Source organism: Arachis hypogaea, chromosome 1 (genome assembly GCF_003086295.3).
Source record: "Arachis hypogaea cultivar Tifrunner chromosome 1, arahy.Tifrunner.gnm2.J5K5, whole genome shotgun sequence".
Classification (NCBI taxonomy): Eukaryota; Viridiplantae; Streptophyta; class Magnoliopsida; order Fabales; family Fabaceae; genus Arachis; species Arachis hypogaea.
In genome coordinates this window covers 1,813,215-1,870,062 of record NC_092036.1, presented here as the reverse complement: position 1 = coordinate 1,870,062, position 56,848 = coordinate 1,813,215, and the positions used below count along the sequence as shown (strand labels likewise).

The 56,848-nt window shown below is 32.8% G+C and overlaps 4 protein-coding genes and 1 long non-coding RNA gene across 6 annotated transcripts; 1 reads left to right on the top strand and 4 right to left on the bottom strand.

Moving 5' to 3' along the window:
- Positions 1-2,487: 2,487 nt before the first annotated feature.
- Positions 2,488-9,280, bottom strand: LOC112789757 (U3 small nucleolar RNA-associated protein 21 homolog). Its single transcript, XM_025831798.2, has 18 exons — positions 8,948-9,280; positions 8,831-8,858; positions 8,587-8,687; positions 8,251-8,460; positions 7,821-8,064; positions 7,526-7,701; positions 7,334-7,416; positions 6,812-6,884; positions 6,488-6,553; positions 6,063-6,105; positions 5,623-5,762; positions 5,111-5,323; positions 4,901-4,985; positions 4,447-4,741; positions 3,913-4,171; positions 3,550-3,772; positions 3,203-3,417; positions 2,488-3,074 (listed from the first exon to the last, which is right to left on the bottom strand). Exons 1-18 carry the CDS (start codon positions 9,071-9,073, stop codon positions 2,925-2,927), a joined length of 2,730 nt encoding a protein of 909 aa, XP_025687583.1. The 5' UTR covers positions 9,074-9,280; the 3' UTR covers positions 2,488-2,924.
- Positions 9,281-11,434: 2,154 nt separating this feature from the next.
- Positions 11,435-18,705, bottom strand: LOC112789751 (uncharacterized). Its single transcript, XR_003196391.2, has 3 exons — positions 18,074-18,705; positions 12,691-17,867; positions 11,435-12,052 (listed from the first exon to the last, which is right to left on the bottom strand). It is a non-coding gene; the product is annotated as an uncharacterized lncRNA (long non-coding RNA).
- A 5,910-nt stretch (positions 18,706-24,615) lies between these two features.
- LOC112789742 (E3 ubiquitin-protein ligase SIRP1) lies at positions 24,616-27,025 on the bottom strand. Its single transcript, XM_025831780.3, has 3 exons — positions 26,864-27,025; positions 26,455-26,546; positions 24,616-26,094 (listed from the first exon to the last, which is right to left on the bottom strand). Exon 3 carries the CDS (start codon positions 26,047-26,049, stop codon positions 24,874-24,876), a length of 1,176 nt encoding a protein of 391 aa, XP_025687565.1. The 5' UTR covers positions 26,050-26,094; positions 26,455-26,546; positions 26,864-27,025; the 3' UTR covers positions 24,616-24,873.
- A 5,376-nt stretch (positions 27,026-32,401) lies between these two features.
- Positions 32,402-32,886, top strand: LOC140175377 (bifunctional dTDP-4-dehydrorhamnose 3,5-epimerase/dTDP-4-dehydrorhamnose reductase-like). Its single transcript, XM_072203524.1, has 2 exons — positions 32,402-32,496; positions 32,544-32,886. Exons 1-2 carry the CDS (start codon positions 32,402-32,404, stop codon positions 32,884-32,886), a joined length of 438 nt encoding a protein of 145 aa, XP_072059625.1.
- Positions 32,887-37,174: 4,288 nt separating this feature from the next.
- LOC112789726 (nuclear pore complex protein NUP214) lies at positions 37,175-56,263 on the bottom strand. Of its 2 annotated transcripts, none has more exons than XM_025831765.3 (17): positions 54,756-56,263; positions 54,465-54,673; positions 51,557-51,725; positions 51,116-51,262; positions 48,119-48,243; positions 47,306-47,418; positions 46,087-46,226; positions 45,346-45,511; positions 45,125-45,248; positions 44,259-45,026; positions 43,653-43,805; positions 42,589-42,646; positions 41,839-41,972; positions 41,643-41,767; positions 40,033-40,369; positions 39,497-39,692; positions 37,175-39,375 (listed from the first exon to the last, which is right to left on the bottom strand). In XM_025831765.3, exons 1-17 carry the CDS (start codon positions 54,964-54,966, stop codon positions 37,382-37,384), a joined length of 5,169 nt encoding a protein of 1,722 aa, XP_025687550.1. In that variant the 5' UTR covers positions 54,967-56,263; the 3' UTR covers positions 37,175-37,381. The 2 variants fall into 2 exon arrangements, with proteins under 2 accessions (XP_025687550.1, XP_025687557.1); XM_025831772.3 differs by having other exon boundaries at positions 37,175-39,372; positions 54,756-55,966.
- Between the last annotated feature and the right edge of the window lie 585 nt (positions 56,264-56,848).

The window sequence follows — 56,848 nt, the reverse complement described above, 5'->3', positions numbered from 1 at the left end:
ATTTATTCCGTTTTGTCACCTCCTAATCATATAGGTTAAATTTAATTTAATGAAACTTTAGTATATACTTTTACAAATGAAAAAAATGTGTAATAATATTGATAAAAAAATGGTTTTATTGATATACTAATCAAAATAAATTAGATAACAGTTGAACATTTAAACAAATAGTAAGCTAAGTTAATAAATTTGAAAAGATTCTTAAATCAAGCAAGTTACATGGGCACGAATTATGATGTTTGAGCTGTCTACATTCATTTTATTCTCTCCCTTTGAGCTGTCTACATTCATTTTATTTTCTCCCTTCAAAATTTCAATATTCTATGTTCTTACTTTTTGGAGATACTGAAGAAATTAAAATTTTAAAGATGTAAATTAAAATTTTAATAATATTTTTTTTAAAAATATCTTTATTTAACTTTTTAAATTCCAAATCTACCTCCTAATCTCCATATTTAGTTTAAATTAAACATTACATTTTATACTAAATACAATACAGAGATTTAATTCAATTTCTCAAGTCACTCAGTTTCTTTCTCCTCATCTCAATCTCTCGGTCTTAGTCTCCCTATCAAACGTAACCTTAGTTTCAAAAGCTAGCTGAAAAGAAAAAAAAAAAGAAACCATGGTCCAAAATGACAAAAAAGAAAAAAAAAGGATAAATCCAAGAGATTATAGGCTAGTAGTGTTAATATTAGTGACTTGGCAATCTGGAGAAGAAAACAGAATAAGCATTAAATTTTTAAAATAAATAAATAATCTTTGTCCTTGAATATTGGTAATTTTATTGACTACAAAATTTTAAATTTATCACTTTCTGATACATTATTTAATCAGTATTTATTTGTACAAAAAAAATGATAACCATAAATAAGAAAGAACGAAAAGAATATTTACTCTTTATATAAAGAAAATGTATTCAAATTTAGAATTTTTTACTATAGTTGTATAAATTCAATCAAATAACATGTCAAGCACTAATCTGTTCTAATAATTTACAATTCAACTACGTACCAGAACGTTATGGATGTACTCTTCACATAACATATTTTACATGTGACATAGTGCATACCCATTCCCTTACCGGAAATATTGTGTTTCATGTGATTGCATTTTGAATATCATGTCGCCATGATCATGACTCAATCAATTTACTCTTCAATTTTATTACAAGTAAATACTCCACCCGACCCCTGATAATTATCTCAAAAGGACTACGAGGACTCCAAAAAAACATCCAACCCGGTCCCTGATATTTCTTTTAGCAACTGATTAGCTCGTGTGCAAAAAAAAAAAAAACATTCGTTTTTTTTGGCATAGAGGTTAATTAGTCCCATAACAGTAAAGCTCAGGAGCGAATTGGATTTTCATTTTGTTAAAGATCTCGTTGTCTTTCGAGGTAATTGTCAGGGACCGTTTAGGGTTTCTTTCCTTTTATTACAGAATATTAATGGCGGTCTGGCATCCTATGAGGTATGAGCTCACAAGATCATATGAATGGCTAGAGGTAACTTCTACTCTCTTGAAAAAGGATTAGGAAACATCTTTTTTTAAACTCCTTTGGTTGCTTCTGTCACAGGAATTGAATCCAGTTGCATTGAAACATTTGCAGACATCATGATTGACTGTCAGTATGTAACTATGTATTACATTAAATTACTTGTTCTTTAAATTTATGATGAGTGAGTAGACTTTTAAATGTCATCGTTTTTATAGATACGTGGAATGCACATGAGCAGCAATTCAAGCTCTTGTTTTATTCAGACAAGAATATCCAAAACACAGAAAGATGGAAATAGAAACTTGCATTGCCAAAGCAGCAAATTATATTGACAGCATACAGTTACCGGATGTTTCATGGTTTGCAATATTTTTTTAAATTTTCTTATTAGCCAACAAAACTCACTTCATTTTGTTCATATCAACCAATGCAAACTAATTGAGAAATGTCATTGAGTAAAGTGACAAATAAATCCCTGAAGATTTACATTTTAGACAAATTAGTCTCTAAAAAAAGCATTAATAAAGGGAATTTCTTTGATCAAGAATCAATCAAACAAAAAGTGAAGACTGTAACTAAATTCTTTAGGGGAATGTACATTGCATATAATGTTTTTATCTTTTAATATTTTTTTCTAAGGTAAAAAACAATCTTCTCTCTTCACCCAACTTCATTATTCATCGTAACATTACCCATGTGTGTGAGAGAGATAAGAATAAGAATCAATTTGTCATCCACTAAATTACACCTACTTTCATCTGCTCATTAAAATAAAACGAGGTGGGAATTTGGAGGGGAAAAAAAGGTTAGTGTGTTAAAACTGCTTACACCATGAATTTTTGCATGAATTAGACCCTTGATGGGGTTAGAGTGCCTAATTGTACCTAATTAAATTGCAGGAAATACGAGGAGTATTCAACAAGAATTGTACCATCAAATACTCAGGATATAGAAACATATTTCCCATATGGACACTATAATAATCATGTAAATAAACAAGTATAGAGTTTTAATTAATAATTCCTGCTTCCGTGTGCTCTTTACATCCCAGTAACTGTATTACTCTTTGGCTGTAAAGAAATATGGTATGGGGGAAGAAAAAGTTGAGCATTAAAGCTATAAAATTTCTATTGAATAAATCACTCATGGAATCAATAAGTTGCAAAAATTTACTGATAAAAAATCTTGTTTCAAAATTTTCTCAGTGCTCATGTGTGGAGCCTAGTAGAACTATAATTCCTTGTTATAAACCACCTCCACCAGATTTGACCAATTTGCTGCCCTGATTTCTTCACTCCAAGAAATGTAGTGTAGAACAAATAACTTTTAACTTGCCCGTTACTCAGTTCAATGATTCGCTTTCATCTTGTCTATTACTCCATGGCCGTTAATTGAAGTTTGGAAATTGAGGGCTTTGTCATAACTAAATATGGGAATTACTAAGAAAGCCAACCACACATCTTACACTTTGAAACATCTTATCTACCCTCTGCCACACATTGCACTGAATATCAAGAAGCTTCCGAGCCTTTTCTTGTAAGTGTGAATGCTGCCGAATTGTCTCACCATGTATCTGGCAACAGGAAGCGCGGTACAAGAATTGTAAACATACAATCAAAAAAACAAATATTTCTCATTTATTGAACACGTGTCTATGAACAGTCAAAACCACCCAACAATGAAAAAGGAAGTGTCTCTGACCTTCAAAAATAACCTGATGACAGCTTGTAGGAACTCGAAATTATTTCTGCAGGAGACCTCATGGATGAAATAATCCATAAGCTGTTCAATCGATACTAACTCCGGTCTATTCTCACCTTGTTCATCATCGTTGTCGTCAATTATCTGAAGCATTCGAAGTTCCATATCCAGAGTTGATGGAGATAATCCTTTGATATAATCAGTGAATGCGCCATCTGCAACATGGAAAATCAAGAAAGTTATGATGCACTTACAAGGCACTTTCAAGAGAATGAACACTATTGAATTAATTGCTGGTGAAATAAACATATGATATTTATATACGAACAAAATAGTTGGGTTCTTACAGTTATCTGCCGAGTTTGAGGATTGAAGAAGATGCAGAAAACGGGATGACGTCGAATCTAATCTTGTCTTTTTCATTTGTTTACCATCGCCAGCTCCGTCCCTCTCTTCAACTGATAACTTACCAGGCTCAAACAATATTTCTCCAGATAGGGATGGAACTGAAGGCAAGAAAAATGGAGCTTTTTCGGGCTTCTTTGGAGGCTCAATAGGTTTATTGCGCATCTGGAATTAAGAGTTTGTTATATAACAACCAGGAGAAATATAAGTCAGTTGAGCAAAATACAAATGAAAATGAAGGAAAATAGGTTTCACAAAAATGTTCATAGCATGAGAAGCAATGTTGCTGAGAAGTAAGTGCATACCTTTATAATGTCTAAATTAATCAAGCTTTGCCACTGGCTCTTTGGCAGCAGTGAGAGTGTGACCAAATCAGGTATTTGATTAACTTGAGTTGGAACATGTGGGGCATCTTTAGGTTGAGAAGCATCCACCATCTCATCCAACTCCTCAACTTGAGAATGTTCTATGGAAGATATCGATGGCAACTTGACACTCACCACCTCTTTCCCACTTGCATATGAATCAACAGTTGAAGTACTAGAGAACATTGTTTGGTTTACCCTGATAAAAGGTGTCAGCATAAAAGATGGTTTCTAATTAAGTAGAACGCTATTTTCCATTCAATATCATTATCATTTAAATAACCACATCAACTCTTCCCATTCAGGAATTTTATTTCAGAAATTAATGTCACTAAAGCCCTAACATCAACTTTTCCCATTCAGAGTTATTAATCTCGGAAATTATCAACATTATGTGTGTGAAACATTATGGGAAATGTAAAAATTTTTCCACAAAGTGGTTATTACCCATGAGGAATGAATTAAGAAACTCACCACAGGTATACCCCATTTTGATCAACGTGAGCAGTTGCTAATATATCCATGTTTGGGGAAAGAGATAATGCTGTAATAGGCACATTAACGTGAATTGCATCTATCTGTCTTGCTAAGATCACATCCCAAATTCTAAGACTTCCATCCATACTAGATGACAAAAGCCACTTCCCATCCTCACTGAAGCACAAGTCTGTTATGCGATCAGTGTGACCATCAAACTTACGAACTAATCTAAGAGCCACAACATCAAACAATCTGATTGCTAAATCATTTGCTACCGTAGCCAGGAGACCTACAAAAATCATTAAAACACTTCAAATCACATAATGACCCAACAGTATGAAAAAAAATTTTCTCTTTAAAAATAGAAGATAAAAAAAAATATGGCGAAGGAATTACAAAAACACGAACATACGAGGGGGATATGGAATGTAGTAAGAACTCAATTTACCATTATAACGATGATAAACAATCTTAACAACAGAAAAACCGATCTCCCATCTGGATTTAAGTTCACGTTCTTTGAAATCCCAAACCTGCAGAGACAATATAAATGAGGATTTCCAGTCTAATGTCACAATATTAAACTAACTGATTGTGTGTTGTTTGTTAACTTCAACGAGTGCCAATTACAGACTGCCTCCAGATAAGAAATATGAACCTTTATATCTCCTTGATATCCTGCACTTATCATGAGAGTGTTAGTTGAGTCACATGCGACTCCAACCACTTCACTGTCATGAGCACACCTTATTGATTCTGACATGTCAATGTAAGCACCCCGAGGTAGTCCAGATTGTAGGTTAAACCTTTCAATCCAACCACCTGCTGTCCCTAGGATGGCAAAATTGCCACATGCACTGATGGCGCAAGCCTGTTGACATATGATAGTAGTCAATCAGAATCATTGTTTGTCAAAAGCTTTACTTATACAGTAGCCCCCCCCCCCCCCCCCCCCCCAAAAAAAAAAAAAAAAGAGGTGGTCTAAAGACACTTTTTAAATAATCAAAAGTGGAAAGTATTCAAAGAAAAAATGAAAAATAATGCTCAAGTTCTCAATTAAGTAGACATTTTACTTTTCATTGATTGCTTTCTTTGTCCAATTTCTCACTAAGTGCCCTTAATGCACTACATAGAAAATCCTAGAGATAATGAATAAAGTGAGATCCTAACCTTTACAGGTGTCGGATTTTCTGGGCAGGGATTCAATATATGTTCACCAAGAACAAAATTTTGAAGTCTCCACACATATGCCTGAGCAGTATCCATATGACAAGTAACCACGTTGCACCAATCACGTTCTCGAATTTCAGCTGAAGTTTGTACAAGAAATAAGAGGATTTGAAACAGATAGCAGCAGATTATAATATAATACACCAAGTGTAAACCAGCAAAATTCAATCATAGAGATTTTGATTTTAAGGAGCTTGGTGGTCGTAGATCTATATGACTAGGCTATCTTTTTATTTACTTTCAATTTATATACTTATACACATGCCTTTAAGGCTGGATTCCCCACTGTAATTCAGATTCTGCATTAATATACATCAGTTTCAATTTCATTTCTTCAGCAAAATTGGAACTGAATGAATAGTAGCAGAGAAATAACCCACCACAATCAAATGCAATCACGGGCTTCAACTTTATTTCTTCTTCCTGTATAAACACATACACAAAATGAGGGAAGGAAAAATCTATTCAAAACAGGAAGCATAAAGACCTATGACTCTCAATTAATATCATATAGTTTCCAACCTAATCATGACTATTGAACTGTATGCTTTAAGAACTAGAAGCATAATCACAACATAAAAATAAAAAATAAGCCAGATTAAGAATACCAAAATCCAAATTGAGGTATCCGAGGAGGTCATAAGATGTTTTCACAAGTAAAACACACATTTATATATCTTTGTAATTATTATACTAAGTCTCTAAACAAAACATTAAAAATTTACACAGGAATATTAAAGCAAAAGCAATGCTTTCACAAGCTCTGCTAAGCAACAATAAGGAAAGCATGAAACACCAGCCATACCTTTACTTTAAGTTTCTTGGCTCGTCTAGAAATATTGTGCTGAGAAAGCTCTCTACTTTGTTGATCCTATCAAAGAAACACATTGCAAACACCATAAACATGTTATATATGGGGAAACCAACTGATGAAATTAATACACAGAAAATGCCAAATATAGAGAGGAAAGAAAATATACATGCCAACAAAGCTTGAAGGGAGAAAATGCAAAATTCCTTTATTTCTTTCTTTTTTATCTTTTTATTTCAAGGGGATGTTATTTCATTAGGCATTAATGAACGACTAGTTTTTGTTGGACTATTGAATGTAGATAATAGTGGCACCAACCTGAACTACAGAGAAAAGCCGAAATGCACGATCCTGACCAGCAGAGAGAATATGTCTTCCATTTGCATAAAACCTGCCATATGTAATTTGCAGGTGTGCCGTAGGTCATGAGACATGCCAAATTAGAAGTGCAAAAATTAAAATCATTACATCATATGATAGTACGGAAGAAGAATTAACGTGGCTAAAACGTAGAAAAGGAGGAAGCAAGCAGACTACACATAAGAATCCATTGGCTGCACATCATGTAGAGGTCAAACAATCTTGTTCCACACACATGACAATGACAAAGGATATATAGATGTCTTCCATCAGAAGAAAAACTAGAAGTTCCATCATTACTTTCTAACCCAAGTGCAAAAAGATTAACATCCGTTCAAGGACTAGAGAACAAATAAAGGAGCAACATATTTCAAAAAAATTGCTTCAGAATATTTAATATTAACAATGATAGAGAACATTCACAACAAAGTTGATAAAAAAATTTCCAAAATAAACTAACACCTGGAAAATAATCATTACTTTATGCATAGGGGAGGAGCACTATGGCCGCTTCGAAAGCGCAAAAGACGAGGGTCACCATCGGTCGTATCGAAAATCCACATCTGAGCAAGCAAAAAAAATAAATAAATAAATAAAGCAAGATATTTCAACGAAAATTTATATATGCATGATGCAAACATGTATGTATCTTCCAAAAAGAATAAATGTCACCTTAATAGAATTATCTGCTGAAGAACTCATAAGCACTGGCTCATTTGCAAAGAAATGTAGTGATGTGATCACGCTATCATGAGCTTCTCTTACAACTGACTGGAGCCTTTTCTTTTCCAGATTCCATACGCTTATGACACCTGATGAACCTCCAGAAGCTAGAAGGGGTTGCCCATCTAAGCCAGATAAAATAATCCACCAATAAAATCAATACAAAACACCAAAAGGCACTAAAAGCCTGAAGAATAGAGGCAGTTCCATATTTGATTTATTATGCAAAATATCGCACACTTACCAGTGCAGAAAGATAAGGCAGTGACAGAACCTCGTGTAGAATGTGTAAATGTAACCAATTCTTCATCATAACGAATGTTATGAACATGAATGCTTCCATCTGCACACCCAACTGCAACGACATCTAGAGCAGGGGAGGAAACACAACAGGTGATCGGTGAATCCCATCCCTTAAACTCAAATATCTTTTTCTTTGTGCTAACGTTCCAAAGCTGCATAGGACCTTGCTCGCTCCCAACGAGAACCTATTACATATTTCTCAATCATAAAAAGGAAGTCTTAACTCTAAACGTCACTTTCACTTAACTCCTTAATTAGCCCTTGACTACAATTGCAGCCCCAGTAAAGCCTACTGCCCTATTCATTCTCAACTGAAAATTAAAGGCTACAATGTCTATTTAATCTTCGAATAAGAAGAAAGACATGATTACCTTATTTAGGTAAGTATCAGGATGCATTATACAGCTGGGGCTAAAACTCTGATCAAGTAAAATGTGCCCAAATGGGGAAGGGTTGTTCTGATCCATAACTCCCTTAAATGCCCACAAGAACATGTTGCCACGAATATCAACACTGATAACATGGTCTCCAAACAACAGTAGCAACTTGACTTTTTCACTATGCTTGCTCCAAGTTGCAACCTTAGAATGGTAATAATAATTCAATTAAACTAATTATAAAACAACATGCACAAACATACAAGAATTTTCAAAATTTCCTCAACTTTCCTCAAAGGAGCAAAGAAAAGCACTCAGAATAGCATTTACCTGATGCGCACGCTTGAATACTGCAATGTCGTGCCCATATGCAACAAAAGTGAATTCTTTGAAGGATGCAAGTGCAGTAATCTTCTTCGGCAGATGAGGACCTTCATGCAAAATGTCAAATTTCATTTCAATTAAATAAGAAAGTTCAAACAAAACGAAAACTAACGAGCTAAAAGAATTAAACCTCTTCTCCCCCCCCCCCCCAAAAAAAAAATAAGTGCAGTGCAGTGGTGGTAGTTATTACCAACTAGAACCAAATTGAGCTTCGCACACTGCAGAGAGAAAATTAGAAATTAAAAGAAAATTAGACTGATATTCAAACAATTCAATGAAACAAAAGAATATAAGAAAACGAAATTACGTTGAAAATCTGAAAGGCCTTTCCAACGCTGACAGTGACGAAAGTTTCGGTCCCGAGTCTCTGAACTGAAACAGGGACACCGCTTGTTATGCATCCAATGGCTCTAAAAGGTTCGAATATTCCCATTCCTTCTTCTCCTTCTTCTTCTTCTTCTTTGAAATGAATACGCACTCTCTCTCACCACAACGGCTCGTGGCTTCGCAGGGTTTAGGGTTTTGCGTTCACCACACTTGGGACATAGAAACGCACCGTTTTGTTTGTTATTTTTTCCATCAAAGTCGCGAGGACAGGACCAATCAATGAACCAGGAAAATAAGAATCCCGCTGCGATCCAATAGAAAATGGGAGTGGGTTATTTATTTGGTCTAATATGAGTTAAAAAATAAATATTTAAGATAAAATATTATTAATTTTTTAAACATAATACACTCATATTATCTAAAATAATCATTAGTATATTATTGTACATATTATACAGATATTTCATTGACTATTTATACTTTCTCAAAAAATAATTGATTCACTAATTTACTAGTTCAATAGTTCAACCGAGATTTAAATTAATTGATTTAATTAAATATTAAAAAATATTAAAAATTTAATATATAATTTTAAATATTTAAATTTAATAATTTTAGACTAATAAAATTTAAATTTTTACAATTTCACATAATAAATAATTCATAACAACTTCAAACATCAAAATTTATCTCCAAGTAAAATCAAAACAAAAAAAATAACAAACACATAATAATCTATTAAAAAACCAACATTAACAACATATATTTTTATTGTATAAAACGAATTTAACTCAGAAAATCATTTTGTGACTGCATCTTTCAAATTAGAAAATTACAAACTAACAAAATTAACTATTAACCAAATTAACTCAGACAACAATTTAGAATATTAATCCCAACAACTCAGAATCAAAGAATCAGTATTATACTAGCTCAACAACTTAAAATAGTAAACCCAACAACTCAGAATCACATAATTAGTATTATTAAAAAAATCAAAACAAGTAAAAATAAATTGAAGTGCCGGAAGCCAGGAAAAAAAGAAGTGAAGGTGACGATGGAATCGAAAGTGATAGCGTCAGAGAAGGAAAGTGAGCTCAAATAGAGAGAGCCAAAGAGAGAGGTCGAACAAGGAAGTGAGCTCGGACAGACAACGTCCGACGGACCCAGCAATCCTTCGCAACGACAATGCCAGGAGCTCGACGCAACCCTTCGTGCGACAGCCAGCAGAGGAAGAACGTCGAGAAGATGGTCGAGCAGAGTTTTCCACCAACGACGATGGCAACACCGCAAGGAGAAGGGTAAGTGATGGGTTTCGGATGGTGGCTAGTGGGTGATGGGCGGGTGGCTGTTGGAACTTCCAAGAGGAGAGGGAGTGAGGGGATTAGGGGACAGATTTGAGTTTTTTGAGTGAGAGATGAAAGAAAGAGAAAGGGGATTTGGGTAGGGCTGGAAATCTATACCCTACTCGCGGGTATCCAATTTGGACCGACCTGTTCGGGAAGGGTACGGTTTCGGAGTATACCCTACCCGCACCCCTAATATATTATATAATATATATGTAAAAATGTATATAGTGAAGAAAGTGAGTGTTGAACTCACAATCTTTTTCTTATAAAAAATTGAAATAACTGCTAAACTAGTTGATGATCATATTATTTGTAATTTTATGTTAGATTTCTTTAAGATTTTATTATTTTTAATTTTAGTTTGAATTTAATTTTTTATTTTTTATTTTATTAATATGTATGAAATTTGAAATGGTTGAATTTTATATTTGCTTGAATTTTTTATTTTTCTGCGAGTATGGTCGGGTATGGTAGGATTTAGAACTTTAGGGTGCGGGTAGGGTTAGGGTTGAGAAATTTTAAACCCGTGGGTAGGGTAGGGTAGAATTTTAAAAAAGTTTTCAACTCGCGGGTAGGGTTAGGGTAGAGTCCAAACCCTACACTACTCTACCCATTGCCAGCCCTAAATTTGGGTTTCACATTTCAACGTTTTTGAAGAGAGGAAAGAATAAAAATTTCAAAACGACGCCGTTTCTCTTTCTTTTTTCTGACGTCAAAACGACGCCATTTCTGAGGGGTATGACAAAACCGAACCTTTAGAAAATTTGTCCGATTCTGCCGGTTCACCTGTTAACTGTCGATTCTGTTAATTTTTAAACTAGTTTTTGCAGCTCTAGAGTCAACCGGACCGACCACATGATCGGTTCCCAATTAATCTGGTCAAATCGGTTAGTCTGGTCCAACTTTCAAAACATTGCTTGATATCTATTTCCTTTTGGCATCCTCTATATATATTTATATGATGGATATATTGGTGGCTAAGAGAAGGGGGTTGAATCTTGGCCTCTTTTGACTTTTGCTTTCAAACTAGAATTCTGCTAAGATATTTCAAGTAACAAACAAGAGACACTTTGGTTTTGTCTCTTGACGTGGTAGGAGCTAAAGTACAGAACCAGAAATAGAGAAAAGAAGAAGAAGTAACATGGTCATATATCCTGATTCGGCTACTCAGTGTAATATAGCCTACATCCAATCTCTATCACAACAATGATAAAATTTCACTATCTTTCAACAGAATTACATTCACTAATTCTCCCTAAGATTCTAATCAATCCTAGCTAGGACAAGTCCAGTTTCTAACTCAAACCATACTTGACTAGAAACTCACCATAGCTTTCAATAGCAAAGTGCTAACCCAACTTGTAAAGAAATTCTCTTAGGATCATGACAACTAAACAAAAACTTACAAAAATTTTCTGAAATAAACACATGGCTTTTTTTCCAAGTCTAACTCTCTTGCCTTTTTCCACTCAATAACTTTTTCTTAAAAATCTCACTGTTATGCCTTTTACCATTGAAAACAAAGAAATACTAGATTGAGAAAATGAGATATTTAATGAGAACCATGAACAAGAAGAATGAACAGCTCAGTGAGCTACGAGAATTCAAACGTTGTGCTCTCACTCCTTACTCCAATCCTTGGTCGTTTTCCCCTTTAATAGAGGAGTGAAGCTTCCAAGACTTGAAACTTGCTTTAGCACTTGTTTGATATTTTTTCCCAAAAATCAAAATTACAGCTGCATGACAGAAGAGAGATATGGTAGAATCAGTGACCGAATCAAACATACAACTATACCTATTATCTTTTCTTTCAACATTTCTCATCTTGCTTGTTGAATATGAATCGTGTATTCTTGCTTTGCTTGTAAGTCAGATTATTGAGCGTTGATTTACAGCAGAGCTCCATGATCTTTAGTATTTTCAGCTTTTTATTTTTATGCTTGCAAAGAAAGAATTTTTTCATCGAGTTTCAATAAAATACAAATCTAGAAATACATCTCTGGTAATGTTTCAGAAGTGATGCTTGCTTTTGACCCTAGCCTCTTCGACTTCCTTATTCTTTGATTCGATTGGTAATCCACTTTTGATTTCTTAATTTTGCCCTAACACAGAGCTTTTCCTTTTTCTTGTTTTGCTTTAGAAATCCTGTGGAGTTGAAAGAGAAAGAAGAGAGAGTTTGGTTTTGGTAGCATCGAGTTTTTCAAATGAAATGGGATTCAATTTCTCTAGTTAACACCAAGTTAATGGGTTTGAATATGGACCACCATTTAGGCTTATTTATGTTCTTGGACCAATTTGCTTTCTTCCCTTCTTTCTTTGTATTTCAACCACTTAATCTTTGGATCAAAAGTGATGGTATTAATACTTTGTTTACCTAAATCATTCTTGGGCTTGTATTCATGTCTTTTGGGCCTAGTATGATTAAATTATTTCCTGCACACTAAACAAAATAAATTACACATACAATTGGCTTTTAACCCATTAGTAATGTTTAATCATCATGTTAAAATATTGTTAGTTTTTCAAACTCAGCATATATGTATATATATCTCCTTTGTTTCTTGTAATTTACGTTTTTACCTTGATCATTTTTCGAGCGCAACGCAATTCTCATTTTTACCTATCTTTTCTTGCAAGGCTCCTAGATAAATTATCTTTACTATATATGTATGTTTTTTGCTTTTAGACGTCGTAGCATCTCACCATCTCTAATTTACGATTATAGCATAAGACTTTGTGTGGTAGGATGTTACAACACTTGTATGAAAAATAATTTCATATTTGCCAACTGTTGGATATATATGTGTCACCTATTTGTATATAGATTCTCATAGTTCACCAAATGTGATATTTTTTGTGAATTGCCTCTGTTTGCGATAGCCAAGCTAATCACTTTTTCAAAAGAGGAATTTTTTTTTTCCTTTGAGAAGTGTTGCAATTGAAAACGTGGACATTAATATGACGAAAGTATTTCCTCAAGGGAAAGTGGTTAAGCTTTACTATCACAATCCAAGATACTTTGTCGAAAAATAATTTTATATTTGCCAATTATTGAATATATAAGACACGCTATTGGTATATAAATTATCATAGTTCACCAAATGTAATACACTTTGTTAATTGTCTTTGTTTGGGATAGCCAAGCTAATCTCTTTTTCAAAAGAGGAAAATTTTTCCTTGAGGAAGTTTTGCAAATAAAAACATGGGACATTAATACAACGAAAGCATTTTTTGAGGAAAAAATTTTCCTCAAAATAAAATTGATTAAGCTTTACTATCGCATTCGAAGACAATTGAACGAAAAATATTTTCATATTTGCCAACTATTTAATATATAGGTCACCTATTTGTATAAAAATTCTCATTCCCAAATTTGATATATTTTGTTAATTGGCTTTGTTTGCGATAGTCAAGCTAATTAGTTTTCCAAAAGGAAAAAACTTTTTCTTGAAAAAACATTGCAATTAAAAACGTGGATGTTAATTACGAAAGCATTTTTTCAAAAAAAAAAATTCCTCTAAAGAAAACTGATTAAGCTTATTATCACAATCAAAGACACTTGAACAAAAAATAATTTAATATTTGTCAACTATTGAGTATATAGGTCACCTATTTGTATATAGATTCTCATAGTTCACCAAATGTGATATTTTTTGTCAATTGCCTTTGTTTGCGATAGCCAAGCTAATCACTTTTCCAAAAGAGAAAACTTTTTCTTAAAGAAGTATTGCAATTAAAAATGTAGACGTTAATATTAAAAAATCATTTTTTCATGAAAGAGTTTTCCCCTAAAGTAAAGTGATTAAGTTTTACTATCGCAATCGAAGACACTTGAACGAAAAATAATATACCAATTGTTGAATATATAGGACATCTATTTATATATAGATTCTCATAGTTCATATTCTTTGTAATTGACTTTGTTTGCAATTTCCAAACTTTTTATCGAAAGATGGAATTTTTTCCTTGGAGAAGTGGCGCAACGTGATTAGTAATACTACAAAATCATTTCTTCAACAAAAAGATTTTGTCTAAGTCAAAGACACTTTGAAGGAAAATAACTTCATATTTAACGAATAATAAAATATATAAGTCACCTATCTATATATAGATTCTCATATCTCACAGAATGTGATATTCTTTATAAGTTATTTTCGTTTGTGTTAGTTAAGCTAATCACTTTGCTAAAAGAGAAAAAAAAAATTTCTTGAACTGTTGTAATTAAAAACGTAGACATTATTATTAGAAAAACATTTGGTCAAGAAAAATTTTTTCTTTAAAGGAAAAATGAGTAACCTCTAATATCTTTCTCAAAGACATCTGAACGAAAAATAATTTCATATTTTCATCGATTGAATATATAGGTCACCTATCTATATATAAATTCTCATAGTTCACCGAATATGATCTTTAGAATTGCCTTCGTTTGCAATAGCCAATCTAATCACTTCTCCGAAAGTGTAAAACTTTTTTCTTGAAGAAATGTTGCAATTAAAAACGGCGACATTAATACTACATTTCTTCAACAAAAATTTTCCTCTAAAGCGTAAATGATTATATTTTACTATCGCAATCAGAGACGCTTGAACAAAAATAATTTCATATTTGATAAATATTAGATACATAAGTTACTTATCTATATATAGATTCTCATATTTCACAAAATGTGATATTTTTTTGTCAATTGTCTTCATTTGCGATAGCGAAACTAATCACTTTTGTAAAAGAGAAAAATATTTACTTAAACAAGTGTTGCAATTAAAAACATGGCATTATTCTTAGAAAAGCATTTGTTCAAGAAAAAAATTTTCTCTAACAGAAAAATGATTAAACTTTACTATCTCAATCAAAGACACTTGAACGAAAAATAATTTCATGTTTTTCAACTATTAAATATGTTCATCACATATCTACATATAGATTCTCATAATTTAGCAAATGTGATATTCTTTATCAGCTACCGTCATTTGCAATGGCCAAATCATGACATAGATATTACGAAAGTATTTCTATAACAAAAATTTCTTTTCATAAGCAAAAATAGTTAAGTTTCACTATTGCTATCGAAGGTAGTTGAATGAAGAATAGTTTTATATTTACTAACTATTCAATGTCTCTGTCACTTATCCATATATAGATCTCACAATTAACAAAATGGGAGGTTCTCTAATAGCCAATTGTCATCCTATGCAACATCCAAGCCAATCTTTTCACAAAATTGGAGAACTTTTTCCTAAAGAGATGCTATCGTAAAGAATTTGGACAGAGGTTACAACAATATTTTTTTGCTAAACGGTTTTCTCTCTACTGAAAAAGATTAACCTTGACTATTGCAATATAACACAGTTGAAAGAAAAATAATTTCACATTTGTAAATGATTCAATACATGCATCACCTCCTCTATATATAGATTCTCATTGTTCATGAAATCGAAATTGTTTGTTTGCCAATTGCCATCAATTGCGGTAACCAAGTTAATCATTTTTCCAGAAGAAGTTCTACAACTAACAATTTGGCCATAGACATTGTGAAAACATTTATTCACAAAAAAAAAAAACAAAAATTTACCAAGATTCACTATTGCAATGAACTTAATTGAATGAAAAATATTTTCATATCTACCAAATATTCAATTTATCTGTCATTTATCTATATACATATTCTCATATTCAAAAACATTTGTGTTCTTTATTAGCCAATTGTCATTGTTTATCATAGTCAAGTTAATCATTTTCTCAAATGAGAACTTTACCCTAGAAATGCTCCATTTCAAATTTGGACAGATATTTTAGTTAGAAAGTTCTCTATAGAAAAATTATTAACCTTGACTATTACAATAGAAGAGTTTTAAAAGAAAACTAATTTTACATTTGTAAGATGCATGTATCGCCAGTCTATATATAGATTCTAATAGTTCACAAAACATGAAATCGTTTCTTCACCAATTGCTATCGTTTGCAATAGACAAGCTCATCATTTTTCCAAAAGAGGAGAACTTTTTTCTTGAAAAAGTGCTACAATTAATAATTTGCACATAGATAAGAAAAGTTCTTCTTTGAAGGGAAAATGATTAAATTTCCCTATCGCAACCGAAAACACTAGAACAGAAAATAATTTCATATTTGCCAACTATTCAATAGATGCGTCACCTATCTATGTATAGATTATCATCATTCATTAAATGTTATATTCTTCTTAAGTCAATGTGGTTCTCATAAGTTTTCCTTGCAACAAGTCCATACAAGACAAAACAAATCATTGGAAAAAATTTGATGCAATCTGGTTGAATGTGTAAGAAACTTACAAACTTCATGCTACTTTAAAATGAAAGTTTGCAGTAACTAGGAGGCATATAATAAAATTTGAATTCTGGCTTTCAGGACTCAAGTGAGTTTCTGCAACCCATCATGCCATTCAAAATACATGTTGTTTAAATTATACACTATGCATATATACTGTTGCCATAGTTCTAAAACATTAAATTTTTGTCATGCAAATTCCTACGTTTTGGTATATAGATCAGCAAGAAGCTTGGCAATATAGTTAATTTAGTTTGTGATATGCAGTTATCGGAGGAAGTATCTTGTAGTGAAATGTCCTCACATTCTCATAAATTTTACCTTAGGAATGTAAGGTTGCTTTATCTGGTAAGTAGTCTAAACATACATTCCCAGATAAGATGCATTTCTAAAAATGAAATTTGTGTATTTGTATTTTCACCGTGACCCAAAGGAAAGTTGGATTGCCAGGAGAAAGATAATCCTTTTTTTCTATGTAAATGACTGAATTACCCTTGTACTATAAATCTTTGCCTGCCTGACTGCCTCCCACAGTCCCACCAGACCACCATCAGCTCCCATTGTTTTGGCATATGGGTAATTGTGAAAAAATACACTATATTCCCAAGAATGCTATTAGAAATCCAGACACCTGTTATAGTTATACTCATTGTTGGGAAAGCTAATCTTCAGATTTGTTTTCCCGAATAGAGAATTCTTAAGAAAATAAAGATAATTCCAACAAACGCATGCCTCTTATATGCAACCCAGATAGAAATCAATAAATCATGATGTTGTGATCTCTCGTATTGATCTAGCATGACAAGAACAATTAATAAAAACTTTTCCATGCATCAACAAGCAGAGGGGAATGAATTTGGGGGAGAATAAGAAAATTTTAGGAGATGCTGCTAAAATACTTCATACAATACATACATAAATACATATACAATACACATTTAGAATATAATTCTCATTTGGGAGGGTTGCGGATCTCTTGTATTTGAGGGACTTGCATATAAAAATTGAGTGTAATTACTAATTTCTATGTAATATTAAAATCCCTTCTACACAGACATCCAATTAAAAACTACTTTTATATACGTGGTAACACTTCGTTAGAGAGAGAGAGAGAGAAGAAAAGAACGAAGGAAAATGTTGGTACCAGATGAGTAGTTCCTGCGAAAGAAGATTGAATATGAAACCATAAGAGTGATCCACAATCTCCTACAAACAAGAGTAAGCCGCTACGTCGCTTCACAACGATCATGCCTAAATTGAAACAATCATCAAACAGCGTAAGCCCGAGAAATAATATATCAAAAATAGCATTAATCGAAAACCAGAACAGAATATAAGAATTGAATGCTCGTTCTAGGTTTCGGTAGGTCAAAATAGTGCCCTAGGTCAAAGATTTTAGTCAAAATTGTTTTAATTTCCAGCAATAAATAACAGCAAAATGAACCTGCTTAACTTACAAGTAGCGTATTGCAATCTCGGAAGAAGAATTAGAAATTAATCATCTTCGTCTTCGTCGTAATAATAGTAATAATCGAGAGGGGGAGGAGAGAAACAGAGGAAGGTCCAAAGGAAGAGAGCGAAACGACCGAATTGGTGGAGAGGGAAACAGCAAACGAGATCCAAGAGCTGGCTGCTGCTGACGCGATCATTGTCACTGATGCACGACGCTCGCTGCCATGCTTCTGCTGACACGTGTGCCACTGACACCGCTATCAAGCTGTTCAACACCATTGGGATTCAGTTGAGCTTAATTTCTACTCCGATTCAAATTCTGTTCAGGTTAAGTTTCAATGCATCAACTTCAACTGAGTTCTCTTTTTCTTTTCTTTTTTGTAGAACGAATCACATTGAAAAGACCGATTTGTGACTTCTGTCCTATGTACCGCTTTGCTTGGTATTTTTCTTCTTCTTTTTTTTTCCCCCTATGGTTTGGGCTTTCAAGTTGAGAAGGCACCCGAAGTGATTTCATCTTTCGGGACGTCATTTGTTTTGTTAAATGTTCAAAGAAAAAAAAGGCTAAAGGCGATTGCCCTGCTATAGAAGGATAAAATCTGTCAATGAGCCTTAGTTCAGATGACATATTTTCTCCTTTTCACTTCTAAAGTCTAGGGTTCAAATCTTAGAAATTGCAATTAAGAAAAAAATTTGGTAAATGATACGAAGAGTATGTGGATATATTGTCTACTTAGAATTGTGAGTTGTTCACTCTATTGGAATACCTACCTATTGATATGGACGATATAGTTCGGCCACTATCCCTATAACCTTTTAATTTTTTCTTTTTTAGTATTCTGATATACTGACTTGAACATTAAAATACCTTTTATAAGTGTTCTAGCTTGCTGTGTTCTTTCAGATTGACGTATAGCTCAAGGGAATCTGTTAGCGACAGTGGAGGATGAGCTATAACTCAGTTGCATCTTCACGAACGGAACATTTGGCACCGAAAGTTATCTAAGCCCACCATTATTACTTCTACTTCTCCTATTTGCAGGTACAGTTGAGATGACTGATAACGGCATACCTCAGATGTCACCCACTGAGCTGATAGCTAAGAAAGAGGAACTTCAAGTCGAGGTCTAAAGAATGGCCAAACTCCTGGCTTAGCACCAAAACGGGAAAAATAACAGAGAAAACCACAAAAATGCCAACTGCTTAAACTCGGGATATCAGCCCCTTCAAACTAGTTGGCCCGAGGAAGCAACACCGTTGAAAGCGAAGTTGACGATATCCAACCCCTTCTCTGAAGACATGATGAAATTGCAAATGCCAAAAGGCTTTACCTTACCCACTACATTGAATCGATATGAAGGGTTCGGTGACCCACATATTCACATCACTAAATATCAATCCATGATGTTCTAAATGGTGCTTCTGATCTTATACTATGTCGATCTTTAACTACTTTTTTAGATGGAGCTGCTTTACTTTAGTTTTTTAGTTTGTCTACAGGTTATATTCCGAGTTTTGAGGAATTTTTCGAAGCCTTCACAAACCATTTTGTTGCCTCTAAAATATACGTGCATGGCTAAGAGTACCTCAATTCCATCAAACAAGGTCAGCATGAAAGCCTGAAAGACTACATGATTAGGTTTGCCAAAGCAGCCATGAAGATACCTAACCTCAACCTAGACGTTCATTTACATGCACTAAAAAGCAGCCTACGTCCTGGAAAATTCCAAGAAACCATAGCAGTAGCAAAACCAAAGATCCTAACCAAATTTCGAGAAAAAATCGCAAGTCAGATTGAATTAGAGAAATTTCGCAAAGCTTGGAAGGTAGAAAAACAACAACAACTTCACTGAGAAGATGAGAGACATCATAAAACCCAGACGGCCGAGACAGTAGAAAACTATTCAAGCTGACCCCCAAGTTTGACACGTACACACAATTCAACACCAAAAGGGAAGACATCATATAGGAGATTCTCCACACTAAGCTCATCAAACCTCCGAACAAGGCGGGGACATATCAAGATTAGAAGTATGTGGACAAATCAAAACATTGTGCTTTCCACCAGAAGTTCGGACACGCCACTGACGAATGTGTGATTGTGAAAGACTTACTTGAAATGCTAGCTCGCCAAGGGCTTCTTGACAAATACGTAGATGGACGCATCCGAAAAGAAGACGGAGTGCTCTAACCATCACACAAGATGAACAACCAATCAAACGCAACCAAAGACAAAGGCAAATGGACGACTTACCATCAACCATCACAACTCTGAGGTGTCATAAATTGTATATCTGGAGATTTTGCAGGTGGTGGCAACACAAGCTCGACAAGAAAACAAACCTACCGAGCAATGTTAGCAGTAGAAGGAACAAAAAGAACGAACATGATAAGCTGTGATATAGCTACCATAACTTTCACACAATCCAATCTTCATTCGTCCAAATCAAACTTAGATGATCTGGTGGTCATCTCAATAAAGGCAGGCGATCTATTGGTAAGAAAAGTTTTATTTGACCCAGGTAGCAGTGTTGACGTATTATTTTATTCTACTTTTTAGAAAATGAAGGTAAGTGATAAAGCCATGTAGCCCTCATCTAGTGACCTGATAGGGTTTTCAAGAGAAAAAGTACTTATCCTTGGGTATGTGTGGCTAAAAACAATGCTGGGTGAGCAACTCGAATCAAAGACAATAGATATTCAATATTTGATTGTAATATAAAATAATTCTCGGTAAACCATCCCTGAACTCTTTTGGTGCTATAGTCTCTACTGTGCATTTGTATATTAAGTTTCATGTATAGGATGATATAATTGCTATAGTATATGCCGATCATAAAAAGGTTAGACAATGATGTAATGCAAGCCTCAAGCAAAGCCCAAACAAAACTACTTACACAGAACATGTTCAGGTTGTATACCACACAGATCACGCACCATCACTTTTGGAACTGGACCCCGTACCGACCTTTATGAGATACCGTTACCAATGAATGACCTACAAAAGGTACCTCTAATTAATTATCCAAAATGTTATACATACATTCAAAATGCTCTCTCTACAGGTGATCAGTTGCGACTAATTTCCTTACTACAAGATAATCTGGACCTCTTCGTTTGGATACCAGTAGACATGCCAGGCATTGACCCTGAAGTTCGACCTATAACGCAGAAAAAATGCAATATGGGTACGAAAAAATGGGCAGCATCTATGGAAGAAACAAAAAAGTTATTGGCAGCAGGATTCATCAAGGAGATTAGATTCACCACTTGGCTCTCAAATGTGGTAATAGTAAGGAAAAGCTTAGGTAAATGGTGCATGTGCGTCGACTTTACTAATCTCAACAAAGCATGTCCTAAAGATGCATATCTATTACCTTGCATAGATAAACTTGTGGATAATGCATCCGATTTTAATAGCTTGAGCTTCATAAATGCATATTCTAGATTTAACCAAATCCAAATGCATCCCACCGATCAGGACAAAACAACTTTTATCACTGAATTCAAAAACTTTTATTATAAAGTAATGCCGTTTGACCTTAAGAATACAGGTGTCACATATCAACAGTTGATGGACAAGGTCTTCCAACAACAAATAAGACGAAACATGGAGGTATACGCGGATGACATGGTCGCCAAGACACCCAAAGGGGGTTCCCACCACTCTAATCGCTAAATGAAAAAGATCTCATGTAACCTCTTGTGAAAATAACAAGTGTGTAGTGAGGTTTTTTTTTTGCATCCTTAATTCCTTATAGTTATAGTGACTACAGATATGACATATTCTTATTGCAGGTTTTTCATTTCAGTTGCCACTACAAATGGATTTAATTAATGCGTGTAATTAAAGATAAAAATTTATATGTAGTTATTTTTATGTAAAATTAATAATTGAAAAAACAAAGTCTAGGAGATATAAGCTAACTATAAGTCAACCTCCTTTTATTTCTAATTTTAAAATTTAAAAAATTAAGTTAGTAGAAATTTTTTTTTGTAATAGACCTTTTTTTCAACTAGTTGGCAGGAGTTGGCTTCACCCCTAGTTAGTTATCCAGCAAAATTGGAACTTCGCTAGAGAGACAATGAAAAATTTTAATAATGTGTACAATGGGCTGTATCTCATGTGCAATTACTATAACGATGCATAAAATATGCTTCATTGAACACTTATTATTTCGTAGATGAGACCTAATTAAGATTACACATTAGCATACTTTTTAATAGAGTGTATTCGGGTTTTAAGTTTTGACAATGTCAAGTAGCGAATAAGAACTCTTAAAAATATTGGATATATGAGTGTATAGTGTATATAAATTTGTGATGTAATGCCTAAAACTAAAAGAGTACTACTACACATATAAATCTTTTTGGCATATAAGTTATACAAGTCACTTACATAACGTGCGCGTAAAATCACGTTGTTTCTCTTTGCATCCCGCGTTCCTCCTCCTCCTCTTCCTCTTCCTCTTCCTTCTTCTCCTCCTTTTTCTTTGCGTTTCTCATCCTTTTTCTTCGCGTGTTTCATCTTCGTCGTCTTTTTTTTATTACTGTTGTTGTTACAATATTTTTTCCCCTCTTTCTCTTTCTATATATGATTATATTTTTTATCAAATCATTAAAGATTTTATCTCAAAATATTGTATGATTTGAATATTAATGTAGTACATTCATCAATGAAAAAGGAGATAAAAGATGCCTTTTTAAAATTTTAGTAAGGATATTTTTGTTTATCAATTATTACAAAACATCTTTTTTATTAAGAAAAAAAGATCTTTTAAAAAAAGATGTAAATTGTAGTTTTTCAAAAAAGATATTTTTTTATTATTTTTACTTTTACTACTAAAAATTTGTCAAACACACTAAAAAATAAAAAAGATCTTTTTCATTTAAAAAAGATTTTTTTATCAAAATAATGGAACCCAAACAAACACTTAGTTAAATGAATGTAAATTCATCCTTTTTCAAGTAATTTTGCAGCATTATGTGTTTCTTCTTCTTCTTTGTTTGATTTTTTTATTTTTATTCTTGTTAAAAGAGTAAAACAAGAAGAAACTTGAGAAGGTCAAATAAAAAGAAAAAGATGAATAAGAAAAAAGAAGAAGAAGATAGTGATGATGATGAAAAGAAGAAGCAGCAACAAAAGATGAGGAGGGAAAAGAGGAAGAGTTTTGAATTATGCAGAACTTATCAACACATATACACCAAAAATTCTTAAATAATACACTCGAATATATTCGTATTACACCTAAATATCTTCGTGTTACATCCAAATTTACTGCAAATACAGAAAAATGTTTCCTCTAATGCTGCATCTTTGTCTTCTTCTTTTTTCCTTATTTCTTTCTTTCTTTTTGTTGAATGAATGTAAAGTCATCTTCTTCCAAATAATTTTGTAGCATTATGTGTTTCTTCTTCTTCTTTGTTTGATTTTTTTTGTTTTTATTCTTGTTAAAAAAGTAAGACAAGAGGAAACTTGAGAAGATAAAAAAAGATGAATAAAAAAATGATGATGATGATGAAAAAGAAGAAGAAGAAGAAGAAGCAGAAGACAACGAGAAAGGAGAAGAAGAGTTTTGAATTATGTAAAACTTATTAGTACACATACACCGAAAATTCTTAAATAATACACTCAAATATTTTCGTTTTACACCCAAATAATATATTCGTGTTATACCCAAATTTGCTGCAATACAGAAAAATAATTTCTTTAATGCAGAACTTTTACATTACATTCAATTCAAATCATCAACGATAAAACATTATTCACCTACAGAATCATAAACTACTAATGATAAACTACACATCTGCCACTTGATTGGATTCAAAATAATAATCAATTTCGTACTGGTTCAATTGACAATTTGAACTTGAATTATTCATTATATTCAACAAGATAACTGATTATGGAGGAGAATGAGGAAAAGGAAGGAGGGGAAGAAATTCCAATGAAAAAGGAGGAAGAGGAAAAGAAGGTGGTGTTTAGTGACCACAATAACGAAAGAGAAAAATAATGAAAAAGAAGAAGAATAGGAAAAACGTACACACATGAATATAAATGACTTGTATAGACTTATATAAAAAAATGACTTGTACGTGGAGAATAATTAAAACTAAAAACTGCCCAATCCATTTGAAAAAAAACACACTTGTTATTTCCACACGTCACCACATATGTTCTACAAAAATAGAAGATTTTGATTCTTCTACAGCAGAACAACCGCCAATAAAATATCCTATAGGAGTAATGACCTGTCACGTTGGCCGTTAAACTAGGGATATCTAAAGTAGGTAACTCTTCAAAGTTCAAACACACATATTTAGTAAAAATCATATTTAATTTCTTTTTATTTTAATTCACACACCAACTTAGTTGCTCTGAGTTAAGATTCAGATTCAGATACTCTGTGATGTTGACTGGTAAAAACAAATTCAAACTACTCTACTGTAAATTATGCAAATAATAAAATTCTATTTCCTTAAACACCAAATGGGTATTGAGTATGAAGAAAGGGAACACCAAAGATTCTACTCTTAACACTAAATATATGTATAAGTATATTTATCTTGCATTAATATGTGGGGAAAAAATAACACCCCCTATAAGAAATTATACAAAATATATCAAGTTGGGTGGTAAAACACAAGGGTAATACAACAACAACGACAATACTAGGGAGCCAAAAAAGGGGGCAAAAATATGGCAAAAGCATACTCAGGTCAGGAGACATCATTTCTTAATCTCTCAACATTTAAGTTTCCTGATTAGTATCAAGAGATATGTACATTAGAGATTGAATGCTAATCAGTTCTCTTCTGATCGAGTAACATTATCTCCATTTGGATTGTTGCTAGAAGAAGATGCTGCTGAAGGGTTTGGTGAAGAAAATAAACCATTGAAAGGCCATGGAAAGGAGAATCTTCTACTCCCACTTGCATTTCTTCCTTCAATATCCCCATCAACATTGTCATGTCCAGTATTTTCATCCTCCCTTTGATTACTGCTAGTCCTCAAGGATGCATCCGGTTCGCGCTTAGATTCATCAGCGGGCAACTGATACCTGCAAACCGGACAAGAACTATGGAGCTCCAACCAAGGAAGGATACATCCACTATGAAACATATGTTTACAGGGCATCTGTTTGGCTTCAGAACCAACTTCAAGATCATCAAGGCAAATAGAACATTGCATATTCTCGTCAATTGTCACGGTAGGCAATGCTTCGATGGCCTCCTTCTGCGCAGGTGGAGTTCCGTGCCTATTGGGATCATTCTCGGCCAAATGCTGCAACAGTAAATCCAAACCAGGACCAATGAAATAGTCACCCAGAGAACCAATGGGTGTATGATTATCACCTTGACCGCGGTTCCAGTCATAGGAACCTTGAACAATAATAGTTTGATTAAAAGGATTGATCAAGATTACACGCTCTCTGTCTCTTTCTCTTTCTCTTTCTCTTTCCCTACCATTGCCATCACCATCAGTGTTCTCATTCAGTTCAGATGCCAGGCCAGCTCTAATGCCTTGGAGCAATTGAAGTATGGTAGCTGAGCTTCTCCTTCTTCTCCGAAGGATAGACTCGAGCTCACGATCATATTCATTTTCTCCACCAAGGCGCGCAAAAGCATTACCATTATCGTTGCTGTTACCATTACCATTATTTGTAGCATTACCATTATTACCACTACCATTATGATCATCATGGTTGTCGTTATCATCATCATCGAGCTCTAATCGCCTAGGCCTTCGACGATTATGCGGATTGCTCAACATGCCTAACAATATGGGAGCCCAAAGGGAAAGTGTCCGGTCAGGGCCGAAATCAGGAGCTTCCAGCATATTGCTAACAGTAGTGGTGTTACTCATTTCTTCAACAAACCCACTCTGGCATAATGGGCATTTGATCTCGCCTTCAGTTATGGGATTCACCATTTGTGAGCACATATGACACCAATACCTTGCCGCCATTGCTTCTTCCATTCTCAATTATTTCTCCTCCAAAGATCACAAATACTTTGTGTATTCCTGAAGCATCAAGCCAACATAACTATGAACCAAAACCCAGACCAAAAAAAGCCTAAACTAATTCAATCAATGATTTTACTACCAATCTTTCCGTTGAAATGGAACTTTTTCTTTTAAGTGGAACCCCAGAACTTTGGTATATACTTTTCTCAGGTGAATGCTTAAATTAGTCCCTCAAATCTCAACCACGAGCCAAATTGGTTTATCAGATTTAAACTAAGAATCTCTTTGTTCTTTGGTTCACTTTAAAAAAGAGAAAGAGAAAGCTTGACATAAAACCCCAACCAATCTAAAATTCTCACATATCAAATCATCAAAGCAAAACTGAAAAGAGAGAAAGAGAAGGAAACATCAACATACCAAAAAGAAAAAATGCTGAATCAGAAGCAGCAACAGCTACAATTTCTTGTTGAAAGATGGTATTGGTGCGAATTGCGAAAACAAAAAAACTTCTGTTCATAGGAAAGAAATGTTAAATACGAAATAAAAGAAGCGAAAGAAATAATAATAATAATAATAATAATAATAATAATAATAATAATAATAATAATAATCATAATTCTTAAAATTGAAAGAATGATCTGGAAGCATTCATAAAATCTAAGGTTTGACTTGATCAGAACACGACACTGAAAAATTAATAAATAAAATACAATGCAATTTTGCTTTTGTCGTTAACAGTTAAAAATGCATGAGAAGGAAAATGAATTAAATTAATATCAAAAAAGGAAAAAAACATAGGGATGAAGATGACGAAAGAAAACCATACCAAAAGCTTTTCAATTTGATTATTCTTTGGGGTTTGTGGGTTTTGCGAGAAAAATTCAATCCCAGAAAGAAAGAATTTGGCCAAGTCTCTGTATGTTACCGTATTAAGACTTGCCCAATGCCAACCGTGACTTTCTTTGTTTTTAAGTAAAAAAAATATACAAATAGAAAAAAGAAAGAAAGTTAATAGATAATGATAATTTTTGCACGGAAATAAAGTGTTATTTTTGTTCCTTTTCCTTTTCTTTTTTAACTATTTGATTCTTTGCTCCGTTTATTTGTCCGAATTTCTTGAGCGCTGTTTGATTAGTGTTGGTTCTTGGTTGGCATCATCTTGTTTAGTTGCATTGACTAACTTTGTAAAAAATGCATCGTCACCATAATAAATAGCTCATGTTTGTCTATTAATTTCTACCTCGCTTTATACTACATATATGTTAACAATATTTGATAGCTTAAAAAATCTTAATTCAATATAATAGTCATTCTTATATGAATTTTAGAGTAAAGTATTGTTTTTGTCTCCAACGTTTGGGGTAAGTTTTAAAGTTATTCAGAGTTGACGACGGGATAAAATTGAGACGATTTTGAAATGTTAGGGACTTAAATCGGACGAAAATGTTAGGGACAAAAACGATACATAAAAATAAATTTTAATTTAATTTTATCTTTTAATAATATTAATTTTTTACTGTACATAGTATTCCATTATTTTTTAATTACACCTAAATAAATTATACTTAATCACATTACTTCCATTTTAAATAAATATATTTTTTTACAATTTTAAAGAATTTTGATACATTAGAGACAAAAAATATAATTTATATTTTATTGAATATATAGTATTTTTTTCTTTTCTGCAAGTTTATATACTAATTATTCTACAAACATTTTATGATAACTACAAATTTTAAGAGTAAAATTATAAAAAAATTAATTTATTTAAAATGAAAGTAATATGATTAAGTGTAATTTACTTAAATGTGATTAAAAAATAATTGAATACTATGTATAGTAAAAAATTGATATTATTGAAGGATAAAATTAAAATTTATTTCTATGTATCATTTTTGTCCCCAATGTTTTCGTCATATTTAAGTCTCTAACGTTTCAAAATCGTCTCAATTTTGTCCCGCCGTCAATTATGTTAACGGATTCTCAACGGCAGGAAAACATTGAGTCAGTTTTAAAACGTTAGGGAAGCATTAATATTAAAATAAGTAACGAAAAAATCTAACTATTAAAAAAAGAGAAATATTAAATGAGTTTTTTTCGGATAAGATATAAAAAATTAATTTTATTTTTAATGCTTAAATTTAAATTTAGATTTATAATTTTGGATGTGTTTCAAAAATATTTTTTGTATAATTTAATAATTTTAGATGTGTTACAATTGAAAAAAAATTAATTTTTACGAACATAGATTTTAATAGTTTTAAAAGCGCTAATATTCAAATAAGCAATAAAAAATTCAACTAATAATAAAAAAAATTGTTGCAAACCGTAAATTTTTATGTTGGTGGTCATTTTTAATCATTCTAGAGATAAAGATTAAAAAAATAAAAGAAATAAAGAAAGAAAAAAGAAAGTAAAGAAGAAGAAAAGAATATTGATGCATACACTGATCATTTATTGTTTAATTCAAATGTTGATATAATCTTATTAAAATTTCATTTGATAATAATGATGAATGAGTTTTAAGTTAGTATATAAGTCACTCGAAATAAGAACAAAATAGTACGACTCATCTAATAATAATAATAATAATAATAATAATAATAAAATGTTAAATATGAAATAATAAATTTACCTGTAGAGAAATAATACTCTTCTATGAAAATTTTTGTCAAGAACGGTGAGAAAGAAGAAAAAAAGAACATACACGAGAGGAGGAGGGGGACGTGCAAATAAATAAAAAAAACTAATAAAATAACTATTTTGTGAAGTAGGTAGGAAGTTAGAGAAATTCTAGTATTTAAAATTTAAATTAATTTTAATTACCAACATATTTAGCTACAAATTAGAAATATCTTTTAACTAAAATTTATTTAAATAATATTATTTAAATTTAAAGGCTGAATAAAGGCTGAATTTTAAAGGACACATAGCATTTTCCGGGACTTAAATAGGACGACTAAAACATTAGGGATAACTTCCTAAATGTTGGGGACAAAAATGATACTTTACTAATGAATTTAATTTTAATATACTCTCTGTAATGGATTTATACGTGTATTTAATTATATATTAGCATATAAACAAAAATAATTATTTTTTTATTGACCACAAATAAATAATTTAAATGATTATATAAAATATTTTTATACTATCAGTATATTAAAATTAAATTTTTATTTAATTTTAATATAACATTTTTTAGGTATTTGCTGTTTTGACCTTTTATATAATGTTAAGAATAATTGCTAACCAATAATACATATTAGAAATTACTTATTATACAAGAGTATTTTAGTAAATGATGTTGTAATAAATTTTTAGTTTCTTAATGATTATACACATGACTAAAACGACAGATATTTTACCAAAAAAATAAAAAGGACTAAAATGACACCAAAGAAAATGTATTGTATATAATTCGAGAAGTCGAAATAATGGATTCTTTTTGTGAACACTAATTGACATATATTATTTAGAAATTAATTTTTTAATTATTTTTTAGTTAGTGTAGTTCACCAAAATAGGTTAATAGGATGATGTACATGGATATGAGTTCGTCCACTTTTTACATTTTACGAAAGGGTAAAAATTTATTTATAATTATTTTTTTTAAATTGATAGTAAAAAATTGTTAGATAATTTGTTAGATTTGACCAAATTATTGTCTAACTAAATTAAGACCTGCACAAAGAGCTAAATTAATTATATTATATATTATAAATTTAAAATATTATCTATATTGCTTAGAGATATATTAGATCATATATAAATTAATATTAAACTTAGAAATTAATTTATAAAAAATAGTGTACAATACATTTATTTAATCTAGCAATTTATATATGATTTGATAATATTATTATTTAACAAAAAAATATAAAGAAAAATACCGTTATAATACAGATAATAATTATATTTAACTGTTATTTTGTAATTCAATAAAATAATAATATGAATTAAATTTAATTTATTAAGAAGTTTAAAATTTTGTTTAGTATCATATCAAAATTAATTTATATTTTATAACGGTCGATGATAAATGACAATTTAAAATAAAAGTTAATTAAAAATAAATAATTATAAAAAAATTATACATAAATTAGACTATAGGTAACAAAAACATTCGATTAAAATTTATTCACTTGATTTCATATAATTACTTTTTATTTTTATTTTTAAATAGTTATTTTTGGTTTTTTTGATCATTTCTTAAGTTATATTTAAATACTACGGTACAATGATAAAAATATTAGATAAAATACAAGTATGGATATTATTAATGTTTTGATAATTAAAATTAATATTTAATTTTTTAATTTTATTTTCATAAATAATGACAATATGTATTTTTATCAATATTATTACAATTAAATGATATGAAAGAAAACAAATCGTTGAAAAAAAGAAGAAATGATATATAAGCGACAAAGATACTATATAACTTATGAATACAATTACACTAAGAAATAAAAAATTAATGAATACAATCAAACAATCACCTAATATATATATTTAGCAAATTAAAAAAAAAACTATGATCATCAATCAAATTTCAGTTGTATAAAAAATTAGCAAGAATGAAGAGGAAGAGTAGAAAGAAGTATGAAATTATGTTAGAGAATAAATAAAGAAAATGTGAAAAGTGAATTTTGACTTATATAGTAAATATTATTAATGTTTTGATAATTAAAAATTATTTAATTTTTTAATTTTATTTTTCATGAATAATGACAACATGTATTTTCAATAATATTATTACAATTAAATGATATTAAAAAAATATAAATTGTTGAAAGAAAGAAGAAGTGATATATAGGCGACAAAAATACTATATAACTCTTGAATACAATTACATAAAGAAATAGAAAAAATAATTAATACAATTACACAATCACCTAATACATTCGTTTGGCAAATTTAAAAAATACAAATAAAAACTATGGTATGGGTGAAGGATTATATTTTAATTACTCATATTACTACCCCTGCAATGACTGCTAATCTAGAATGGGTTTCACAATTACAACATTCAAATAGAATATAGAACCAGAATTTAATTCAGTCCAATTTCAATCCAAAAATAGCTACAGCAATAATCAATACTTCAATTCACGAGACAGGATAGAGTTACCTGGATGTTGGAGAAAGAGGGCAGCTTCATGATACTTCAGGATACAGAATAGCCTTTAACTTCTACCACCCACCAACTGAATACCTGCCAGAACAATGCAAAAGAAAGGACTTATGGAAGAGCATATAGAAAATTAATTGTCAACCGAAAATAAAAAGTTGCTCTAGAAATGGAGGACTCCCTGTAAAAGAAAAGTTGAACGACCAAATACAATCCATGGAATCCTGGTGCCCAAAATGTAATCGGTCACAAGAGAGCATTTTTCATTGTTTCTATGAGTGTCCAAATGTGACTGAAGCTTGAAAATGTTTAAATCAAGTTCGAGAACCATAAAAGTGGTGGATTCAGTTGGAAGAAGAATTGAGAATGGAAGAAAATTCGAATGAAAAAAGAGCAATAGCAACAAACTTTTTATGGCAAATCTAGTTAACAAGAAAGATATGGGTATTTGAAGGTAAAATCATCCCTTCAAGAACTACGATGGAGATGGCCATAAGAAGTGTGCGTGAGAGAAAATGAGACTCTTGAATTTTTCCTTTACCTCTTTAGTTTCTTTATGCTTAAGTCATTTTATTAAAATTAGAACTTTCTATTCTCTTTATTATAATTTCTGCATGTAGTATAAATTAGACCAATTTTCAATAATGAAATTATATAACTTTGATAAAATAAAATAAAATAAAATAAAAACTATGGTTATCAACTAAATTCTAATTGTGCAAAAAATTAATAAGAATGGAGAGGGAGAGGAAGAAGGATAAAGAGATATGAAATAATATAAGAAGAGATAAAAAAAATATATGAAGTAAATATTTATACAGTAAATATAAGAATGAGTGATGAGTATAAAAAGAGAAAAAAAGGAATTGAATTATAATTAAATTTATACTTATTATAAATAATTAACATTAACATTAAAAGTAATAGTGTAACTTACATAAAAATAAAGGGTAAAAGAATATAAAAATTAAGATTAAAAAAGAAGGACAAAATAATTATTTGCATCCATAAACTTTGTAAACACTAAACAAAATACCCATCAAACAAAAAAAATTAACAATATACCCCTGAAAAATAGATCGATCTCATGTGTCAAAAATATTCGAACACTAATTTTTTATTGACATTTTAATAAAATTTTCAAATGACCATCTTTTATTTCAATCTTAACTCCACTTTATCTCTTCTTTTCCAAATCTCAAATTTTTCTAACCCTTACCACTACCAATGGCTCCCCTGATTACCATTGTCTCTTCTCTCCCTCAGTCCTTCACCAGCACCGATACAATGGGCTTACTAGCTAACGACTGCACCGGTGACAAGCAACTCAAGTTCTTGATCTACGAGCAGACCGACTGGATTGGCAAAGCATCCCCTTCGTGTACGGCTCTGGCCGCCTTGAGAACCTTTTCTACATTGCCGCCGTGAACCCCAACCACGTCTTCAATGCTACTGGCGTGACCGGCAAGCCTAACGTAGATTGGTGCGAGTCTCACGAGGTGGAGACCATCCACACAAACGTGGTCGACACCCTCATCCTGGCCGACGTGTGCTGCGAGAAGGGTTTCATTCTGATCACCTACGCCATCGGGTGCATCTTCGAGTACGATTACATCCACACTCTGGGATCCGGCGTTGCCTTCAAGGAGGAGGACACTCCCAACTTCATCGGATCTTTCTGCTCAAAGACCAAAGTCATGGTATACATTTAGATCCCTCCAATCCAAACTCGCATCGCATGTTGAAATGTGTTGGACTGTGTGTTGTGGTTTATGCTAGAATTAATATATAATAAAATAATATTGTGAATTTCCTTTATAGTTTGCGTGGTAGGTGAATTGAAAGATCTATTGTGGAACCACGAGAATGTGTGCATGTTGAGAATGAGGAAGTTCTTAACTCAGGTAATGAGAGAGTTGGTGTTAGGGAAGGACTGAGAGGGGAGGAGAGACAATGATATTCAGGGGAATTACTAGTGGTGGTGAGGGCTGTGAAGTTTGAAATTTGAGAAAGAAGAAAGGAGATGTGTTGAGGTTGAAGATAAATGATAATTTAAAAATTGGTGGATTCTATGGTGTAGAAAGGAAATTGTTTCTACATGTGTATGTGTAGAAGGATAGGTGTCAATGCATTAGTAGTTTATGTTGATGGCTCTTGGATGGGGAAGAATTAATTAGAGTACACAATTCTTAATTCATTGGATCCACAAAAAAAAGAGAATGTGTGACATTATATCTGTGTCATAGAGACAACTTATTAGGTTTTTTTATTTTAATAAATTAAATAAATATTTTATTTATTAAAATAAATAATTTAAAAAATTATTACTATGTAGACGAGATATATGTATTTATAAATATAAAAATATATTTTATAAAAATATTAATAATTTAAATTAGACCAAACTCTTAAAAATAGAACATTTCAATTAATATGGAAGGTGGACGATCTTAAACGTACTACTTCCATCCACCGGCGTTTTTTATTAGAATTTACACTAAATCAATTCAAATAATAATAATAAGGCGGAATTCGAATCCCCAACACTTGCTTAAGCAAACTAGTGAGCTAACCACTAGACCAAGTTCATTAATTAGTTAGTTAAAACCGCCTATTTCTTCTATTATTTTGAAACTGCTCATCTTTTCTATTATTTGAAACTACTTATCTTTCTTATTATTTGAAATATTCTATTTTTAAGAGTTTGATTTAATTTAAATTATTAATATTTTTTATTATTTTCAAAAATTATATTTTTATATTTACAAATACACATATCTCGTTTACAGTAAGGAGATATATGAAAATTGAAAAAATACACATATCTCGATACGAATAAAATTATCTCGTTTACGGTATAAACAAGATAAGAGATGCTGATGTATCTTCCTAATAATTTTTAAAATTATTTATTTCAGAAAATAAAATATTTATTTAATTTATTAAAATAAAAAATTTCCACATATTATTTGATTTATGTTAATAAATATGTATATCACTAATCAAATTAGAATTAAGTCCATTAGATGAAAAAAATTTTGAAAAAAATAATATTTTTTAATATTAACCAAAATATTTTTCATAGAATTTAAAAAAGAAAAAAATTTGGAGACTAACTTACTTTCACTTTTAAAATTATTACTATTAAAAATGAAAGAATGTATAATTTAAGTAATAGGTAATTACTATTTATTTACTGTGGTTAACAAATTTAATTTGTTTTTATAATTATATGTCCTAAATATATTACTAATTATTTTTATATTTTTAATATTTTACATGTTTTAATTTATAAATTGAATTGATAATTTACTATTATTAAAGGTATCCCATTTTTTAGAAGAAAATATTTAACTTTGAATAAAAGACTAAATTAGAACGATATAAAATGTTTTAGACAAAAATAAAATATTTTAAATATTAAGGATAAAATTAGAACTTAGTTCAAATATTATGGAGCAAAACAATATTTTTTCAATTGTAAATTGTTATTTATTTTCAAATATTTAATAATAGGGTAAAATATACTTTTGTCCTTAATGTCCTTAATGTTCTTAATGTTTTCGATTCATTCAATTACAATTGAAAAAATATTTTATTTTTGTCTAAAACATTTTATATCATTCTAATTTAGTCTTTTGTTCAAAGTTAAATATTTTCTTCTAAAAAAATGGGATACCTTTAATTATAGTAAATTATCAATTCAATTTATAAATTAAAACATGTAAAATATTAAAAATATAAAAATAATTAGTAATATATTTAGGACATATAATTATAAAAACAAATTAAATTTGTTAACCACGGTAAATGAATAGTAATTACCTATTACTTAAATTATACATTCTTTCGTTTTTAATAATAATAATTTTAAGAGTAAAAGTAAGTTAGTCTCCAGATCTTTTTCTTTTTTAAATTCTATGAAAAATATTTTGGTTAATATTAAAAAATATTTTTTTAAAGTTTTTTTCATCTAATGGACTTAATTCTAATTTGATTAGTGATACACATATTTATTAACAATAAATCAAATAATATGTGGGAATTTTTTATTTTAATAAATTAAATAAATGTTTTATTTTCCGAAATAAATAATTTTAAAAATTATTAGAAAAATACATCAGCATCTCTTATCTTGTTTATACTATAAATGAGATAATTTTATCCGTATCGAGATATGTGTATTTTTTAATTTTCATATATGTCCTTACTGTAAACGAGATATGTGTATTTGTAAAAATAAAAATATAATTTTTGAAAATAATAAAAAATATTAATAATTTAAATTAAATCAAACTCTTAAAAATAGAATATTTCAAATAATAAGAAAGATAAGCAGTTTCAAATAATAGAAAAGATGAGCAGTTTCAAAATAGTAGAAGAAATAGGCGGTTTTAACTAACTAATTAATGAACTTGGTCTAGTAGTTAGCTCACTAGTTTGCTTAAGGGAATTCGAATCCCGCCTTATTATTATTTGAATTGATTTAGTGTAAATTCTAATAAAAAACGCCGGTGGATGGAAGTAGTACGGTTAAGATCGTCTACCTTTCATATTAATTGAAATATTCTATTTTTAAGAGTTTGGTCTAATTTAAATTATTAATATTTTTATTATTTTTATAAAATATATTTTTATATTTATAAATACATATATCTCGTCTACATAGTAATAATTTTTTAAATTATTTATTTTAATAAATAAAATATTTATTTAATTTATTAAAATAAAAAAACCTAATAAGTTGTCTCTATGACACAGATATAATGTCACACACTCTCTTTTTTTTGTGGGTCCAATGAATCAACAATTGTGTACTCTAATTAATTCTTTCCCATCCAAAAGTCATCAACATAAACTACTAATGCATTGACACCTATCCTTCTACATATGTAAAAATAATTTCCTTTCTACACCATAGAATCCACCTTAAAAATTTTATTAAAAAGTAACAAAAAATTAGAATTTTGATATTTTTGTCAATATGAAACTTATTTTTTATGGATATAACGTCAATTTTTTTTGTTTGATGTGTACTTTGGTCAGCATTACGTACTTGAGTACAAATGATTGTTTTTTCAAAAAGAATCCTATAACATTATATAAAGATAGGTTATTAAGAAAAGATAAAAATACATTTAAAATTCTATGGTATAATGCAAAGATAGAAGATTGTGTTCAAATTGTGTGAATTAGTCACTTAAAAGATGACCTGACATAATAGTACATCTAGAAATTATATATGTTGAACTCTGTTTTAATATATTACTAATAGATAATTATTAGCCAATGAGTTATAGCTCAAATAGCATAATCTTCTCATACTTAATTAAAAAGTTGCGAGTTCGAGTTTCTTGTTTTTGGTATAAAAAAAAATAGATAAACAACCTACAAAAGGGTATGGTACATATCTGAATAATAGGATAATATAAAGAAAAAATACATAATACTGTAAAATTATTAGAAAGAGAAAGAAAAGAAAATACGAGAAAAAAAAAAGCTAGAAGAAGGAGGAACACGGATTCAGACACGTTAATAGAAATACTTAAAGCGTGTATTTAATAAAACTATTAATAATATAGCGTTTTTCTTTTTTTTTTCCCTGCTCTTTAGACTGCATTCTCTAAAGAAGAGGAGTGCATGCAAGCATAATGTTAAAAACAGTTATATCTTAATTAGACTTGATTAAATATTTTATTTGATAGTAAAATTTTATTCTTATTTGAATAAGTTAAATCAGGGATAAATTTGATCATTAATTTTTTTTTCATTTTTTAAAATCTTTCGGTCATTTATGAACAAAAACAAAAACGCACAAATCATAGAATTACCATTTTTTTTAAAAAAACGCCTCATTTTTTTAAATTATATTTATAAAAAATCATATCAAAACCCATATTTTTTAAAATATATATCTAATATCTAATTATTTTTATCATATTTCTATATCTTTTAAAATCTATTTGCCATTCTTATATTTTAGATTATTAACTATATGAATTTTGTAATATTATTTCGGTAATTTATTTACTTCAAAGGGAATATTTTAAGCAGCTAGGAAAACACATTCAAACCCTGCTATTCCAGTCACCAAAAAAAAAAACCCTGCTATTCCATTGTTCTTATATAAATACATGAGAACTGGACAGTTAAAAACAAAATCCTACTTTCTGCTTATCTGCGCCTAAATTTTTCAACGGTTTAATACTACTTTCTCATCTGTGTGAACAGCTCTGGTGGTTTACTGCCTCCGACTGCACCAAAAGGAGAAAACCCACCCCTTCCTTGGTTGCTGAATGCCCCAAAACCCCCAGTTCCTGGAGCAGCTCCTGCAAATCCACCAGTTGATGAGGCAGCACCAAAGCCGCCACCAGAGGAAGCAGCACCAGCAAATCCACCAACAGGAGAAGTGAGTCCAGAGAATCCACCACCTGTGGAAGCAACACCAGCAAAGCCTCCACTTGAAGCTGCTATGCCACCAAATCCTGCACCTGTTGATGTTATGCCAGCAAAACCTCCAGCAGCCGATGCTCTACCAGCAAACCCTCCACCGGTGGCAGCAGTTGGAAAACCACTATTGGAATTACTTCCAGCAAATCCGCCAAAACCACCGGGAGCTGCAAAGCCACTTCCAGGCAAAGCACCACCAAGCTGTCTTGATTGTCCGAAAGTACCAAGGACTGATCCAAGAACCTGTTGGCCAGATCCAATTTGTGCTGGCTGCCCAAACGCACTTGGAGTTGGTGTTGGACCAGTTCCCCCAGCACCAAAGCCACCAGAGAATGCACCTGTGTTTGTCGACTGGGCGGATGTAGATGACTGAGAACTTGGGAATGTAAAGGATGCAGGTCGAAACAACTCCCCGCTAGGAGGTGAGAATGTAAATGACGAGCTTGGCAAACTTGTTGCTACATTACCAAAGGAACCTCCAAATGGGTTTTGTTTGGGCACAGATGAATTAGGGATTGGACTAGTCCCAAACCCACCGAGGCTCCCAAAATTCAGTTCAGTCGTGTTACCAGTCTCAGGAGCTTCTTCATCCATCTCATCCTCATATGAAAGACCAGCATCCATACCCCCATTTTTGCTACTCGGAACATTAGCAGATGTAAGGAAAGAAGTCGAAAGCTGCATAGATCCATCGGATGATGGCTGCTCTGGTAGAGAAACTGGGACTACATTGGGTCCAGAACTTGCAACATTTCCCGAAGACTCCTCACCAGTAGGAGTGAGATTTCCAGAAGGTCCATCCTTCAATTCAGACTCACGTGTTTGAGGTTCACTCAGCTGAGGGGTCATCTCTGCAGCAGCATCTGAATCTGTATTTAAATTAGACACAGAAGCTGGCCGAATCTCTGACTTAAGTGACTCTGAGGTTGAATTCAAGCCAGACGTAGTAGTTGAAGAGAACACTGCATGTTTAAGGCCCTGATCAGATAAGACAGAAGCTCTTGCTGAAGTAGTTGACATAGTGCTATTAGAGTTTATGCTGGTGTCTGAACTAGACAAAGGTCTGCTTAATGGCACTGACACTGGAGCTGGAGACACTGCTGCAGATGAGATGGAAGATGACAATGGCGAAGCTGATAATGGTTTAATAATTGTAGGTGACGGAGATTCACATGAACCAGATGTAGGCAGTTCAGAAATATTTTCATTGGGTCGGCTTTTAGTAAAATTGAACTCAGTAATCTTTCCAAGGGAGGTTGATGGTGCTGATATAGCAGATGAATGTGACTCCAAGGATGAAGAATCGTGTTTTTTCCAGGATTCAGAAGTAAATGCACTTGAAAGTTTGTTTCCCATTGTAGCACTAGTAGCCATTGTTATTTTACTCATTGTACTTGGCATTTCAGTAGATTTAATTAGGAATGAAGGTTTTTCTGTGTTAGAAAAGGAAAGAATAGAGGATTTTTGAGGTGTTTTCGAATTCAGTATTGATGTATTATCACTGTTGGAGAATAAATTAACTCTTGGAAGATCCAATTTTTCGGAAGCAACATTTTTGGTTTCTGTGTAACTACCAGGCATCATTGCAGCTGGCGATTGTGATACAGGCCAAGAGGGAACTGCTGAAGTGATATTTTGTAAAACACGGGGTTTGGACTCTGAAACTTGTGTGGGTGCTTGGAGGCTACCAGTCCATTTAAATGCCTGCTCTGAACCCTGTTTGAGTTCAACGGGGGAATCCAGAATTCCTGCTGTATGTGTATTTTGTAGAGAAAGACCAAAGTCAGACAGCATGATGAATAGTATGTCAGATTAACTATTAATCGAATACCTAGAGGGAAAAAAAAGGATAAACAATTAATCTCAATTCACCTTTCATTTTAGTTGCAGGGAAAGCAATTGAAGGTGTTCCCACATCTGATTTTTGAGAAGCAGATTCTGTCATCATAGAAGTTTGAACCTTTTCTTTCTTCAATGAAGAGAATGATCCATTCCGGTTTGGTTTCTGCGGTTCTTTTAGCAGCATCCTTTTGATTGTGGTTTTAGGTGGTTCAAAGGAGGCCCAACTCTGCACCCAAGTTGTTAAAACCCACATCATAACCATTAATAAATGCAATATATCCATCAGAACATTCTATCATATAGATCCCATCCAAAAAAAGAAAGACACGGAAAATTCTGCATCCAACACTAATTTTAAAATTTTAGACTTTTGTTGCTTGTTTTACATGTGTCTTTCCTTTTAGTAGAAATTCTTTTTTCCATCAAGAATTTCAGCAGTGCGAGATAAAAAGTAAAATCAAATCTTTACCCACAGCAATTAACTGAGCAGCATTAACCAATCTGCTTGCTTAATTGTGTGGCATAGTTGTATGATAAAACCGAACCAACCAGTAACTGACTAATACCTGGTCAAGTGAGTCTCTCCTCCTCCTAGCCGTTTCTGGTTCACAACTCTTCATAGCACTGGTTTGAATTCTTTTAGATTGATCTTTCTTAGAAGTCGAACCAGAGACAAGCTGCTTAGCTAAAGGGGTCCTCACATCTTTCATGGCTGGAGAGCCAAAGGAATTGTCAAACGGAATTCCTATTGTTTCAAATAACTCTCTCACATTCTTTTGTTCCTTAGGTAGAGAGCTTAAACTCAATGTTGTCATTTGTTTAGAAAGGCATTCAGAGAGATTCTCAGCAGCTACAAGTTGTGAACTAATTGCATTATGTAGACTATGCATTGACTGAATGTGTCTGCAAAGAGGAGAGAAAAAAAAGGGAATTATAATTTAGTAAAACAAAACACAGAAAAAGGTCAAAGTCTATAGCATTTATACCTATCCATATAGTTTATTATTCATCATACCCAGTTTATTTGTTTATTTATCTACTAGTAAATCAATACTTAGCATAGAGAGAGAAGAATAATCAGTGTGTTAGATTTACAAAAATAAGACCAAAATAGACTCTACCAACAACAAAATAGACCCCAACAACCACCAAGATACACAAATGCAGTAAGCCAGTAACCCTCTTTGACCACTCTGAGGCTTGGTTGGGTAAAACTTTTACTTTTTAAAAGTAGCTTATGAAAGCTGTCTTTCAAAAGCCAGCTTTTTAAAAGCTCCATACCTGCGCTCGGAAAATCAAACTAAAAATGGCTTTCGATAAGCACAAGCACCATAATTGCGTTTAGTAAAATAACTTTTAAAAGTAAAAAGGACCATAATAGACATAGATATAATAAAGAATAATTACTCTTTTCGTACTAATAATTAATAAGGAAAATTTTGGATATTTATTATTTTATAGGGTTATATTAGACATTTTAATTTTGATACGTACAAGCCAACTTTAAAAAGCTCCGCCTTAGGTGCTTTCAAAAGCATCCTGTTAGGGATTTGGTAATTATGGGGTGCTCAAAGTCCCACTTCGAGTAGTATGGGATGCTTGATGTTGTATATAAGGAGAGTGGTTCTTCCCCCTTAACAACTAGCTTTTAAGGTGTGGTTTCCCACTTTCCTTAGATACTTAACAATGGTATCGCCATGGAAAGGGCTACCTATAGGCTGGATTAAGGTGAATACCGAATACTGATAGACTGTAAGGTGTGGTTTCCCACTTTCCTTAGATACTTAACACATCCCTAGCTTTTAAAAGCTACAAACATAAGCACGTGAGCTTTTAATTTACCAAACACAAAACGAGGTGCTTGTGCTTTTGAAAAGCACAAGCTCCTCTCCGAAAAACGCCTGAATCCACATGAGGAACACAGTTAGAGCAGACACATGCGCAAGGAGACTAAAAAGACAGATGAGACATGCAGTCATGCAGAATGTGAAGCAGGCAGGAGTTTACTTGATATCTAAGCTTATCTGTATATAAAGGAATTGTACTACAAAATACCTAAGGAAAATGAGGAAATGGATACAGAAGAAAACCAACATATCTACAATTGAAGTTGTGTATACCTGTTAAGTGGATTAAGTATAATGTAAGCTCTAATAGTGGCTACAAATTATCATACCTAGGAGGTCCATATCTATTTTGACAAGCTCCATGATCTATATTACGGCCACCATATTGACTGAACTTGTTCAGTTCAAGGCCATTGAAGTGCCTCTCCAGTTCAATTAATTGATATGTCAAATCCTGAAACAATTGAACAAAATTGTTAAATGCTAGGCATCATGAATCCCTTATTGGAAAAATATCACCAATACCTGATTCAGAGTCAAAATATGTTGTCGCTTTAGCTCTAGTTCTGAATTCAGCTTTTGGCGATTCCAGAGGTCCCAATATCGGCTATCAGCAGCTTGTTTATATATGCCTTCCATGTATATTTTTCGTGCCACAACTGTCATCCAACAAGATAACCATTTAAGTAAAAAGAATAACAGGTTTTTAATGAAAAGGAAAGACTAGATGTGTTAGAATATCCAAATATCATTGTCGGAGAATATAGTACTTATCTTTCTACCTAATGTTATTTATCACTTGTTTAATTGTTTCATTAGGGTGAATATAGTAACTAATGCTATAATGAATTGGACCTGTGTTTTGCCTTTTGCAATACATCACTAATATCAATATCTGATTACCCTATTGCTTATTTCTCTCCCTGACTACTACCAACTTAAAGCCTTGAACAACCTGATATATTCAAGGAATCAATGGCAAATTACAATTACCCCATCTTGAGATATATTGATTACACTTTACTACCTCTAGTTTAAAACGACGCATACCTCCCTTAATTCATTTGGAGACAACATATTGATCTCCATTAAAATTTTATTATTTTTTTTAAATAAAAAGCATGTAAGATGACTTCTTTACATTACTCTTGAAATCCTATAACTGTCACCATTGATACACTCTTTACTGTTATACATAAAAAAGTAAATACAAAAAGGACAAATAAAAACAGATTAAAGGGAAAAATACAATACGCATCTGCATGTAAACATCACCTTGTATGGTTTTATTAAGTAGATAATGAACCTCCTCAACATGTTCTTCCATTTGGCACTGCATAGTGAAGCACAGACATTTGAAAATGAGCCACCTCAAAAAATATGAACGAAATAAAAAAGAAACAGCACCACCAAGAACAGAACAGAAAAAGAGCAAGGGAATACCTAATGAATATAAAAAACATCAAAATAAAACCCCAATAGTGAAAAGAAACGGGTTATTTATGCTAAGCTCCCCTAAAGTCCAGTCTAGTCATTTCTAGAGCTTCTTGAGTCTTGATGTTTATGAATATCTCAACAACTGCTTCATGTATGTGTTTAATATAAGTAAAGCAATTGTTGAGATATTCATAAAGATCAAGACTTAAGAGAGAGGGCAAACTTGAAGATACCATCAGTGACCCTCTCTCTGATTTTGGAGTTGAGATATATCTTAGTAGCTAGATTTTCCATTAGGAAATTATTGCTCCCACTGTGGATTGTGAATTTAGGACTACCAATTTAGCTGAAGAAAGAGACTGCGCTCATATTTATGGCAGAGTTGAAATTCTTGCCACGAATGTGATACAAGCACCAACCCATCCCTTTTTGTTTAAGTTTTCAATAACATACAAAATTTAATGACGTAGAATTAATATTCACAATATTTCCATTGTAACCAATGTATTAGATTAAAGCCTGAGTTTCATAGTATAGTACAATTTATAGAATAGTTCCATCGTGTACAATGTTTTAAGTCATCTATTTGTTGAATTTTGAAGACAAAAACAGGATCAAGGACCAACTGATCTAGCCTAAAAATATACATGACTGTATCAAATATACACAATTAAAAATTGTTAATAACCCCATCAAGTGGGAAGAGGTTTTATTATTGTAATATTGCTGTGGTATATAATCAGGATCTCTACAGCACTTTAAAAAATAATCTGTATTAAGTCAATACCATAATACAAGTAAAAAATTAAACATTATATTATTATCCACAACAAGAGATGTCATGGAAAAGATGTTATTGTAACAGGAAAGGTGAAAAAAAATAGAAAGGAAAGAAATATCACCGCCCAAAATTTGCAATTTCTAGATAAGGTCTCCATGCCTTGCTCCACTGCTTCAATTGAACTTTTTAGTGACTTAGTGCAAGCATCTTTAAATCCACCAGCCTCTTCTATCGACCTCAACAGTAGATCCAGTTCTTTTGTCATCTCATTGATCTAGAGAAAAGAATAAAAAGAGAAAAATTAAAACATGGAAAAGAATTGCATAAGAGTTCCTGTCTTTTCTCCTTCTAAATCCTTTCTACTCATCTAATAATAAAGTAAACTAATAGCAGAGGAAGAAAAATATGGAACTAAGTCTAGATTCTTCTTTTGGCACAAGTGGCAAGATGGAAAGAGCAATTAAGGGCCTCTCGTTTCCACTTTGCTTCCTATTTTCATCTTTCAGTTTTCTTTTTCAGAATTTTATGAAGAAAAAACTTAGATATAGTGAAAACATATAATCCTCTAAAGTGTTCACTTTTTTCTTCGGAAAATTCTGAAAATAAAAACATCAAACATGAAAACAAGAAAGAAAACAAAAAAACAAAAATGAAACAGGCCTTAACATACTCTCATCAGTACTACCCTGTCAAATATGAAACTATGAAACATTTTCAGAAATAATACATTGCTAAACGGCTTTGATAAATCAGAGTTTGAGATCCCAAGCATTGATGAAGTTCCATGCTGCTCATTAGAAGGATGAAATTTCCGAGTAGAAGACTTGCCAGCTGTTGCATTTCCATTCAAAGACAAATGTGAGGAAAATGCTGAGACTGGTTGTGTATTTGCGGATCTTATTGTAGTAACTTGTTCTGTACTTTGAATAGGCCTAACGGCAGAATTGTCCTGTACAAGAGAGGGTTTTTGATCGATGCCTCCAGGAACTTTGGTACTGTGAACATTTGTACTGCCCTTAGTATATATTTGACTTTGGTAACCCACACCACCAATAGGGCTTGACGTTGAAAATGAGGAGAAGTCAGATCCTTTTGGAATTGAAGATGTTTCACTAGGTGAATGATGAGAAGGTCTCTGTGAGTCCCATGGACTGTTTGTATTCCATGGAACCTTAGACATCACAGTAGTTTTCTGTGAAGTGTTATTATGTGACAAAACAGGAGTAGCAGAATGAGTGTTTGTCATAAAAGAGCCAATATTTGATCCAAGTGCTGCAGGATTTTGACCTAAGTTTGCCCGTTGCTCAAAGGTAGATGCACTATTACTATCAGTGGCATGGTTCAGATCTACTACATTTTGAACTGTTTGCTTAATATTAGACTTCAAATTTGACAGTGACTCCACCTGTGGGTGCTTAACAAAATGTTCAGTTTTTGCCACTTGCTTAGAATTGGCAATAGCCTTGGATTTCTGATTCTCACTTGCTTCATAAGCCTGCACATAATTATTATCAAAATTGTCATTAACTGAGACCCAACAGTCAACGCAATAACTCTTCTGTTTCAAATCCAAAAGTTGAAGACCAAAAACACCTGATCTGATTCCTCTTTCTGAAATCCATGAGCAACAGTGGAAGGATCCTCCACAGGTAGCTTCAAAGAAGCATCTCCCTCAATGACAGCAGGAACATCAGCTGAAACTTCACGGCCTGCAAGACTAAAAACAATTCCTTCTCAACATTTTATTTGAAAATTGCATGTGGAGAAAAATCTATACAGCTGACAAAATAGAAAACATACTTCAAATAACATACCTAGCAACATGGAACAAAACAAGTTTTCCATCTAATGTAAGACATATGAGAACACAATGTGGTGAGAGCTCTTTCCTTCCCTCCACACCAATTTCAACTCCCACTTTCTGATATATTGATGCCTTATCAATACATAGACCCAAGAGCAAATTATCATCACCATTTTCTGAAAATGAAAGTGCATTAGGACTTACATAAAATATAATTTATACTCACCAAGTAAATATAGAACTTTTCATTTGTGTTGTGCGCGCGTGCGAAAGAGAGAGAAGGGGGGGGGGGTCAAGAAAGCATATGATTGCATTTTTGGGGGTTTTCTACAATCCTGAATAGATATGGAGAAACTGGATTTCAGGAAGCCTATCCTCTCTTCAACTTTTGGATGCAACTGTCTCGATGAAATAAAAGCCCAACAGATAACTTTTCCTGGATTATTATGGCTGAGTTTGGATCTCACAAAGTTACACAAAAGTTTCGCTATCTTTTCCATTAACTCCTTAGTCTATCAAATATTTTCCCCTAAAGACGCCTCCTTAGGAACTTCCATTATCTCAAGAACTCACGATACAGAGGTCACTAAATTTGCTTGATTCTATTTATGTAAAAATGACTTTCTACTTTCATTGGGGAAAAAAGAAACCAAAAAAAAAGGCATAAGAATATGTATTTCCATTAATTGATATTTGCCTTTTCTGATGGAAACAAAAGAGGTACCATAAAAGGAAATGAGTTTGGAAGTACCCTGAAGCTCAATTCTTGGAACACAATTATCCCTTTCAATATCAACAAGCACAGCTTCATTCTTATAATCATCCACTGACCAACCTACTAACATAATGTGCTGATCCGTATTCTTCTTGTTGCCATGGATTGCAAGCTCGCTATAGTTATTCAAAAAGTAAAAAATTAAAAATTAGAAAAAATCAAGTTCATTTCCAATATAATTCTTCATATAAATAAACTATCATTCAAGGCATGATATTGATGACCATCAAATAAGTTTTAATCAAGAGTAAAATATAACTTTATCCCTTTATAAAAAGCATTATTATGTTTCACTCGCCTCCTTTATTTCTAAAGGATACTCTTCAATCTTCACCACTTCTTTACAACATTAAAATAAGCTACAATTCATCTATTTTCAAATGTGACATTTTTTGTGTGATAAAAAAAAAGAATTTCATTATGACAACAAGGATAATACAAATTGGGGGATAAGGGATCTCCTATAAAATGAAAAGCAAAAAACAAAAGATTTATGTATAAAGCATAGGTTTCCAATCTCTCAACATGTTCAAGAGGGAAGTCCCCATAAATATCATGACCTACACCAACTAGATGCTAAGTGTCTAATTCTATCACAAAAAACATGCTTGTCAGAAAATCTGTTATTTTGACATTATAACATGTTGATATATATTTATATGTATAATTTAATTTTGAAATTATAATTATAATAAGAAAAATTGTACTTATAAATTAGTCAATGTTGTACCTTTGTATTTTGTCAACTATTAATTAGAATGTTAATTTATATATTTTATGGTAAAATAAAAAAAATTCTTGTTACAGAAAGAAATGTTTATAAACACTCATAATTCTGCAGAAAAATGTTAAAGACAAGAAGGAATCTATTTTCAAAGCAGAATATCAAGTCCAATAAACCTAGATCAGGCAACAAATGAAGTTCTTATTTTATTTTGTAACAGTTGGAACTGTGTTCAAAAATAGACCTAGATTTGGTTTTAGCCAATGTAGGCTAAAGCAAAATGAAGCTTCTTATTATATCTTGAGATATCTATAATGTCAGGATGACAACATACATAAAATCTTATGCATGTTTAAAAACCAAATAGTAAAAGCAATAAAGAGCTTTCATGTTATGAAGCTTTAACATGTATTCAAAACGGGGAAATAAGGGGTGAACGGAGTGTCAAGCCATGAAATGCAAAACAATTACCATTGTTCTAGGTACACCAATAAAAGGTAGGGTCCACTTCCAAATGGTACAATGTCATCAATAAGTCCTAGGTAGATATCAGAGAAAGATTGGACAACAAATTCAGAACAACCCTGAAAGAAAAAAGAAAAAAAAATGTTTAATGCTGCATGTAAAATCAAATGCAAGTTCCTTTGGTTATTACAGCATCCATACGAATGCATTTTTATTTTTATTGCATAACCAGTTAGGGACTAACAACTAAAGGAGTACCAGTATAGGAATTCACATCAAAATCCATTTAGTAGTTAGTATAGGGACTAAAACCAAATCCATAAACACGTGGGGCTAAAAGCAAGTTTTAATATTAAAAAATATTAGTTGAGTACAACTACAACTGAAGATATTTCCATCATGGAAAACTAATTATAGTGACATTAGGTACTAGTTTAAGATGTATAATTTGAGATTTGAAGGAGAATCACTCTCTTGATCATTTGATAAATGATCAACCAAATTCAGTTCCCAGCCAAAGAATCAATTCATTTAAGCTGTTGAGCAAGGGCAAACAAATGCATGTCCAGCAAAAAATTTACTAATAGGTAATAGCTAAAAAAAAGAGGTCTAGATACATTATCATGAAAGAATGCTAAAGTGCAAATATTTATTTTACCAATAACCAAGCAATATTATAAACAAATTCACTTTTACTGAAAGCATGCAATCATTCTCAAGATCCAGCAAATGTAAATTTAATACATATGGTGAGGTATAGACATGAATAGGTCATAAATGCATGATACCAAAAAGCAAATGCAAGAATTTTACACTTACAGCCCTAATTTCACCATTTCTACTTCTAATAACTTGGAGAAGATAATTTTCCTCCTTGCCATCTTCAGTAAATTGCAAGCATCCAATTATAATGGAATCAGATCGAACACACTTGACAGAATCCACTGGTACATCTCAAAGAAAAGACTTTATGTTAGACGTTCTGCATAGCAAAGAAACAGCACCATGTATTGAATTTTCAACACCAAAATCCAAGCAAAAAATAAAATGGGGAAGTGCATTTCTTATTGACACTTCCTAATAGTGTAATACCAACTTTTTAATTACTTCTAAAAATAGGGTAAAGTATATTTTGTGTTCTTGAAATTTAGCAAAAGTTTCAAAAATACCCTGAAGTTTTATTTTATCCCAAAAGTTTTCGATTTGCATCAAATATATCCCCGATAGCTAAATTTTCAAAAAATTTAAGACCAATCCAACAAAAATGTATGAAAATTATGCTTGATTTGCTTGTGTTGAAGGTTGTTCTTATGAAATTATTATTGAATTGGTCCTAAATTTTTTGAAAAATTAGCGGCCAGGAATATATTTGATGCATATCGAAAACTTCTGGGACAAAATTGAAAAAATAAAACTTAGTAGTATTTTTGAAACTTTTGCAAAACATCAGGGACAAAAAATATACTTTACCCTCTAAAATATTTTTCTATTCACGTCAAACCAACAACAAAAATATTATCCCACTAGGTGGAGTCAACTACATGAATCAAACGATGTTATTACGTCCTATTACGTATCATGTTTGTAGTGAGACCGGTTACACATAGATCTCCTTTGACCACCACGTGTATGGTTTTCTTGGATCTTACTCTACTTTTCGCCACCTGTCTATATTCTATCTGATCCATTTTCCTAACAAGATGTTTTGCTGATATTCTTCCCACATATCGAAACCACCTAAGACGAGATTCTACCATCTTTTCTATAGGAGCTACTCCAACATTATCTTATATTTGCGTTCCTTATTTTGTCTATACGTGTATGGCAACTCATCCATCTTAGCATCCTCACCTCTGTCACACTCAATTTATGTTCCTACTCACTTTTTGTGGTCCAACACGTTGTTCCATATAACATAGTTCAGTCTAATGGCAATGCGATAAAATTTGTCATTAAGTTTTAATGGTATCTTTTTGTCGGATATAAAATCAGACGTACTTTGACCAACCAGCTTGATTCCTATGTTGTACTTCCTAATTTCTGCATTATTTTGTCTGATACCCCCAAGATACTTAAAATGCTTAACTTGTTGTAGAATGCTATCTCCAAATTTTACTATGTTAGTGTTTCCCCCTCTCGACCGAACTTACATTCCATATAATTCGTCTTATCGCGGCTTATGCGCAAACCACACACCGCGAAAGCTTCTCTCTATAAATCTAGCTTCTGATTTAAATCTTGTCATGATTCTCCCATAAGGACGACATCATAGGCAAAAAACATGCACCATGGCATGAGTTCCTGAATATGCTCAATAAGCACTTCCAAAACTAATGTTAAAATATATGGACTTAGAGTTGAACCTTGATGCAATCCTACACCAATGGGAAAATCCTCTGTTACACCAAATTGAGTCTTCACACTAATTGTAACCCCATCATACATATCCTTAGTTACACGAATATATGCAATCCTTACATTCTTCTTTTCCAAAACCTTCCATAGGACTTGTCTTAGTATCTTATTTTATGTTTTTTTCAAATTAATAAACACTATATGTAGATTTTTTTTTAATTACTCCGGTATCTCTCCATCAGTTTCCTTAGCAAGTATATAACTTCTATGGTGGATCTACCTGGCATAAAATCAAACTGGTTTTCCTAGACCTTTGTCTCCTGTCTCAACCTCCGTTCTATCACTCTCTCCCATAACTTCATGGTACGACTCATAAGTCATGAGTTTGATCCCTCTGCAATTTCCACAATTTTATATATCCCCTAGAGACCAAAATGTTCTTACTCCACTCGTTTGGCATCTTCTTGTATATTAAAATTTCATTGAAAAATGTGGTTAAACCAATTGACGTCTTTTCCTCCTAAGGCATTCCAAACTTAAAGCAACAGGGAAAAGATTAGAATAAAAAACTGGAGGTATTTACATGTATAAGTCTAAAACCAATATGTTTCCCCGCTGTATTTTCTTATGATGGCCTGGTCACACCGCCGCCTTCATAGAATCCACCGGGTTGACCCCGAAGGCCGAAAAAGAATCCCTGGTTTGACCAACAAACTACGTGGGAGAAAGAAGGAAGGTTGTATAGGCCATCTTGGAAAGTGTCAAGTGCGGCCCATACAATACCAGGGGAGGTGAAGCAGAGGGAGCTGGCCATTGGGTAGAAGGGGGGGACTACCATAATTGCCCAAATGGGAAATGCGAGAACATCTTGATCGAAGGCTACCATTAATAAAAGATTGAATCAGCATTCAGCAGCTAGATTTTAATTCCCTCACTGCCGCTACTTTTTATTATGCTTGATTGCCTAAAACTGTAAATATATATTAATCTTGATCTCTGAGGAAGTAAGAAATAGACTAATGACTTATAATTCCAATTGATTTAATAGCTTTGACATACTGTCCTTATGATTGAAGCCTTGTATAATGAGAAAAAAAATAGAATAAAAAACTGGACGGATTTATGTATAATGAGAATCATCCAAAACTAATGTTTTACCATAATAAAAGATTGAATCAGCAGCTAGATTCTGCTGCTTTTTGTTATGCTTGATTGCCTAAAAACTATAAATATATATTAAATCTTGATCTCAAGCTCAGAGAGCAAGTATGAAAGAGTAGTGACTTATTTTTTCTAATCATATTCGTTTAATAGCTTTGGGATATTGTCCTTTTGATCGAATCATTGTTAATATATTTGTCAACAATTTAAATATTGAAAGTCAATAGCCAACATGAGCACATACACATATACAATATCTTAGTGTATTAAAAATAGAGAGATGAAGAGGAGAATGCAAACCTTTTATGCTACAATTCAGGTCAGAATCACCAATCCAGGATTTGAAAGATAACGAAATTGAAATCCATTCTTCAAACTTAACCGATAAAATACTTAGAACATTCCTTCTTGCCACAGCAATAAAGTTCCCTTTTATGCCCCAATCAACTTGAAGAAATAAATTAGAACAAGTAATTAGATTAGACATGAAAATAAGTATGCCATGAACCAAACGGAAGAGAGTGAAGAATCTTTGCAATGAAGATTCCCCAACAACCAGATAACAACTAAAATAATAACTGAAGCTATGGTAGTGAAGCAAATAATGTAGCAGACTGAAATTAAAATTAACTCATACTGTCTAGCACTGGAATTTCACCCATCAAATCAATAAACACCAAATAGCAAATATTGATAATAAGGTGGCAAATAAAGTAGAGCAGAATAATGATAGTATCATACCAGCTTCAACAGAGTCCATCACACATTTAAGGGGAGAATTAACCTCTCCATAATATAGCACTCCCGTATTTGAAAGCACAACAAATGAATTTTCTGATGTTGTTATCCATCGCATGTCCTTGACGGTAGCCGAATCATTGAGTGAACAGGAAAAAGACTGCTTCACTTCCTGGTTAATGATGATACAATAAAAAACAGATTGTCATTACAAATTAAAAAATCATAAACAGGACAAACACTAAGAATAAGGAAACTTTAGAAGAGCAAAAGTAGCCAATGTCCCAAACTAACATTTCTACTACAGAAACCCCATCAAAAAGCTAAACCAAAACACTCAGGCAGTAGTGTTAGCATCCAGCAAATTCTTGTGTAAGCTATTTTTTCTAGGGATAGGGATAATCTTTCAACCAACAAGAGACTGAGAGAGTACATGAGACTTCAGGCTGGACATGATCCTAGTCTAATAATAAATCAAGTGTTAAGAGAGAAAAATTTTCTAGGGACTGCGAAGTCACACTAGGAGATAGCTAAACCAGTTGCTAATGTTTCTGGTTGAGGGTGGATGCTAAGGAGAGATCAAGGAGAAATGTTACAAACCTAGAGATTGAGTGGTGTCAACTGAAGGACACAAAATAATACCTATTTAAAAGAAATCTATAAAAGGGATTCTTGGAAGTGCCAACATTCTAAGGGAAGAGATGACTAATTAGGAAGGGAGCAAAAGTGATTCTTGGATTACCAAAGGATCCCCTTACCAATGGCATCACCAAAAGGATTTGTTGCCGTAAATGCCATTGTCAGAATTGCTTTAGGTTTTGGTGCAGTTTTATTTTTTGTTTGTTTTCTTTTTTTGGGGGGGTGGGGGTTCTGTTCTAGAAAAAAGAAAGGAGCTTATTAAGGTGGAGATTAAATACATATTAAAGAGGATAAAGTATCCACCTAAGCAAAGAGCCAAAAAAAAAATGGAAAGCATAAATCATCTTGATAAACTAAGAAAGCTTCCCATGCCATCCTATGTGATATTGAACCCCTGTCTAAATAAATGAAACCGTGTTATAAATATATACAGAAAGCATAATTGTATCCCATTTCAAGCAACGTGCTAAAGAAACCTTATCAAAACGAGCGTTCAGCTGCAACCAAATGTATATTCAATGCAAAATTTGGCCTCCTCAATTCTATTAAAAAACATGAAAAATAAATCATGAAAACTGCTCAAGTAACCTAAAACACGCGACACTCGCCATAAATTCCACATAAGATGTGCTTATAAAGAAACAAAAGTATGTAATGATGTAAGAACATGTGAGAAACATATTCTAAGCAATCAATAGATGTTATACACACATAAGAAGAGCCTTGTTCCTATAGAAAAAGAAATTCTTGTAGGACAAATGCAAAGAGCACACTAGAAAATAAAGTATCATCAAAGAAAAACTCAAAATAATAAATAATAATACTAAGAGGATAAAAAGCCTGCAACAACAGCACATCATTAATTAACTCTATTAAATGCCAGAGTGGAAATACAAGGTCTGTATGTCTTTCTTTCAATAATCTGAGAGCTTAACTAGCCTCAAGATGAGACGGGGTCTGGGGTCATCATAACAATAGTAGAATATTAGTCAACTGTAGTTTTTAATACATTGCTATTGACTATTTCTACAATTCCTCATTGATTAGCTATTGCACTTAATTTAATCTTTACTAAAATATACAATAAGGTGATACAATATCCTAATGACTGTTCCAACAAACTGCAAGCTACTAACAATGATCATGCAAAAGCCAGAGTTGTTCAGAAGATATTAAAAACTTCAGGCACCAAAAATTAGAGAATGCATTACAAGCTTGCCAGAGGAACAGAATATCAAATGAAATGCATTATGATGACAATGGAGAAGTCTCAGCAAAAACAACATATCAAGAAGAGATAGGGGAGTTGTAAAGATGGATATTTTTTTGTTGATGTGTGACTTAAAAAAAAGAAGAAAAATAAAAACAAAGACAAAGGAACGAAAGAAAACAGCAGGGCAGGGATACAAAACCCTAACCCATCTCTTGAGCAAGAATTGGCTCGACTTCCATAGGTGGATTAATCAATCTACTGCAATTCCATCATTCTGCGCTCCCAACTTGGCCATCACATCTGCAACTCAATTAGCATCCCGCTGAATGAGAGAGAACTGAATCATCCAATTAGCTTTCAACTTCAGATAAAAAATCTGCTGGATCAAATCCCTCTCCTCATGCTCTTGCGGGATTTTCCAGTGGTTTACTGGATAGAAAGCATCTGCAGAGTCAGTCTCACACACAATAGCTGTCATCATTTGCTGGTAAGCCATGTATAGACCTCTCCAAACTACCCAAAGCTCAGCTCGCAAAACCCCGTTGCCGAAAACAGGACCAAAGCACCCAAAAACCCAGTTGCCAGAGCTATTCCGCAACACACAGCCAAAGCCAGCACAGTTCTCATCCATAAAGACACTCCCATCACAATTTAACTTAGCAAAACCTTCCTCAGGTCCAGTCCAACTCGATGGATAATACTAAAGCTTATGTCACACTTTTGGGGGATCTTTTATAGGGAAATGCTAGTTGTATGTCTAGCATTTCTTCATTTCCCAAACCTCTCGTCCAAAAATTTTCAAGTTTCAATGTTTTGGTAATAGCATATTAGAGACCAATCAAAATATTTGGGTTTCAGGAACCTACAAAGCCATTTGGGCACTTCCCCCGACAAAACTAAAATGCTTAAACAAATAAATAAGAAAAAGTAGTGTTTTCACACTCTGGCATAACTAGGTATAAAGTAGTTCTGGATACAGAAAAAGATAAAAGTAGGCATCCAAATACATCAACATTTAGCATAATGATAACAACAACAAAATGATGGAAAAAAAAATACCTTATTCAAGAAATTAGGTACAGAGTAAAACCGTATGTCGCCGGAGACCGAAGCTGCCAAAGTTGAGTTATCCGTGGAAAGAGCCAAACAGTGAACCCTACCAATAGAGACATCAACGAGACTCAGCTGTTGTACAAGAGAACCACTCCCCTTCTCTTTAAATTCGTTTGCCGAATCAATAACGTCCTTCGTCCTTACAACAAAGAACCCTAAAAATAAAAATAAAAACCTAAATTAACAACAGTGAGGACCAAATACATTACCAGAAATGAAGTAAACTAGGATATTTACCCGAAGAATGAGCAACGAAAACGAGACGGAAGCGTTCGGAGACTGCAAGAGGCTGAGAAGGAAGGGATTCAGGGTCGTAGTTGGAGTCTTCATCGGGCTTCAACGGTACGGACTCGCCTATCTTGGAAAAGAAGTAATCCTTGGTACCAACTAGCTCGCCTTCGAGCTCGTCTTCTAGGTCGACCTTGATTGGTGGATCGGAAGTGCCCATAGTGTCTGATATGTACACTGTTAACAATGCCTAATGTACGGTTAGGTAGTTAATAAGCGGAAGCGAGTGCGCCCAAAGTTGGCCACCGCAACGAGAAGTAGATGTTTAGAGTGGCGAAGTAGAAGGCAGGGAAGAGATGGCAAAGCAGAGCGGCGGAGTCAGGAGGAACGAAGCTATCGACGAGAAGCTTCGCTGGAGGAGGTCGTAATGGGAGGGTTGGGTTGACGGCTGGTGGGTGATACTGGGTGGCGATGCGGCGGTGCAGACTGCTGAGTAGGGCAAAGAGGAGGTGAGTTTAGTGGAGGACGGGGAGAGGAGCGTCGAGATGCTGGGTTATTACTTGTTAGCGGGATGTTTCTTTTTAACGAGTAACGCCTCTTTTCGGCCCTGACTTTTTTCATTATTGACAAGCTGCCCTGACAAATAAAAAATGACTAATTGACCCTTATCTTTTTCTTCGGCTAGACACAATGTTCAAAAAACCAGTTCGAACCCAGCGGTCGAACCATGAATCGATGTAAAAGTGAATTGGTCATATACCAGAATCGAAAGATTCAAAAACTGCTATTTGATTGTCGAACCGATCCTGATAGTTGAGGCCATGCTTAATACCACATGATGGAGGTTGTGCATGGCGCTGGCCAAAGGTCTGCATGAGGCTAGGGCTACGCAAAAGGATTTTGTGATTGCTGTGGAGGCGGTGATGGAAGTGGGATATAGTAGCCTTCAGAGCAAGGGACGGGGGCATACTGGTGCATCTAAGGCTGAGGCTGAGGTAGTGGAGCAAAAAGTGGTGACAGCTGAGGATGGAATGACGTGAGTAATAGATCATAGTCCACTGACGGAGGCATCACATACTGGCACCCAGTCGTATGTCTGCCCCGTATGACGAGCCAGCTCATGGCGAGATTTGTGGCATCCAAGCTGAAATATTTATGGGTGCAAAAGAATGATGAAACTGTCCGATACTCTACTCTCTGCCAGTTCGAAACTGATCCGCAAGGCGTGCATTGAGGCCTAGTTAGCAGTATGAAGTTGGAATGCATCCTCGAACCCTATCTCCTCGACTATTTGCTCCCCCTGATAGCTGCTGGACAGCCTGATATCATGCCAATTGGGTGGTGAAGTGTTCTAGACTGCTTGATGCTGCAGACCTCCTGAACCAAATGGATCGCGCCAGTGCCTCCTCCTCATACTCCACGTCCAACTGCGCCCGGCGAGGCCTGACTTTCTCCCTCCTAGCCCCTCAACAAATGTCGTGATCAGAGAGTTGTCAAAGACGAAGTCCCTAAGAGGCACCGTGTCGCTGAACCTAGCCTCTCTTAAATACGGGACGATAGCGTCAGGTGGTGGAAGCGTGTGACTCACTCGCCGGGGCAGAAGTAGGCGAGACCTCTGACAAAAAATAAAATATCACAATTATTAAAAATTTGTATTGGTCCATGGACATATCAAACCGACTTAACTATTGTATACATTTGTTTTAACATAAATTTACACGTATGTACTAACTTAATTTATGTTGATACAATTTTTTATGTTGACATGGACTTACTTAACTAATAGACATTTCCTTAATATGTTAAATAAAATAAAAATATTAAGAAAAGTAATTAATAATTTAATTATCAAACTTTAGCTTAATAATTTAATTATCAAACTTTGATAGTTAATAATTAAGTTCACAAATTAAGAAATATGTAACGAATAAACTAATTTCAATGGTTGAAAAACATCTACCCCATTATTTAATATCTAAATTAATAATTATGTAGTTAACAACTTAATTATTGAAAAATGATAACCACATTCCTAGACTTATTCCCTATTAGCTCTTGTTGCTAATGATAAAAATTGTGTTCTAGTTTTTGGTAAGTATCCT

Excerpts from the sequence above, each read along its gene's own strand:
- LOC112789757 (XM_025831798.2), bottom strand. The coding sequence starts at position 9,073 with ATGGGAATATTCGAACCTTTTAGAGCCATTGGATGCATAACAAGCGGT. Across the intron at positions 6,554-6,811 it reads GGCTTTTCTCTGTAGTTCAG|GATCAACAAAGTAGAGAGCT; the intron begins GTTGGTGCCACT and ends TTTCTTTGATAG. Across the intron at positions 5,324-5,622 it reads AAAATCCGACACCTGTAAAG|GCTTGCGCCATCAGTGCATG; the intron begins GTTAGGATCTCA and ends ATATGTCAACAG.
- LOC112789742 (XM_025831780.3), bottom strand. The coding sequence starts at position 26,049 with ATGGAAGAAGCAATGGCGGCAAGGTATTGGTGTCATATGTGCTCACAA.
- LOC140175377 (XM_072203524.1), top strand. The coding sequence starts at position 32,402 with ATGGCTCCCCTGATTACCATTGTCTCTTCTCTCCCTCAGTCCTTCACC. Across the intron at positions 32,497-32,543 it reads AACGACTGCACCGGTGACAA|CATCCCCTTCGTGTACGGCT; the intron begins GCAACTCAAGTT and ends GGATTGGCAAAG.
- LOC112789726 (XM_025831765.3), bottom strand. The coding sequence starts at position 54,966 with ATGGGCACTTCCGATCCACCAATCAAGGTCGACCTAGAAGACGAGCTC. Across the intron at positions 51,726-54,464 it reads TACCTAATTTCTTGAATAAG|GAAGTGAAGCAGTCTTTTTC; the intron begins GTATTTTTTTTT and ends ATCATTAACCAG. Across the intron at positions 39,693-40,032 it reads GGAGAGACTCACTTGACCAG|AGTTGGGCCTCCTTTGAACC; the intron begins GTATTAGTCAGT and ends ACTTGGGTGCAG.